This window comes from Epinephelus lanceolatus, chromosome 8 (genome assembly GCF_041903045.1).
Source record: "Epinephelus lanceolatus isolate andai-2023 chromosome 8, ASM4190304v1, whole genome shotgun sequence".
NCBI classification, from domain to species: Eukaryota; Metazoa; Chordata; class Actinopteri; order Perciformes; family Serranidae; genus Epinephelus; species Epinephelus lanceolatus.
This window is the reverse complement of record NC_135741.1, coordinates 24,982,098-25,044,508: the sequence shown is the minus strand read 5'-3', so window position 1 is coordinate 25,044,508 and position 62,411 is coordinate 24,982,098. Positions and strand designations below refer to the sequence as shown.

Sequence of the window (62,411 nt, the reverse complement as noted above, 5' to 3'; positions counted from 1 at the left end):
CACAATGGAAACTACTCAGGTTGTTAAAGAGGAAATGATCAAATCTGTGCAGCTGCATTGTTTCTGTGTCAGACAGGTCAATCAAAACTCTCAGGAAATTGGGTTTGACAGGTGGAATGTCCCGGTTAATATCTTGGCCTGCCCCCTCCCACACGACTTAAACGTGATCACTGAATAAATAAATAGTAAATAGGTACGTGGGAGAATAAACAGATTGCTGTTTAGGAGCAACTGAAACAGACCTGTCACTGTGAGAACAGCAGCACAATCTGATGTTGATAGAAACAGATGAAGGTGTTAACATGAAAGTCTTCATGTTAAATTAGTTTTCTTCGCGTTGGGTAGTCTGCAGATGATCGTGTGTGATCTTGCTATGATGGCACCTAATTTCAAACAGACCATTTTAAAAAAAGAGGAGGCTTTAATGCAGGTCTATACCTCCCTCATGTGGCCAGTCCAAGAACATTTAAAACCAGATGAATGACCACACTGTGCCATGAATCTACTCAGATCAGACTCCAACAGATAACTCTACTGTTAGCTGAAGTTATTGTGGTATTTATTGTGCTGTAAACTTCATCACCACATACACAGATACAGCCAAAGTGATGTGATTTTATTTACTGAACTCACAAACAGGATACAGCGTTAATCCTTAAGCCCCTTACCTCATCTTATAATGGGTCAAAGGGCTTTAAGACATCTAAACTAAGACTGCAGCCATGAATTTGCTGCAGATATTTTCCTGTCTTGGTGAGCTGCTGGTCTCTTAAAGTGTTTTTATCAATGAGACTGGAGGACTTGGAGGATGGTGCATCAGCTTACAGATACTTTGACTGAGCTGTTTGCCTCTATGTGATCCAGGATATGATGAACTGATCTTTGTTATACTTGTGCTATGGTTCTGAAATTGTATGTGCTGCTGCCTGTTTTGACCAGGACACTGTTGAAAAGGAGATTTTTTTATTTTTATCTCAAAAAGTAGTTTTTTCTAAAATGGATTTTAAATTAAATAAAATCTAAAAATTCAGCTGATGGGATTTTAAAATTACCAAGTGCAATATGACAATGAAACAAGGTGTGAACTATGTACACTGCTGTAAAACACAACACACATTTACACCACAGTGCCGCACCTAGAAAATTTAGCGTCCTATGCAATCTTCCCCTGCGGCCCCCTCTATAAATAAATAAATAATATTACTATTATTATTTGTAGCATCTTTTTACATTAATTTTCTGTATTGCTAACCAGAACAAGAGCTAACAACACACACAAAAAGAAATCAAACAATAAAAGAATACAGTATGTGTAAAATTGTAAATTTCATCCTCTTGTTGTTTTTGTATGGCAACCTGGCGCTCTTCTCATTTTGTCTTTCTCTAATACTCTCCACACACACCTTACTCCCTCATTTCCCTTATATTTCATATAATAAAATAAATAAATAAATTAAATTAAAATACTAGGCTACTACTACTACAAATAAAATGTTTTTGTAAGGTGACCTGGATGGCGTTTGCCTTTTAATTTCCTCTAATACTCTCCACACACACTCCACTCCCCCATTTCCCTTATATTAGATATTTCTAATGTAATAAATGAATAAATAAAAGTGGGGGGCGCGATCTTGGTGCCCTCCCCTCCCTCTGTGTGGCACCCTCAGAAAAACAGCAAAGCAGCACCTGAACTGAAACATTTAATACAGGAGCGCCCCCTGCTGGCTCTACATGGGAAACACTGAAAAGTTACATTAATGTCTGCTCTATATTAAAGGAAATATGTGACAAATGTGCACTTAAAAACATGTCATGTACACAAAGTAGCCTGTGTTAATATAAGGAACAAACCTGCTCTACATGATTATCATAAGGTATTTAACATGTGTCATGTTTCACCTTATAATATAATTTTTGTTACACAGTATACAGCCTATAATTGATTATTATTATTATGGTTATATCATCTACTTAAGCAGGTAACAGTCTCATTGAGACAAAATAAGTCTTTTTTAAGAGCTACTTGACAATGAGGGCAGCGTAAACAGTGTTACAACAATTAACACAAACACACACCACGAATGAGTGAACACAACATTCAGTTAAAGTGCAAACAACAACAATTCTAAAACATAAACGGGTGCATTTTTATAATAAACACAATAACACATCACAAATATTTGCATACACACAATAGCACACACACATGACTGGGAATGTTTCCGTGGATTTCATGGTCCTCCTCCACCCCACAGGTCAGCTTACACCATATATCTGTCAGAGAGGTAAAATCCCGAGAGCTGCCAAACTTTCTCTGCAGGTCTGCTGATTTTCCGACAAATATGTGCCGCTGGGAGAGTATCCGCTTTGCTGGCACTGCCATGTGCAGATATGGTATCATATGTCTGAGTTCAGACTTACTGGAAGTTACAGCGTCTGCTGAAATGACTCAACGTCACTCCGCCTACGTCTCCTTCTGTGGAAGTTCACCAAGCCTGCTGGGCTCGGTTATAGTTTCTGTTTCAACGGCGGCAGATAGATACCAAATATATTTACTCTATATTATGTTTTTAATATATTGCTGAATTCCTGAGAGGGTAAAGGCCACAGAGTGAGTTATGTGTAGTCCTTCTAGTGATGATAAACAGACCACAGTGCAGACAGATGTGAAAAAAAAGGGTGCACATCTGTACCCAAGCATATTGTAGCTCACCCTGCTGTGTGTGAGTGTGAGTGTGTGACCGCCCCTTCGTGCACAGTGTGTGTAGGAGCCTACATCATCATGATACAGTAGCAGCCCCCATGCTGTCCGGATGACTCTGTGTCTCGGTCATGTGTAAACTTGAACGTGAGGACAGGAAGTAGCGCGCGCTCCTCCGTTACTGGCACATTGTGCACAACAGGGAAGTAAGCCTCACCTACTTTTTGTTACGGTGTTAAAAGTTGAGCTGCTCGCTGCTCAAAGTTGATTTCTCCTCGGTTAAAGACGACGGTCCAGCTTTTAAACAGAGGCAGCCTTACAGTGAGTAATGGAGGCAGGGTATGATCAGTAGGACTCTCGGACTGAAGGAGGACTTATGAGACAGAGGAGGAGGAAGAGGCGACGGACAAGACACATATTCAATGTTTTGAAGTCTATTTTGAACTGAAGGTGAGTGTTGTTGTTTGTTGTCTTGATATGACAGGTAAACAGCTGATGAGGCCTGTCAGTTGTGAGAATATAAATGAGGCTGTTGCGTCTCTGGCATGTTTTGGTTACCAAAAAAAAAAAAAAAACTTGCAGGATGTTCTGTCGGCCTGAAATACAGCCTCATATTATTCTACACTTATGCAAACCCCTGTGAGTGATTGTGAGGTCGTTTTTCTTAATTTCACCAGTTAAAAAGAGGCTTTAATGATAGCTATTGTCTTGTAATCCACGACATGTTGAAGGGAATTATGTAATCATCTTGATCAATTTAGTCCCTCCCTCCACACTCCGTGCCCCAATAAGCACATGTCTGCTGCACCAATAAACCCTGTACAGCTTAACACTGTTTATGTGCCTAGAAGCTCAACGTTGGAGGTGATTAGATATTAATATTTTAAGAAATACAGGTTATATTAAAGTGTTAGATCCCCAGAAAAACATGTATTGAGTATCTTACCAGACAAACATCAAAGCAAAATATCCTTTTATTACTCACATACTGTTTGAACAGTTATGATAATAAATAATGAATAATACATTTTAGAATTTAATTATTTTTTCCAATTTAACTGCAACTGATGTAGTTTATTTATTTCGTTTTTAAACTTTATTTTTACCTGTGTTTTCAGGGGGCAAAGGTTGGTAAGAGTCAGAACAGGGTTTTTCAACATTACATCCTTTTATGTATACTGGCCATTTTTTCCAGTATTTTACACATTAATTGCAGTCTTAAGGAAAAGGTGATATAATCCATACAGTGGCTATTATTTGTGTAAATCACTGAACCCAACAGGTTTATATTAGGGACAGGCATCTATATGGGACAGGTCTTTAATTCCTTTTAGACAAAACTGTTGCTCAGCAAAGATGGAAAATATGGTTGAATTGTTTATTTGAGCTAATATGAATATTATTTGTATAAAAATTAGGCTTCAAATAACATATCATGTGTCATGTTATGATATCCATAACTTGGATTAGTTTCTATGAAAAACACTTTTGATTGGTGGACCTTTGCGGACTAAAGGAATATATAAACTTACTGGATAATCAAAGAATGGACACATATTCTGACAGCTTCAGAGGAAAGTAGTCCCCACTTATTTTTTCGTCATGCAGGTAAATCTGAACATCATCAATATGAAAGTGGTCTGCCATTGATTTGCCACACAGCCTCCAGTGGTCATCACGCCCCTGTGACCCCTCTTGTGTAAATCTGATAATAATTTGATGACTGAACCGACACAGGTGTCTGCTAACAATTAAGTTTGGTACAAACACACAACAAGGCAAACATGAAAGGGATAGTTTTGCTAAATGTGCATTTCCCAAAACGCCACTTACTGAGTTCACCAGAGACAGAGGTCAACCTGCAGAGCTCTGCTGTTGTTGTTAATTTGCAATGTGTGTATAGTTTTAACTAAAAAGTTATAACTGCATAGAAGGTAGATTCCGACATATGGTAATCTTTATGATAATGTTGTTCATTTAAACGATTAATATTCCTATTGTTACTAGTAGACCGGTCATCACGTACTTTAATTCGCTGTCAATCAGCTGTCAACAAGCGGTGATCTGTTGGCAGCTCAGTCAGTTGATGTGACAAATCTTCCACTGTGCAGATGACTGTGGGTCAGAACAGCCAGAAAAGCATGCTGGCCTGCATACTACAAAATACAACCAGATGTAGTAGAACATCCTGGTATTTTTGGCATACTGCATTTCACATACTGTGTATTAAGGACATAATTAATCTTGTTCTGGCATATTATATAGTATGGTGGTATGGGTATTGGAACACACAGTAAGTCTTCATTCACCTCTTCACTGGTAATTCTTTATTTCCTCTGCAGCAGTTTGTGGAGTTTGAGTAGGCAGGTGGATAATGGATAATTTATTAATTACATTAACATTGTAAACATGGGCGCGACTGGTTGACTAATGGCCCTTAAGGATGACTATTTGTCGGTTAGAAAAATTCTTAGTGTGGGGCAGCCCTAATTTCAACATTGCTCCCATTGAGCGGTCCAGCTCCAAAAATAGAAAATCAGACTGTGGTGGCAGATGTTGATGTGTTGGGGGGCGCCACAAATAAATAGATGTGTGGCGAAACCCCGAAAATGAAAAAAAAAAAAAAAAAATGCAGTTTAAATTTTAACACCTTGTATTTACAATGTCACTTGTTTCACACACTGAGGGAAAAAGACATTTGTAAAATTATTATATTTTCTTAAATTACTGAGATATGGAATGTAGCTGTTTTCCTAGTCTTCATTTCAGTGGCATCCGACAGCTCAGTGTGGTCAACACAGGTTACATGTATTTTATGAGGGCTATTAGATTGAATCAGAGTCAATCATGACAACTTCAGAGTTAAAAATAGCTAAATAGTCAAGTTGAAATGTTGGCCTGTATGAAGTTGATTCTGTAAATATGCACTCAGTGACTTCACAGTGGGTCTTACTCAGTCAGGAAAAGCATTTGTCGTGTTTTTCCTCTACATTTTTGTTGATTTGTGACAGGAACAATAAAAAAATACTGTTCCATTCGCCCGGATAGAGCGGACACACTTTGGACTCCTGTGTTAGCTGTGAACAAAGTCTGACAGCTGACACTGGCACCAACTGATAAGCCGGTGAATCAGCTTTCCAATAATATGTTTAGTTCAAACTAAAAATAACATGGTTGAAGAAAAATAAAAAAAGAGCCAGTGTATTTACATGTTGTAAATTTCTAAACTGTGATTGTCTCCACTCTGAGGTTTAAAGTTTGAGTTTGAGCGTGACGAATGACAGAAGTTTAGTTGCTTTCTAACTGGCTAAAAAGGCGCTGTCCCAACGGGTCGCGCTCTTCCTTTGTCTTTTGTCCTTTGTGATATTATCAGACCTGCATGCACAGGTGAGGTGTTTACACCAGAAAAACATGTCATGAGGGGTATGTTAGTGCAGCTGTGACATTTCCTGTGTGTTTAATGATGAAAGCCGTCCAGATTTCACAGAGCCGACATCAGGGAATCATAAAAAGCAGCTCTGCTCAGTTCATCCTAACCAACGTAATGCAGTAGCTATTACCAACAAGGTGAGGAGAATCATGACCACAGCACAGCACAGCACAGCACAGAGAGTTAAGGTGTAAGAAAACCTAAAGACCTGAAATATCTGTAGGCTACACAAGTCAGTGGAGAGACCCCTGGGAGACAGATGAACAGAAAAGACAAAACACGCTGCTGAGTCCTGCCTGTACAGCCAGATAATAGTTCATACTGAGCAGCCACAGCTGTTTTCCCAAATGACTCAGCAAACCTAAAGATCCACTCTCTGTCCTCTATTACTGCACTGTACCTCCCACACACAATGAAAGAGAAAGGGAGAAGTCAAATCAAATAGTTTGACTTGTGTGAATGTTGAACTGAAATGACAGATAATTCAATTCAGTGAAGAAATATAAGTTCATAAACATCTATAACGTGACTCGACTTGATGGATGTACCCACATTTTTTTCACTGTTGACGATCTCACCCAGAATCAAGGGACATTTCACCTCGTTTATCTGATGAAGGATATTTGGATGGCTGACTCAAAAGACGCCGTCTGTTAGGTCAGTTAATGACGTGAAGCCGACTAAAGTGTGTGTTGGCAACCAGTTAATTCCAGTTTATTCTCAAGCTTTTGAAGGTCATTGTTTGCTGCGGCGGCTGGAGTCAAATAACAATCAGGTTTGTGTTGTGTGTCAAAGCTCTTTGGTGATATTAAAGGTTATAAGGTCATGTTCCTGAATGGCGAGTATTAGGAATCTTGGCATTGGGTGCTTTCCCCTGTTCTCCTTCTGTCAATTCAAATCATTCAATTTCATTTATAGCCCAGTATCACAAATGACACTTTGCTCCAGAGGGCTTTACAAAATACGACACCCTCTGTATTTGGACCCTCACAGCGGATAAGGAAAAACTTGCCTCCCTGTGAAAGGGGTGTTTTAGGGAGGAAAAACTTGCCTCCCTAAAACACCCCTTTCACAGGGAAAGAGCAACTAACACAGGTTCACTCTCCCAGGACCGACAGACAGATGTGCAATAGACGCCGTGTGATCAGAATAGACCAACATAATAAAATTACAGCACAGACAGTGACAGACTTGACACAGGCAGCCTCTCTTTCTCAGAAAGTGCTCATGAGTCAGCAGTGACTTGTGCTTTGAGCTGTGTGAACAAGTTAGAGCTGCAGCTACCACTGTTTTCATTATGGAGCATTCTGACTGGTTGTTTTGGTTTTGTTATGATTAATCCATTGATCCCTTTTTTTCCACTGTTAAAGGGGTGTTTTTTTTGGGGGGAGTTTTTCCTTATCCGCTGTGAGGGTCCTAAGGACAGAGGGATGTCGTATGCTGTAAAGCCCTGTGAGGCAAATTGTGATTTGTAAAATTTGGGCTTTATAAATAAAATTGATTGATTGATCTTTAGATAAAAAAGATAGTGAAAAATCATCATCACAAGTTCCCACAGCCCGGTGATGTCGTTATATTGCTTGTTTTGTTAAACTAACAGCACCCCAAAGTCATGAAAACTCAGAGAAGCAGAAAATCCTCACATTAAGAAACTGGATCCACAGAGCTGATGCTCAAAAATGATTTGAACAATTAATCAGTGATCAAAATTGTTTAATTGACTAATCAAAGCTGCATCATTTGTCAGTTAATTTCTTTGTCTTATGTGACAGTATGTTTTATGTTTTTGTCTGCGTTATTTGAAGACGTCACCTTTTGGTCTGATGGGTATTTTTCTCTGTTTTCTGTGACTTTATATAATAAACGATTGATTGACAAATTGAAGAAATAATTAGCCAATAAATCGGTGATGAAAATAATTGATAGTTGCAGCCTTATATTTGCTGATTGTCAGTGAAGAGAGGTTTCAGGTAGTGTGAGTGTGAGCTGGTAGAAAGTGAGGGTGTTGGAAAATGAGGAAAGTGCATTTATTTCCTTTAACAATAGGAGTCATTATTTATCCTTCAGTCCTATCATGGGCGTCGTTAAGTTAAGAATTCAAAATAATGACATGACAATGGTCAAATTCACCTCCACTTATTTCTGAGAATGCCAGTGGAAAATAACCAGCATTGGTTTGACTTTCCATTACGCAGTGACATCATCTGCATTAACCTGATGTGTGAATTCTGTACTCTCTAACAGATGTTATCATATAGGGTGATGAGATTACTCTTCTGATTATTGTGAGGTTTTTTTCACCTTACTTTACCCCACCTTACCAAATTTGTAATTGAGATTCACAAATACAACTGACTGACTTGAGTCTGTTTTAAAGGGAAAGTGTACGTTAACAGTGTTGTGTAATAACAGACACTAGTTGCACTTGATATTCTTGATCTTTATGAAAGTTTTCACTCACCTGTTGCGTAGTGGTCCTACATTTATCATGCCTGCATGAAATATATGTCACTAAATCTTTTTAAAATTCTTTTTTTGTTTGGATTTACCAAAACACTTAGCAAATACTGTTGTCACTATGACAACATATAGAGAAAAAACAACACCAAATGCAAAAAAAAGAAAAAGAATAATGACACACAAGTATTAAAATGACCGTGTCTCCGATTGTAGCTTGAATATAAAAACCTCCTGTTCTGCCACTAAGTGAACATTTCACTTGACATGTTGTTTTTTTTTAAATTTTAGACACATCATTGTAAAAACATTCAGGACACACAGGGAGAGGAATGACGTCAAATCAGTTGAAGTGGTTGTGGGAGCAGAAAGCCGAGAGAAGAAACATTCAGGGCTTGTAATGTTAAGTGATTTCCTTTGAGAAGGTTTTCTGGCAGGATATGGAGCCCACCAGGTTTTATGGTACACCAAGGAGATGCTCTATTTTGGCTTGGGAAAGAGACCTTAACAAAAGGAGGGAAGCTTTCAGCAGGGCTCGACAGTGCGAGCGTTTCACTCGCATTTGTGACTAAAAATAGGTGTGTGCGAACTGTAAAAAATATTTAGGGGCACATTTTTTTGTCAATAAAAAAATATGATAATCTAACCGCAAATGTTGGAGGAACTTCAGTCGCCTTCCCTCTTCCCCATGTGACACGGTTATGGGCAGTTTTCCAAGCCACTGTCAGCACAATGAATATAAGTCCCACTGTTGGCAGCATGGAAATCAGTCAAAGTGCGGAGGAGATGGACCGGGTTTAGCGGCCGACCTCCGGGGAAGCCCTCTCCCCTCTCCCTGCAGTGAGGGACCGTTCTCCACGGTACTGCTGCTGGGCAGGGTGGAAATAAGTCCTGCAGAGTTTCAGAGGACCTGGAGAATGTTTTAGGATAGTAATAACATTATATAAGATAATCATATTACAAAGATAATATATATAAGATAACATTAAAGACAAAATTAAATTGCAATACTTTTTCAAAACTTGATGATTTTACCTTTCTGTAAATTTTGTATACAAATTCATTAAATAATTTTGCTTGTAAATGTCTATTTGCATCACGTTTTTTACGGAAAACACATTATTTGATCAGTTTACATTGTGCCCCTAAAGTTCTTCGTGTGCTCCTTACTTTTTCAACTTAGGAGCACATGTGCTCCTTGGGAAAAAAGTTAGCGTCAAGCCCTGCTTTGTGCACCACTGACAGTCTGGTGGTTTATACTGAATGCATCCAATATGCCTCAGTTTATAAACATAAAGGAAAATCTGCCATCTAAAAGTGTTTGAGCACTAAATGTGCAGAGTCCCAGTATAGGGCCCTATGAAATCTGTTTTATTTTTTCCAGGTTTTGTTGTTTTACCCAGATTTTAAGTTCTCCGTCTTATTTTTTTTTTTTTTGATTCTGTGCTGCACATTTTGTAATCAGTGTCTGATCTTGTTTGATGAATACAGTCTTAACAATTTATAAAGAAAATGTTTAAAATTAATACATATAAATGAGTTTAATTTCTCTTGTTTAAATCAGAGAAAGTGCTTTGATACAGTCCTTAGATAAACATTTCATCCTTTTGTAAAATAAAATGCTTCACAGCTGAGCTTCATATCTGCTCTGCTCCTTGTATTTTTTTGGATGACTTAGCAGTCACAGCGGGCCTCTTCCGCATGACTGCACGGTCTAGTAATAATGCTAATCATCAGGATTGTTTTAGAGACCCAATGTCAAAGAATAAAGTACTTTCCCCTAACAATTTAGTGGGATTTCTTGTTTATAAGGCAGTCCATATGCTGCTTGATAGCAGTAGCTGATATGACCTGCTGCTCTAAGCTTAAAGAGCAGGGCGCTTCTGGCCACCTACTTTGTCTGTCTGGTGCAGATCCAGTCAGAGACTAAAGAGCCCACAGCTGGAGAACATGACCTCAGGAGGTCCAGAGTACAGCTGAGGTTTCTGCTTATAAGCACCTCAGCCTGATGCTCACAGGCATCTTGTGAAGAACTTAGTGGTGAGGAAATACCTTAATGAAACACCTGCCCATATACAGGTGCTCCTGTTAATGAAATGCAACAATATAATAATAAATGCTTTTCTAATTTACCTATTATGGGGCTCAAAGGTCTGATCAAGTCTCACCCACTGCAGCTCCTGGCTGCAAGAGGCAGTGATAGTGTATGATTGTTGTGGCCAAGAGTTCACAGTAACCATGTTATCACAATCTGTAGAAATTTAGTCCCCTTCAAATTAAAAATATGCCCTGTTTGTAAATTAAAAATGTGGTAAAATTGAATAGTCATATTATACCTAATGTCCTTTCACTCTTACTTTTGTAGCCCTGCTTGATCATGGCCCAGTGGATACACATGTCCCAATTTAAGTCAAATTAAGTTTTAACTTTGTTTACTGTGCACTTTGTCGCATTTTTTTTGCAAATTAATAACACTCAAAACATGAATGTAGGGAGGTGGAGAGAATCCGCAACCATAACTGTACAAAACTGTACAAAAAGAGCAACTGTACTGAATGGATGGCGAAAAAGCGACCAGATAGATGTTGATAGAGGGAAACAAAGCAAGAACAAAAACAAATGGAAATGATTTAAGAGGTGCTGGATTATTTACATTATCAATATGTATATTATTAACATGATATCAATGTTTGATTTTTAAACACCGGTATATCACGGCACTCCTGCTGTAGACATAGTAATTACTAGAAGATTTAGCAAGAAATTTTGACTTCTTGAAATCTAAACTGCCATTTTGTGAAAACTGTACTAGTCATGAAAATGCCCATTAGGCCCAGTAAAGTCCCGAATCTTGTGAGCAGTTTAAAAATCATTTTTCTAATTCAAAGTGTGGTGATTTGGTATGGCCCCAAAGTAGAGTGGTTTTTTCTGATTTTTGTGAAAACAACTTGGTTGAGAAAGTCATTCCTGATCATTCCACATGTTTTGTGAATGTGTTGGCAACACTGCAGGACAAGTAGCATGCCAAAAAAATGCGATGGAAGGTTAAGAATATTAAGAAATAAGGCCAAGGATAATGTATGGGTTGTTGTTCTATGATATGAGGCAATAAGAAAGGCATTCATGATTTTGATAAACACAAGTACAACTCAATTTATGTCTCCTTTCGTTGGCTTAATCATCAGGTATTTCGAATAATTTTACTGAGGCAGTGGTCCAGTAGTGTTGTCACGATACCAAAATCTTTGTTTCGGTACCGATACCAATATGAATTTTGATACTTTTCAGTACTTTTTCCTAAGGAAAACTCCTTTTGGACACAAACCTTTAGAACAATAAATAGTAAGGGTGTAACGGATTGGTTGCTCAAATGTTTCACCAAGTTTGTGTTGTCTCATGATGTCTCCCTTTGCGAGGCAGACTTTCTCTTGCCTTTTTTCACGTGTGCCAGCTGCGAATGTTGATACAGGTGTTGTCATACACACCACTTGCGCAATCTGTGCTCCAGTAGGAACAAGAAAGGCGTTTGTGTGCATAAATGAATTAAATAAATTAATGAATTGAATCAATTTAAAAAGTACCGGTATTTTCCAAATGCAGTATAGTACCTTTTGGAATGCTCTAGTACCGCGGTACTATTTTAGTACCGGTATACCATGCAACACTATGGTCCAGTTTCTCTTACAGCTCTCAGACTGCAGGGCTGAGGGATCAAATACTTGCCTGGGTCGTCTGCCAACATTATAGAGAAGTATTCATAACAATTAGACTGAGAAACCAAGGGAGCAAATGTAGCTACGGGTGGCTCATAGCTTGGCTGTAAACTGTTATGTAAAAGTGCTGCCAAAACAGGCCCCTGATTATTGTAAACAGCCAGAAATATTTCCCCTACCTGTGCCAGGACCTGCCTGTTTATGCTGGTGTTGACTGGGAGTGAAACTGTGCAACACTGGTTATGAAACAGCTTTAAGAAAGAGCTGGCCCAACATCACCATAGCTGCCAGAGAGAATGATGGTAGCAAGAGGTTGTCAGTGTGTTAATTCGTATGAACTCTCACTAGTGAAAGCATGCAATGATACCATAAATACTTGTCTTGGAGCCAATGCAGTTTAAACAGCACATCTGTATTCAGGACTCTGGAGTTTTCCCTCTTACAGTGGTTGTTTACTGTCGTAGCTTCTCAGCGAGATTGACTCTATTTTAAACTGAGCTTTCTCCTTCCAAGTTTTATTGGGTGGCATGTTGTCCAAAGTTTCATTTTACATTCCGTCAGTAAAGTCTAATATCAGAGGAACTAAACTGCAATAACACAAAGTTGCTCAGCTAAGCAAGATGTTACATCTGTCAGTCTTTCTTTTGACAAAGCAACAAAGTGGAAGAGCAATTTGTTGATCTTATCTGCAGAAATTCAATGTTAGCATGTTATATTGTCTACAGCCCTGGTTAAATATTAACATTTTCAGCTCATTCTAGCATATTAAATTGAATACAGCATTAGTTCGAGTAGAGGGATGAAGTTGTGATAGCTTAATGTACAAATTAAACAAAAGAGATACAACATTTTACCAGAGCTTTAGATGTGCGGCATATTTCGTTAGTCTCTATGCTAAGCAAAAGCTTAGCAAAAGCAAAGCTAATCCTTTCCTGGCTCTAGATTCACATTTCTCTATGTCTTTCAGATGAAAGACATAGAGAGTGGTATGAGTTATCTCATCTAACTCTCAGCAAGAAAACAATGAAGCATATTTCCCCAAAATGTCAAGTTGTTCCTTTAAGAAGGGATTTGTTGTCCCAGCAGTTTATCTGACTGAGCCTGAAAGTATTTAGTGACATGAAGCTGTTGTTCTAAGAAGACAAATAGCTGTTGTTCTATCACAGTTTTCTTCCGTGTTCCTTCAGTGTGACACAACGGTTATAAAATGTTGCTCAGTGTTGCATACTAGATATCATGACTTGCCATGAGGAGAATTTGACTGTTGATTATCTCTGCCAGGTGAGCCTGGAGGGGATTCTGTATTTGGTTGTGTGTGTGTGTGGATCTGTCTGTCAACAGCTTGCAAACAAGCACCTCTCATGTTTTGGCTGGAGAAATACCTGTTTTATTGACGGCTTCATATCGTTGTTAACTGCTGATTGCTTACTCCTCTTAACCGGCTGGTAGAGGCTACAAATTTTCCACAAACAGGTTCGGCTAACAACAACAAGTCGGCCACATTGTGGCCTTTGTCGTGACTCACTAACGAACATCTGTAGAAAAGTTTGGTCTTGTTTTGAACCGGAGCAACTGATTAATGCTATATCTGATATGTCATGATCCACTTAAGTTAGGCAGGATACAAGATGAACAAATCTCTGACTCAATTTTGGCTCTGATTAACACACAGTGCGTGTCGAAATGCCGTTTTGCACCGTATTAAATACTAAAGTGAGTCGTGTGCTCTAGTATTTTCGTTTGGTGCAGTCCTTGTGAAGTGGCTCATTGATCTGTTTGTTGCAGTTCGTCCTTTCTGTGAGCACCGACCTTCGCTTGTTGAGGGGCTGAAGTGCAAGAGATTCCTTCAATTATGATTAAATCACTACTTTTGTTATCTTTGCTGCCATCTGCCACCAGCTGTCTGGCTGAAAGGGCGGAGCTAAGTACTCCAGTCAGTTGTATCCTTGGCGGCTGAGTCACAAACTTTCTCATTCCACAGCTAAACAGTACAGTAAAGTATGTTTCTGAAAACATCTGAGGTGAGAAATAGGCAATGCAGTAACAGAATCTTGATTCATATTTGATCAGCGCTAACTAGTTTGACAGTTTGACCGCAGTTCATGAGCAGCATGATTGACAGCTGCGTTAGAGACTCCTCGACTCTGATTGGTTATTTTCATTCACATGCAGTTAGGTCATTAAAAAAATGCTGCAAAGCAATAGAGTAGGCAGTGTGTGTTTCTTTTTAACGTATTATCTGTCTAATGTACTTCTGGCACTTGATCATGCTTGTTATTTCCTGTTGTGTTGTTCTGTAGCCCACAGGCAAAGTTAAGTCAATTTACAAATGACATAGATCAAAGATTTGTGACTGTTATTAAATATACATTCATCCTCATAATTACACCCTATCTCACTCACTGAAACTCGCTGTGGCGTGTCTGCTGGAAATACAGGAATTGTGTGTGGTAGCCGTGATCAGCTCGAGTGGCTGCGGCCCTGCCTGGTGGAGATCTGCACTCTACTTTTCTAGTTAGATTAGCTCTCTTCTCACCTTTCAAAAGCATGGTGCATGAATTGACGACACCTTATAATGTATCTGTTGTGTAATTAAGCCAACATAAATGCAACTCAGGCCAGGAATGAAACAGGAAACCACTTTAAACTTACATTACGACAGAACGAGTCAGACTACAGAGAGATACCCAAGCTTTCAGAGACAGTTTTTACACTGTGTGCTTCTCCCCACATGTAGGAAGCTGATAAAGCTCACAGGATATACTTGCTTGTTGCCAGCAGCAGATTTAAGACACATCTCCCCATAGCCGTGGTGTACATGTCTACCAGATGTTGATCGACATGCAGTTAACAAATCCTATGAAAAGACCAAAACCAATGTCGTCTATTTCCAGGCCCTGAATGTGGCTTATTACTCTGTGCCATAGACAACCACTGATCTCCAAACACTGTTAAAAACATGTCTCATCTTCTGTTTGAGAAAGCCTTGCTTTTAAAAAAAGACTACATCATCAAATGGAAATGCTCCACTTGTCCTGGGACCTTCACTAAAATGTATAACAAAGCTTTGTGGGCTTGCCTTGAACAATCTTCAGCTCCACAGCAGTCTGTGCTGACCGTCCTGCTGTTAGGACAGGAGGTATTATTGAAGTTAAAAATGAAACTAAGTATTTGTTAGCCATTTTTAGATTTACATCTTTGGGAGGAACAACTGTGCTGTGGCTGCAAACAAAGTATGGAAATAGGAAAGTGCTTTTTTTCTTAAGGGAGCCTTTTTCTATTATTGAATAAACTGGCAACTTCTGACTTAGTGACATATTTTATGAATATTTCATCCATCCATCCATTTTCATTCGCTTATCCGAGGCCAGGTCGCGGGGGCAGCAGGCCAAGCAAAGCACCCCAAACGTCCCTCTCCCCAGCAACACTTTCCAGCTCCTCCTGGGGGACCCTAAGGCGTTCCCAGGCCAGATGAGATGTGTAACCCCTCCAGCGTGTTCTGGGTCTGCCCCGAGGCCTCCTACTAGTGGGACGTGCCCGAAACACTTCCCTTGGGATGCGCCCAGGAGGCATCTTGATCAGATGCCAGAACAACCTCCACTGACCCCTTTCGACGCGAAGGAGCAGCAGCTCTACTCCGAGCTCCCTCCAGATGTCCGAGCTCCTCACCCTATCTCTAAGGCTGAGCCCACCCAGGATATTTCACATTATATTCAATGCATAATAATAACAGTACAGAACAGCTGATAACTTTACAATTAACCCAAAGACTGAACACAATAACTGCAGGAAGTTTGTAAAACGAGTGATCTGGACAGCTTTGTCCTGTGAAATTGCATCGGAGATGAGTATTTTTAACAATCATTCATATTTAATAGGCTTCATTTTTAACAATTTAAGTGTTCCCTGACACTTGGTCACTGTTCTGTTAAATGTTTGGTTATTTTAACTCTGGGCAGCCTGGTGTTGCTGTCATCAGCATAGTTACCTCACAGTAAGAGGGTTGTGAGATTGAATCTGCCTGGGACCCTTCTGTTTGAAGTTTGCATGTTCTCCCCATGTCAGTGTGGGTTTTCTCTGGGTTCTCAGGCTTCCTCCCTGTTAGGTTAGGTGTGAATGGTTGTCAGTCCTTATGTGTCAGTCTGGCAGCATGCCTCACCCAGTAGGATAGGCTCCAGCTTAAATGAGTTTAAATTAACTTTGTGAATATAGCTTATGTTCAGGTCTTCACCTTGTCCTTATTCTGAATTTCTTTAAAGTTTATATCTTGAATAATAATCTTCACTCTTCAAATAAAGATTTTATTTTATTTTTTTTACAATAATGAATGAAATGCCAATTTTGTTGTTTTCTTACACCCCTTAAACTCAAGAAGGCCTTGCAACACCCTGTGAAAATATGGCGACCTTCAGGTTGGGAACCAGTGGTATAGAGAGACAGTATTAAGCTTTGTTAATCTTGGTCTTTCCATAAGCGTTGTATAATAATAATAATAATAATATGAAAAACATAAAACACTGCCTGTCTTATTCTTTAATGCCAGCATGGTGTATGAGCAAAAATATGTCCTGTTTGTAAGTTAAAAATGTGGTAAAATTGAACAGTCATCATACCTAACGTCCTTTCACTCTGTCTTTTGTAGCCCTGCTTGACCATGGCCCAGTGGATTCACATGTCCCAGCTGATTCCATGCCTGTCGGATGAGACGGTCAACAACCTTTATCCCCCAGCCGCCTTCCCCATTGAAGTCAGACACTTCTTAGCTGAATGGATTGAAAGCCAAAGATGGTATGAAACGCACACTCTCACACAAATACTTGACGTACTCATACATGTACACTAGAGCTGCAATGATTCATCTATCAGTTGTCAACTATTGAATTAATCACCGACTAATTTGATAATCACTTTATGGGTTTGAGTCATTTTTTAAGAAGAAAAAAGTGAAAGTTCTCTGTTCCTGCATTTTAAATGTGAGTTTTTCTGGTTTCATTACTCCTCTATGATGGCAAACTGAATATGTTTGGGTCTGAGGACGTCATTTTTTCTTGGTAAATTGAGAAAATAATAGATGAATCAACAGTGAAAATGATTATTAGTTGCAGCCCTTATGTACACCCAAACAGCTGCACTAAAATGCTCGCATATACACAACATTTTCATGCTTGTTGCATATTGCCTGTGCTTGCCCTGTGGCCCTGTTTGTGTGGATCTATCTATATGCATGTGTGTGTGTTTACATTGCACATACTGTATAAGCATGGGCATGTACATGTTTGTGTGTGCTCACAGGGATGACTTTGTGCTGGAAAAGGTGGAGCAGGAGAGCCAGGCTCAGGCTCTGTTGGACCAGACCATCAGCATGCTGCAGTCCATTGCTCAGCAGAACGCCAACGTGGTGGACAGAATGAAGTTGATGAATATCAGTAGGAACATGGTAGGGGAACTGTGTTACTCTCCAGCTCTAAGATTAGGATTAAGTTTCCATTCTGGATTCCGGACAGGCTAAAATAACACAGTGGCAGTTTTCCTGCTGTTTTCAGTCAAGGTTACACCCAGTTAAATGCAGTTTCTTCAAGCCAATATGTATATGTGTATATATAATGCCAAGCAGCTGCCAGTGGTTGCAGCAGTTACTGAAACCACCGAAACCAAAGGCAGGAAGGTGTTGTTTTTTGTATAGGAAGAGTTTGTGTTTCTTATGAGTAATGTGAAGTGTTTGCTTGGCTGTGTAGAGGGTGAGAAGTTGCCCACAACTTTCTTTAAATACTTCAGGAAAAAGCAGAAGCCCACATACACGCAAAAACAATTAAATATCTAGATGACACAACCATTGAAGGCCTCATCTCCAGTAATGATGAAACCCAGCACGCCACTGAGGTGGCCGAGGTGGTGCGTAAGCAATGACCTCATGCTCAACACAGCTTAAACCCAGAGACTCATTGTTGATTTCTGTTGCATGCCAGATCCAAAACCACCCATAAAAATAAATGGAGACCTCATCACCACAACTGACCTTCCTTGGAACACATACCGGCAGTAACCTGAAGTGGAAAACTAACGCTGAACATGTCATTGCAAAAGTTCAACAGTGAATATACTTCCTGAGACAGCTTTAAAAAATTCTGGGTCAAGCAACAAGTTCTCGTTATGTTCTACTCAGCCATCACTGAGTCCATCATCACATCCTCTGTGTCAGTATGGCACAGCAGCATGGACAGTCAAACAAGGAAAAAACAACAATGGATTATTAATCTGTTGTCGTTTTTGTAATTTTTTAGCCTTTTAGAGTCCATCAGGACTCTGAACTCCTCCCTCTAACTCCTCCTCACTGCTGACATGCATTACCATGATTGTCTGATGTTGTCCATTTATGTATTTGTGCGGCAGAGAATAACATACTGTACCGAAAACAAATTCCAGCAGCCTTGGTCATCAGGCTATTAAAAAACAATCTATCTGATCTTTCGGTTTTACTGACCAAAAGATAAAAAAATAAAAAAAGGAAAAGTCTTGTAGGAATTTATAATAACTGAACAAGCTTCTTGTTTGTTGCCAGTAGAATTGTTGTGTTTGTGACATTAACTGAATTAGTGCTGCCCCGGACTGAGAATTTTCCTAGTTGACCAATAGTCATCATTTAGGGCCATAAGTCAACTAGTTGTATTATATTATTAATTTAATTATTAGATTATATATTTTGGGCGGGGCAACACAATGGTTTGAGTTGAAGGTGTGAGAGAGAATAGTATCAGTGACATTGTTAACACTGTGCTACATTACAGAGAAATACAAAACCGTACTAATGAACCTTCATTAATATAGGCCTATATTTTATCTACAAGTGCACGTCACACACTGAGCGAGCCGCCTGTTAATGACGCTGCCGGCAAAGCAGTAATGATTGTGCTAAGTGACTAATGGGCATGTAGCTACTGACATGTTTCAGATGATACGTCATGTTTGTAGTCGACCAATGAAGATGAGTTTACATATCACCTTGGGTTCATCCTTCACCTTCTCAAAATGACCCCACACTTTGGATTTCCTGCCCGACATGTTATTAACTAGCCTGTGGAATAACCGCAGGTACCAGCCCTGGAAATTAGGGGCCGTACACACACGTCTTTAACTGCTTGGAAGTCGCAAGGTCGAACACTGGGTGCTACTCTTGTGCTTTTTTCGGTTAGTTGCATCTGAGCTTGCTAAGCAACCTCAACAAGCATCGTAGAGCCTATTTACCTGAAATCCTGAGTGCAGAGCTGATCCTTCTTCCAGGTGCTGTTTATAAGTGTGTAGGCCTATCATAGTGGGACAGATGTAAAGCTCTGGGTAGCCCTGCACTACAACTTTTCCGTATTTATCAGACTGAATATTTACAAAGGAGGGGAAGATATCTGTTAGCTCTGATTGGTTTGTAATGTGACTCCTGTCTGACTGCTGAGCGTGGCCTCTTCCTGTGTCTGTCCTTTCAAATTAAATTCCTACATGGTCCACTCATAAGGTTTTGATTTATTTTGACAAGGTGCAGTTCCTAATAGAGGTTCACGTTTGTTTTTGTTTGTTTGTTTGTTTGCTTTTTTCTGCAACTAAGCCACCAATAACATCTTGCCGACTAATGACGTTTCTGGTCGACTATTAGGGGGCAGCCCTAAACTGAATACACCAGGGCATAAAAGTAGCTACACAGTGGTTTTATGGACTGTGTTTGTGAGATGTGATTGTGATAAGACGTGCTTGTTTTACAGAGCATGTTTCAGCAGCATCCTCTACAGTTTGGAGTGATGGTCAGGGAAATCCTCACGAAGGAGAGGGTTCTGCTCGGCACGGTAAGACCTTTTAACAAAGACTGTCTGTGTTTAGTTTATCTGCAGCCCTCACCCTAACAAGCTGTCTTATCATTGTGAAGGGCCCGGTGAGGCTTGATCTCAGAGTGTATAATAGAAATGATGACAGAAAGTACAAGTTGGTGCCATTATGAATACACAGACAAACAGGAAAGGGCATAATACTACTTTGCAAACAATAGCCTTACAAAGGACTGTAACAGGGGTTTTGCATTATAAATGATACGCAGACATTTTTCAAGGGAGATGTTACAGGTGTAGATTGATTTCCTAACTTCTAGACAGCCACTGGTTCTGGTGCATTTCAGTGGTCCTTAAAAGTAAACTTTCTGAGTCTTGAAACTTGTCTGAGAAAGTTGTAACTTTTTAAGTAATATTATACGTCCTATTTACATATGGCTATAAAGCAATGAATCTCCATCTGTCTGCTTGCCCCTATTTCGAGAATGAATGCTTTAGAAGTTGAATGTTTCCTCGAGCGGTTCTCAACAAAGCTATAAAACACAGTAACTCACTGCTGCCTGTGTGTACACAAACAGAGGGAGGTAGGGAAGCTATGCTGCTGTCAGAGGAGCCGCTGACTGAGTTCACTTTGAGCAGCAAGTTGCTGTGAGGGCGGCTGTGGCTCAGAGGTAGAGCGGGTCGTCCTCCAATTGAAAGATCAGTGATTCGATCCCCGGCTCCTCCAGTCTGCATGTCGAAGTATCCTTGAGCAAGATACTGAACCTCAAATGGCTGTTCCATCGGTGTGTGAGTGTGTTTAAAACTGAGTAGCAGGTGGCACCTTGTATGATAGCCTCGGCCACCAGTGTGTGAATGTGTGTGTGAATGGGTGAATGTGACCTCGTAGTGTAAGAAGTGCTTTGAGTGGTCAGATGACTAGAAAGGCGCTATACAAATTTACCATTTAAAGCAAGCAGCGATCTCATACTGTGCCTGAAATCTCGCGAGAACAAGCAGCAACAGCTGGAAGGCAGAACCGGACAGTAGCCTGAAAAGTTCATTCATTTATTTTATAAAAGATTTATAGAATAATGGCTGACTTTTTGCCAGGCTTCGACTTTGTGGAGGAGGAATTTGATTTTGCGGAGTTTAATGGCCGTCCTTATTTATTTGAGCCAGAATACACTGATGAAGAGCTTCGTGAAATTGAAGAACAGAGGAGGAGAGAGAGAGAGAGAGAGGCGCAACAGGTAGAGGACGAGAGAGGAGGAATGGCTGCTGCAAGGCTGTGTAGCTCTGGAGATTGGTGGTGTATCTGTGGATGCTGTGCCCCAGTGCCCACAGAAGAGGAATGCCTCTGTTAGGGCTGTGTGATTATGGAAAAAATCATAATCACAATTATTTTGGTCAAAATTGAAATTACGATTATGCAAACGATTATGCAGCACACGTGATGACTTATATTGTTTACATGACAGCATGTCATTTCTGTCTCCACATGGTTGCACGTTTACAATTCTCCTTTGCTCTGTATCGTGCACGGTGGAGTTCGGCCCCGATGCGCGCGCACACACACACAGACCAACCTCTCTCGCTCTCCCTCTGCCATTTTCCACACGCTGTTTTTGAAATCTTACGCGATCACCTGCCCCTCGCATCATTCGTAGTTCACCTACTTGACTGGCTTGTGGATTGAGAGGAGGGGAGGGGGCGGTATTGCACATGCGCGGCTTCCGTAGAAGACAAAATAACATCTCCAGGTGTCCGTGACCAAAAATCGTTTACTCTTGATGTCAGTAAATTTGAAATTGTTTGACCTCAAAATCGTAATCGCGATCACCAGACGATTAATTGCACAGCCCTAGCCTCTGTTGCAAGGAATGGGACCAGTTGCAGCCTTATTTTCAAGGTCTGGATGTGACCGAGGACGAGACACCTCCACCTGGAGTAGTATCCAGCTGAGCTTTATCTAGAGCTCGCGAGATTTCAGGCACGGTATGAGATCGCTGCTTGTTCTCGCGATATTTCAGCCGCGCTTTGGAAAGCAGAGCTAAATGGTAAACAAACATGGCAGCACATCGGTAAGGTAAGACAACACGTTTATATGTCGTTTTCTATATGTTCTCTGACATGTATCCTAACAATATGAGGTGGTCTTTGTGGATAAAAAGTTTGTTTAGTGGACTAACTTTGCACTTGAACTATGCCCTTTCACTTACGTTTTAACAGGTCTGACGCTACTACGCGCCCCGACTGTATCTAGGCTAACGGCTAACATGCTAACTATTATTTTTATGTCACTAGTCACTTGAAACAAATTTAGGACGATAGGAGACAGGTTGAAATAAACCGAAATTTCCCTTTAAAAGGGTCTGAAAACTCATTGAGTTTAGTCAGAAAGCGGCAACGTTGGGAAACAGTGCCACACAAGATTTAGTAATTGTACAATTATAAATACCACACTGTGAAAATACTCCACTACGAGTGAAAGTCCCACATTCAGAAGCTTACTTAAGTATTAACTAAGGACTAAGTATTACCAGCAAAATGTTCCTTAAGTACTTAAAGTAAAAGTGCCCATTGTGCAGTAAAATGTTCCCAGTCAGTGTTTTACTATTATATATGATGTTTTTGATTTAATATTACTGCTGCATTAATGTATATGTTGCATTGTACTGCTGTAGATGTTCAAGGTTGTGCTAATTTGAGCAATGTATCTGTAACATCATATATGTTTGTAGTGTGGCTGTCCTGTGAGAACTATGTATCTCTAAAAAGCCAACTTTTCATGGCATTATAAAAACAGCCCTGTTTTCAGCTTTGTGATGAAGTATTTTCCAGCTGATCCAAAAGGGTTGTTAAGTAGTTTATTTAGCTGTGGAGGGAGGAGAATTTTCTCAACCTATAAAGGAACGCTTCATCCTTCAGTTCATCACAAACATTTAAAATCAACACATGTAGAGATTCATGGTTTTCACTAGACAGGAAGAGGATGAAAAACTGTAATCTGGAAAGTAACTAAAGCAGTCAGATAAATGTAGTGGAGTAAAAAGTACAATATTTACCTCTGAGATTTAGTACAGCAGAAGTGTAATGTAGCAGAAAATGGAAATACTCAAGAAAAATTTGTATTGAAGTACATTTCTTGAGTAGATTGGCTTTGCTTAACCTCTGTGGCAACTTGAGGGGTTTAAACATGCACTGCAATCCAAATTATGGGAACTGTAGTTTCAAAAGTGAGAGTGTCATTATCCTCCAAAATGCAGTGAGACAACGAATAATAGGAGGAGTTACAAAATTTAGTCTGAGGGGGCAGTCCCAAAGTGTCAGACCTTAAAAAGCACTGATGGCATGACTTGCGTTTCATTATTCTTTTTAAACATTGCATTACGTAAACCATTTTTTCTGGCAGTGTGGCCTCATATCAGGTATTTGAAAGTGTAAGTTGTTGTGACTGCAGTGAGAATGAACTTAACTTAAGATTCTAGATGTTCCACTTAATAATACTTAAAAAAAGAAAAATACTTAATTTAATTTTCTTTTTCTGTCAACAGTTGTGATGCCAGCTTTAATAAGTGCATTAAGTGCTGTTCTATGTCTGTAGCCCGCTCAGATGCCCAACCCTCCGCAGTACCAGCAGTACCCGAATAGAGAGACCTCGTTCCCCAACATGCAGGATGTAGACTGCCTGGTTCTGAAGGTGCTGGAGGTCCAGGATATCCGACAAAAGATGCACCAACTGCAAGAGGAGCTCAACTGGGAGAGACAGAACTATGAGGGTTTACAAGGTGAGAGACACTAACACGAGGCAGGCTGAACAGAGCTCCTTTCAAAGTAACGCCCTGATTCATGTTCGTATGTCTAAAGTACAATAAACAGACACACCATAGTTCTAAGTGGCAATAAGATCCGGTGCAGGAACTGAAGCTCATGTAGGTACCATTACTCACAGAAACTGAAATGGAGTGAGGATATGTCAGTTCCTCTTTTCCCAAGATTGATTCATGGTTTTATTATGTTCAGTTTAGTTTAATGATTTTTCACCATGTTTTTTTAACACTGATAATCAAGACTATACTCAGCTGATTAATTAGTTGTGAAAATAGTTGTTGGTTGCAGCCCTACTCAATCTTATTCGTATTGACTTCTGAATTAAATTCAGATGGAAATTTAGGAAGGAAATTTAGTGACATCCAGCTTTAAATGTCAGGAAGTCAGTATCAAGATGGCTAGTGCTGCTGAGATCAGTCGACAGATAGAGCTCGGAGTCACTGGTGGTGACATTATGTCTCTGAATGGCCTGACAAAGAGGTTACGTGTAAATATAATGTAAAAAGTTGTGGGCCATGAATGGATCCCTGAGGCACCCCTCAGGTCATCACTGTCCCTGGTTGTGTGTGTGTGTGAGGAGTGGCCATTGTTCTGAGAAAACAACACTAAGTGAGTAATTTTGGTCATCCATTTGACAGGATGTGTATGTGAACAGCGACAGTGACAATCCCAAGAACATAAAGACCTGTTTGGAAATGCAGACACGAAACAAAACCCACACATCCTGTTAAATGAATGACTCAAATTACTCACTTTCGGTTTTGCCTTCTTTTGGAACAGTGACCATTATTTCCCATTCAGGCGTTTAGACATTTTGGTCTGGTTGTTAGTTTGTGTTTGTTTGGTAGCACCATATGACATTAATATTTGTTTGCACAGGGCCGATCCAACAGAACGGACTGGATGCAGCAAAGTCAGAAATCCAGAAACTCCAGAATCACATCCAGCAACTGGAATATAATGTGAAGGCAATGGCCACGGTAGGACTGGCAATATATTGATATTATATCTATATCTTGATGTGAGACTAAATATTGTCATAGATTTTGGATATAGTAAGATCTGTAGTTTTGTGTTTTCCTGGTTTTAAAGGCTGCATTGTAGTACAGTGAAGTTATTTTCTGATCTTAGCAGACTGTTCTAGCTGTTCTATTATTTGCCTTTACCCACATAGTCTTTATATCTATGAGGGGTGTGAATCACAAGTTTCATCACAAAACAATATTATATTAATTCTTTGGATGAAGTTACAAGATTCACTCATATCTTAAACCTGCCTTGATATGGTTTTGATTTGATACGATTAATATGAGATGACTCATTGTCTTTTTTTTTTCTGGTCTGTTTGCCACAGTATGCCTGGCGCTAGGCTGCTAGCACTGATTGAATGTTTAGAAAGGAAGTGCTTGGATGGAAATAGTGACACAGACGTGGCCTGAGAATTTTTAAAATAAAGGTGTATCCCCGATTTGCATTGTTGATATTGGATCATTGATCACTGAATCAATGTATCGATCCAGACAGATGTATCATTACATCCCTAATATCCACATTACTGACGATTATTTATCAAAAATCTCATTGTGTAAATATTTTCTAAAAACACCAATAATCAGCCCCACAAGGTCGTCACAATATCGTTGGCAGGGTTTTTTCTCAAAACTATCATGATATATGAGCTGCAAGTACCATCATTACTGGCACCTTAGAGCAGTGGCTCTCAAATGGTGTGCCACAGCAGGCGCACTGGTGTGCTGTGATGCAAATTCAGGTGTGCTGTGGGATTTTGTGATAACCACACATTATTATGCAATATTCAGCTGGGCATATACAAAAAGTTCTGAATGATCTTTTAACTGGCTGTATCAGTTTGTTGTGAGCACCCATTTACTATAAAGAGACAAACTACCTAAAACAATCTGATTGAATTTAATTTAAAAAACCCTCATGAGAAGCTATTTGACTCTGTTCGTGCAAGGGAATTATAAGTGTGCAACACATTACATTATCTTACATTATCTTACATTATTTCCTGTGTAAATGTGTGTGTTATTGGTCCTTTGGTGTAATTTTAAAAAACTTAAAATTGATTTTTAAATCATGTTGTAAATAAATATTTCATCAGTAATAGTTGGTTGTCAACTTATATTTGATATTAGTAAATAAAAACAAACATTTATGTCATGATAAGAGTTATAATACATGTTACAAAGGCTGTTGTGTACAGATATAAATACTGGTGTGCCTTGAGATTTTGGCTTGCCCTTTGATGTGCCTTGGGCGCAAAAAGTTTGAAAACTACTGCCTTAGAGGAATATCAGTTTGTTTTTTGTATGTAGATTGCAACAGCTGTTGTATGTTCAGAGTGTGATGCTATTCAGTTATAGTTTGATGTTACGTATCACACTAAAGTAGACGATCATTAAATATGTCTCTTGGCGAATTTATGGATGAATAGTGTTTATTATTTTGTATGTATGGAGGTGTGTGATATTTCTGTGTTTGTGCATGTTGTTTATTGACATGCATGTTTGCCTATGTGTGTCAGTGTAATGTGTTTTGGATCTTGGTTGTTGTAGAAACGCTTCCAGCTGCTGAAGGAGTCTGTGGACTGTCTGGACCAGTGTCAGACCCGTCTGCTCAGCAGGCTGAAGGCGTGGAGGTGGGAGCAGCACAAGGCCGCCATCGGACACCCCTTTGACGACAACCTTAACCCCATGCAGACCTGGTGAGGCCCACCCTGTTCCACTTGTTCCCTTTTGTATTGACTGCGTTTTTGTTGTATTTCTGTTCATCAGCTTTTTTATGGGAGTCCGTGGCTATGAGGCTAGAGGGATTCAGCAACCAGCCTGATAATTCTTTATGTCAAGCTTTTAAATATAGTACTCAAGTTATTTTCTTTGGTAAACACCTCATGTTGTATGAAATGATGAATCATCACATAAACATTTATGTTCCACTGGCTGTTGAGTTTTCACTTTCATTCTTTCTCCCTCACTGCCTTTATGTATTTCCTCTCTATATGTATTTTCCCTATTTGTGTTTTTTCTTTCCATTTTCATTCTTGCTCCCTAACTGTCTGTATGTATTTCCTCTTTTAGGTGTGAGCAGCTGCTTGGCGTGAACGGAAAGCTGAGACAGGAATTGATGCTGATAGGGGAGCCGTTTCCAGAGCTCCAGGAAAGGCTGGGGCAACTTCTGCAAGTTCTGATTCAAAGGTAGCACAGTCATGTTGTTTTCTTTGCTACATACCTACATTTCCTTTAAAATTGGAGAACTGCCAAAGAACATAAATGTATTTACCTCGAACTTCTTCTGCTCCTTCACTCATAAATAGCAGCATAAATGACGTACTTCCATACATCTTTGAAAACAGGAAGCGTTTTTCCTCACTAATGTAACCGATGTCTCCTCCAGCTCTCTTGTGGTGGACAAGCAGCCCCCTCAGGTCATTAAAACTCAGTCAAAGTTCTCAACAACAGTGCGATATCTGCTGGGGGAGAAAGTCGCTCCCGGGAAACCTGTGGTGCTGAAGGCGCAAATCATTAATGAATTGCAGGCCAGGAACCTGGGCAGTGTACCTGGGTGAGTCATACACACAGCACAACAGGGAGGGCTGCACCCTGTCAGGAGGGAGGAGAGCCATAGAGCACATTGCTAATTGGTTTTCATGGTATTCAGTACTTTTTTCCCCTCCAGTTCCCTTTATAGAAAAAAAGTGTTGTTGCATTTTTTTCTGGTTATTATTTTGGTTACAGTTAAAGGAATACTTCACTCCCTGAATTATCATTTGTATTTCAGTTGCTCACCCTGTGTTACATTGAATTTGTGACGTTAACTTTGTTTTTATCACATGCCTCCATGGTGAACAAAGACTCCAAAAACTGAAAATTCTTGATGAATTGAAGTCATAGGGGTCCACATTTAAAAACAGCAGAACAAAATCAAAACATCCATTAACAAACTCTCATACACCAGGTGCCATATAATCCAAGACTCATTGTTCCATTTGTATGCTTTCCAAACACATACAACCGTAATATTTAACATGCTTCCACATACACCTGTGTCGCACATGGATGAGTAGTGCACTTGGAGAACTTAATAGAGGGCACAAGCAGAATAACTAGAACCTTAAATAACTAGATAATGTGAAAGCTTTGAGGTATAAATTTGATTTGGTTATTGTGAATTAAACCATTAGCTAGATGCAATCTGTCTCCATTATCATAAAATATGGTTTAATGTAGTAGTATATTTTTTGATGTGCAATGACCTAAAAATGTGCAATATAGAAATAAGAGATCCTACTTGGTTTTGCTCTTCTGAAGGTAATATAGTAAAGTGGCTTTTTAATTTGTAGGTTTTTGTTTAAGATTTATAGTGAAAAAAGCCACCGCTCATCTGTAGGCAAACACTTAAAGAGGTGCTTGAGCTGAACTCAGAGCCTTAAGAAACAACAAAACAGCAGCTGCACACTCAAACACTGTGCATATATCAGTGATATATGCACAGTGTTTGAGTGTGCGGCTGCTGTTTTGTTGTTTAAGATTTATAGAAAGAAAAATGGTGGCTAAGACTCAGTTTGACCCCTTTTTTTTTAAATTATAGAACATTTTCGTTATGTATTCGTGAAATTGTGATACTGTACCTCATGCACGACTGACTTTGTTGTTGTTTATTGTTATTATTTTATTGTCTTATAAGCCCAAAATGTTGAATAAATCAAATCAAACAATAATGTTTACCAGGATAACCAAGAAAGGCAATCCAGGTGCTCCAAAATATGAGAGAAAAATATCAAATAGGAATTAGTAAAAAGCCTTATTTTAGGATAAAAAGAAAAAAAATATAATAGTAATAAAAAAAAAAAAATCAGCAACTAAAGTACATGCATTTAAGTATTTCCAGATATTTATTGATATTGATATTTTGATTTTAGCTGTCGATGTTTTTATATTTTGGAGTACCTGGTTCGCAACCAGTCATTTTTTTTTTCTAATAAAATTTCACACTTCGAAATGGGTTCAATTTACGTTCTTACTGTACACCACTTATGTCAGAGCAAAACTGACATTGAAACTCTCTGTTTTGCCATCTGCAGCGATAATGTCGGGGAACTGATCAACAATACAGCCATCCTAGAACACAACACAGCCAGCAAGAGCACATGTGCCACCTTCAGGAACATGGTGTGTAGCACTCCAGATTTATCACACCAGATTTTTTTTTTTTTTTTTGAAGTCTTGTTAACCAATTTTATTTTGGGTTGAACAGTCCATCAAGAAGATCAAGAGAGCGGACAGAAAGGGATCAGAGTCTGTGACAGAGGAGAAGTTTGCTCTCCTGTTCTCGACAGAGATCACCATCACAGGGTGTGACACACCCTACCGGATACAGGTTTGGCCCCTGTCCATTGTTCTTTAAGTGTTTTTTACTTCCTGTTTTTAAGGAAAGGTGATAATTTTGCATTTATGGTGATGATGTCTTTTTCCTTTGTCACATTGCTGTGAAGTTTGATGATACCTTTGATGTTCTGGTAAATCATTCAACAGCCATTTGTGTAGAATTTGGGGGGGCTCAGGGGACACGCCCCCCTTAATATTTAGAACATGTGCATTTTTTTTCTCCCCCCATAAAATATGAATTAACCAAGGACTTTTATTTTGACAAAATTAAAGACATTACACCATAAACAAGCTTTATCAGATGACTACAGCAGTGATACACTGAGCTGACGTACACCATCACACAACTCAAAACTATGTCATTGATTGTAGATGATCTCGCTGCCGGTGGTCGTCATTGTCCATGGTAGTCAAGACAACAACGCTCTGGCCACCATCATATGGGACTGCGCTTTCTCTGAACCAGTAAGTGTCACATTGTCTGTCTGTGCTGTTGCAACTTTATTTTAGTCAGCCGACTCATGTGGAATAGATTACTTTGAATGTAGATTAAGTGAAGCATTAATGTTTGGTGCCGAGGCTGTACCTTCATCACTTGTTCTTTGGAAGAATTGCCTCCATTATTTTAAATTAATTTGGACTAGAAGGGGACTCCAAGAGGCCAAATGCCCGGTCTTGCAATGTTGAAGGTGCAATATACGACATTCAGTACATTAAGGAAGTATTTTTTATAAAACTCGGCTGTCTATGCTGTAGAAAGATGCAAATACTTTTGAAATTGGTGCCACATGACCACAGAAAAACAGAGGAAAGGGGCTGTGGCATTTGCTGTTGTTCAAGAGTTCGATAGGAACTACCAGAATACAGGACCAATAAATAATGTGAATTGCTTGTCCAAAAACAATATGGCGGCTGGCTGGTAAGAAAAGCCCCGTTTCCACCAAACACTTTCAGTATGGTACCTTTGGAATCAAAAGTAACCCTTGAGATATGGTATTTAGACCCAAGTGTTTTCACTGCAGACAGTACCTTTAAATGTGGGCGGGGTTGTTGTCACTCACTTTAGAAATAGCAGGCTTGTGCATTCAGTCCTTCTAAGGCAAGCTCAGGGGTTTAGTGTTGCTAGAGCCCACAGGAACAATGCTCTGCAACACTTTCTTTTTCTCCAAGTGATGATTTTGATATAAGCATTTCACATAATCTGGTTGAAATTACAATATATTTTTAACAGTAGTAGATCCACTCATTACTAAAAGTTTATGTCATACAAGAGAGAGCATAAAAACTAAAGTAATGGTCAAAGTTGTCACGGTGAAATTTAAGGTTTGCTGATGGCTTCACGTTGTCACCTCATGCATTGAGTAACATTACAAGTAAACGTTCCACCTTACAAGTCGCCGGCAGTCGGCCCAGTGATTTAAGTTATTTTTTTCTCCGTCTCCAGCTGCTGCAAATGGCAGCAAAACATCCTTTCATTTTATAGTTACAGTTTGCTAATAAAACTCTCCACAGTATGAACAGTGGTTTCATGAGCCCTCAAAACCAGCCACAACTGAGCACAGTGACCATCTATTGACCAATCAACAGACTGCAGTGTTTTTAGCTCCACCTTTTAGCACCAGATCTGTGTGCTAGGTACCCCAGAGGTCTCATATTACTGTGTAATGACCATGAGTCATGAGTCAGTGAGTGACCTGTCTGAGCTTTCAGCGTGGGAAATAGTTGTATGTTGAGCACATGTTTTAGTATCTCGTGCACTCGATTTAGCTTATCTCGTGTGCTCGAGTAAGTATCTCGTGCGCACAAGATAGTTTTTTTTTTCTTTTTTGGGGACTTTAGGGGCTCCGTACAATAGAAGCTTTGAATGTAAAAAAAAAAAAAAAAAAAAAAAAAAGACATTTGGTATAGTCCAAAAACCGAACAAAACATTCTTGTTTATCACACAGAGTATTGTATGCAGCTTTACCACTTTGCCATGTCGAGTTGGAAACGAGCCACAGACTTACAGTAATGTGCTCTTGGGGCCTAGACAGGCTTCCTGTTTGTTGCTTTGTTGACTGGAAATAGTCTGATGTGGTCTGTAAGAAATACATTGATTTTTTTTTTGAAGCGCCTAACCACTCAAACAAAATGGACATTGTCTACACACTTGTGCTGCATTTGTATTTGCACTTCCTTTTTTTTCTCCTCTCAGCTTTAGTTTCTTTCACTCTTCCCCTGACATCACTGTAGATCCATATCAGTGTTGTTGCCCTGTCAACCTCTTTGTCATTGTCATCAGGACAGAGTGCCGTTCATGGTGCCGGAGCGTGTGCCCTGGAGGATGATGTACAGCACTCTTAACAGTAAATTCACCTCTGAGGTCCAGACACACCACAATCTGGACCAGTACAACCAGCACTTCTTGGCCCAGAAGATATTCGACAAGCCTGACTTTGCCGACGACTTCAGCAACATGATGGTTTCCTGGGCCCAGTTTAATAAGGTACACACAGGTCCTCTCACAGAAACATACCCAGGCTGACACACACTTAAATCTCACACGGCCTCTCAATCTTACAGGAGGTTCTCCCGGGTCGACCGTTTACTTTCTGGCAGTGGTTTGAAGGAGTGATGGAGCTGACCAAGAAGCACCTGAAGACCTACTGGAGCGAAGGGTGAGGAGACTCCCCTGCTATTTTTAAATCTTATCACCCTGCTACAGTCTGTAATATTACCACATGGTTTCAATGTTTTCTTCCACTAGGCTGATATTTGGTTTCATTGGGAAGCAGCATCTCCACCTGATTCTAAAAGACAGGCCCAATGGGACGTTCTTGCTTCGCTTTAGTGACTCTGAGATCGGCGGCATCACCATTGCATATGTGTCCGCTACTGAGAGTAAGTGTTAGTGTGGCCACAGACGTTTTTTGTCTCCTCCCTCAATTTCTTCAGTTTCCTGTTTGGACTGTGATGATGCAGGTGACATGGTGTGAGGGATGATACATGGTGATGAGGGAAATCGTACATACATCTTTTATATCTGTTATTTTTATGTGAGGGAATTTCAAGATTGTATTTTATTTCACCATTCTTTAACACCCTTCCCCATTTTGTAGGGGGTTCTTCTGAAATAAAACAAGTCAACTTTTTTTTTTTTTTTTTTTTACATTTTTCAAACTTTTTTTCAAACATTTTTTACAACTTTTTTTATGGCAGAAAATACGACACCTTTTAATGATTTTTATGTCATACTGTACTATATTATTAAATAGTTTACATACATACAATGCTGTAATATTTTGACTCTTTTATGACATACTACATTTTTAATGTCATTTTAATGGCATACTAGACAATGATGTGTCATAAAAGATTTAATATGGAGCCAGAGTAACATATTTGACACAGACATATGACATATGTCATGAAAATGTTCATTAAAAAGTCATTGTATAGTAGGCCATAAAGCAATAAATATGAAAATCATAGTAAAGTATATTATAATAAAATTATAGAATGTAATTAAAAATGTTCATTAAAAGGTCATAGTACAGTATGTCATAAAAATATTCATTAAAAAAGTCATAATATAATATGTCATAAAAAAAATTGTAAAAAGTATTTAGAAAATTAATATGTCATAAAAATGAATATTAAAAAGTCATAGTATAGTATGTCGTAAAAAAATTAATAAAATTCATAGTATAGTATGTCAGTGAAAAAATTCATAAAATGTCATAGTATAGTATGTCATAAAAAAGTTCATGAAAAAGTCATAGTATATTATGTCAATAAAAATTCATAAAAATTCAAACTATAGTATGTGGTTAAAAAAATTCATAAAAAGTCATAGTATAGTATGTCTTAAAATAAAAAAAATCATAAAAAGTCATAGTACAGTATGTCGTTAAAAAATTCATAAAAAAATCATAGTATAGTATGTCGTTAAAAAAATTCATAAAAAAGTCATAGTTTAGTATGTCATAAAAAATCATAAAAAAGTCAGTATAGTATGTCAGTAAAAAATTCATTAAAAGTCATAGTATAGTATGTCGTTAAAAAAATCATAAAAAGTCATAGTATAGTATGTCATTAAAAAAAAATCATGAAAAGTCATGGTATAGTATGTTGTTAAAAAAAATCATAAAATGTCATAGTATAGTATGTCATTAAAAAAAAATCATGAAAAGTCATGGTATAGTATGTCGTTAAAAAAATCATAAAAAGTCATAGTATAGTATGTCAATAAAAAATTCATAAAAATTCAAACTATAGTATGTCGTTAAAAAAATTCATAAAAAGTCATAGTATAGTATGTCAATAAAAAATTCATGAAAAAGTCATAGTATAGTATGTCAATAAAAAATTCATAAAAATTCAAACTATAGTATGTGGTTAAAAAAATCATAAAAAGTCATAGTATAGTATGTCAATAAAAAATTCATGAAAAGGTCATAGTATAGTATGTCAATAAAAAATTCATAAAAATTCAAACTATAGTATGTGGTTAAAAATATAGTATGTGGTTAAAAAAATCATAAAAAGTCATAGTATAGTATGTGGTTAAAAAAATCATAAAAAGTCATAGTATAGTATGTGGTTAAAAAAATCATAAAAAGCCATAGTATAGTATGTCATTAAAAAAATCATAAAATGTCATAGTATTGTATGTCATTAATTTTTTTTTATAAAAGGCATAGTATAGTATGTCATTAAAAAAATCATAAAAAGTCATCGTATAGTATGTCATTAAAAAAATTCATAAAAAGTCATAGTATAGTATGTCGTTAAAAAAATTCATAAAAAGTCATAGTATAGTATGTCGTTAAAAAAATCATAAAATGTCATAGTATTGTATGTCATTAAATTTTTTTATAAAAGTCATAGTATAGCATGTCGTCAAAAAAAATTCATAAAAAGTCATAAAAATATTAATATGTCATACAAATGGTCATTAAACAGCCATAGTATAGCACGGAATAAAAACATTCATAAAAAGTTATGGTATAGTATGTCATAAAAAACATTATAAAAAGTCATAAAAATTATGTCATACAAATGTTCATTAAAAAGTCATAACACAGTATGTCATTAAAAACACATAAATAAGCATAGTATAGTATTTCACACACACATACAGTACAGGCCAAAAGTTTGGACACACCTTCTCATTCAATGCGTTTTCTTTATTTTCATGACTATTTACATTGTAGATTCTCACTGAAGGCATCAAAACTATGAATGAACACATGTGGAGTTATGTACTTAACAAAAAAAGGTGAAATAACTGAAAACATGTTTTATATTCTAGTTTCTTCAAAATAGCCACCCTTTGCTCTGATTACTGCTTTGCACACTCTTGGCATTCTCTCCATGAGCTTCAAGAGGTAGTCACCTGAAATGGTTTTCCAACAGTCTTGAAGGAGTTCCCAGAGGTGTTTAGCACTTGTTGGCCCCTTTGCCTTCACTCTGCGGTCCAGCTCACCCCAAACCATCTGGATTGGGTTCAGGTCCAGTGACTGTGGAGGCCAGGTCATCTGCCGCAGCACTCCATCACTCTCCTTCTTGGTCAAATAGCCCTTACACAGCCTGGAGGTGTGTTTGGGGTCATTGTCCTGTTGAAAAATAAATGATCGTCCAACTAAACGCAAACCGGATGGGATGGCATGTCGCTTCAGGATGCTGTGGTAGCCATGCTGGTTCAGTGTGCCTTCAGTTTTGAATAAATCCCCAACAGTGTCACCAGCAAAACACCCCCACACCATCACACCTCCTCCTCCATGCTTCACAGTGGGAACCAGGCATGTGGAATCCATCCGTTCACCTTTTCTGCATCTCACAAAGACACGGCGGTTGGAACCAAAGATCTCAAATTTGGACTCATCAGACCAAAGCACAGATTTCCACTGGTCTAATGTCCATTCCTTGTGTTTCTTGGCCCAAACAAATCTCTTCTGCTTGTTGCCTCTCCTTAGCAGTGGTTTCCTAGCAGCTATTTGACCATGAAGGCCTGATTGGCGCAGTCTCCTCTTAACAGTTGTTCTAGAGATGGGTCTGCTGCTAGAACTCTGTGTGGCATTCATCTGGTCTCTGATCTGAGCTGCTGTTAACTTGCGATTTCTGAGGCTGGTGACTCGGATGAACTTATCCTCAGAAGCAGAGGTGACTCTTGGTCTTCCTTTCCTGGGTCGGTCCTCATGTGTGCCAGTTTGGTTGTAGCGCTTGATGGTTTTTGCGACTCCACTTGGGGACACATTTAAAGTTTTTGCAATTTTCCGGACTGACTGACCTTCATTTCTTAAAGTAATGATGGTCACTCGTTTTTCTTTAGTTAGCTGATTGGTTCTTGCCATAATATGAATTTTAACAGTTGTCCAATAGGGCTGTCGGCTGTGTATTAACCTGACTTCTGCACAACACAACTGATGGTCCCAACCCCATTGATAAAGCAAGAAATTCCACTAATTAACCCTGATAAGGCACACCTGTGAAGTGGAAACCATTTCAGGTGACTACCTCTTGAAGCTCATGGAGAGAATGCCAAGAGTGTGCAAAGCAGTAATCAGAGCAAAGGGTGGCTATTTTGAAGAAACTAGAATATAAAACATGTTTTCAGTTATTTCACCTTTTTTTGTTAAGTACATAACTCCACATGTGTTCATTCATAGTTTTGATGCCTTCAGTGAGAATCTACAATGTAAATAGTCATGAAAATAAAGAAAATGCATTGAATGAGAAGGTGTGTCCAAACTTTTGGCCTGTACAGTATGCACTGACACATTAAACTTATTTTTCCACCAGATGGAGGACAGAAGATCCAGAACATCCAACCCTTCACCAAGAGAGATCTTGAGATCCGTAGCCTTGGTGACCGCATCCGAGACATCAGCCACATAACGTGCCTGTATCCCGACTTTCCGAAACATGAAGTTTTCAAAAAATTCTACACAGGTATTTTTCTTCATGCACCAAGTCAAATGTATGTTTTTAGGCTGAAGTAAAAATGGACAACTAACAAGTTCTGTTTTTACTACTGTGGTTTTAAACAGAACCTCTACGTGTTGATGGTTATATCCCTGCGACTCTCCATACTAAAGTCGGCACGTAAGTGACCTTGTTTTATTTCCCCCACAAATAAACCATGCCATTTGATTTACTTAAAGTGAAATAATTTTAAGGGATCATGTTTGTGTGTGTGCAGGGAAGCTGGCTCAGCAACACCCCCGGCTGCCGCTGAAAACCCTCAAAGCTTCAACGTGTAAGTGTCACATCTACACATTTCTCTCCTTCACTTTATTTCCATACCACCAACTCACTTCCTGTCATTCATACTCCCTGGTGCTGTGTCTTACCACCTCAAGTGAGTTTCTTCAACTTTGGCACAAATGATTAGATTGGACTTGAATAGACTGATTAGATTTTGATGGTCATTGGTCAAAGATCAAGGTCGCTGTGACCTTGTCTGTCTCATACTCTTTCACGCAATATTTCAAGAACACCATGAGGGAATTTCCTCAAATTTGGCACAAACGTTCACTTGGACTCGAAGATGAACAGATTCGATTTTGGTGGTCAGGGGTCAAAGGTCAAGGTCACTGCAACCTTGCATCCATCTAATTCTCATGAATGCATCATCTCAAGAACATCTCTGGGGAATTTTTTCAAATTTGGCACAAACGTTCACCTACACCCAACAATGAACTGATTAGATTTATGTGGTCATAGGTCAAAGGTTGAAGTCTATGTGACCTCGTCTGTCTCATTCTTGTGAACCTTAATGGAATTTCTTTAATTTTGACACAAACGTCCACTTGAAATGAAGAATAAACTGATTTGACTTTTGTGGTCAAAGGTTAAGATCACTATGACCTCACAAAATATGTGTTTGGCCATAACTCAATAATCCATATGCTAATAATGACAAAACTTCACACAAATGTCTAATAGGATAAAATAATGAAGTCATGACATTTTATTTCCAAAAGGTCAAAGGTCAACTCCACTGTGCCATCATAATAGTCTGCATAAAACACTTTTCTGGCCATTATTCAATGTCATAACTCAGGAACAGAAGGGGAGACATATGGTGACACTAATCTTGAAACTGTGCTGATGGTATAGTAGATCTTCCATGCTACTGGGGGGAAGATGTGTGTGAAGCATCCATGTTTTCATAGACATGGATGCAAACTGTAGGAGAAACTTGACAGGTGCATGGAGGCATACAACCACAGGGCAGTAGTTCTAGTTAGTTATCAGTCTACAAAGGCGATGTTGCAAGACTTGGTGGTACACTTGCGCTTCTTTGTTCCATCGTCACTTCGTTGGCTTGGACTTTGTTCGTACGTCACATTGTACACTTACCTCACATTTTACATGCAATATCATCCTCCATGAAGTCTGATGAAAGAGAAAGCGGCTGAACAAATGAAAGGTAACTCTTCTTAACACCGGCACAGCAAAATGAATGTGCTTATGTATGGCTGCTGAAAAACAACACTGTCTGAGGACATGGGATGCATATTAACGTTAATATTTCAGCCATTTTGAAATAATGCCACAGTGATTTCTTGACTTTTAAAAGTCATGAGCAAAAAGTTCGGCTTTTAATTTGTAATTTGACCAGTGTTAGCTCCTTATTGATTGATTATTGAATTTATTTGATGGATAAAAACACAGATAACACTGCACTGCAGTCGTTGAACATGTTACAAATCACAGAGGATGTAAACACAATAAAGCCCATTGTTAAGCCCATTGTGGTCCTCTAGTAAACACTTAACACACCAACAAGAGAGAACAACACATCACCATGACAACAAGTGCAGACAATACAATCAACACGTAACCACATGGTACTTTTTAATCAATCAATCAATCAATTTTATTTATAAAGCCCAATATCACAAATCACAATTTGCCTCACAAGGCTTTACAGCATACGACATCCCTCTGTCCTTTGGACCCTCACAGCAGATAAGGAAAAACTCCCCCCAAAAAAACCCTTTAACGGGGGAAAAAAACGGTAGAAACCTCAGGAAGAGCAACTGAGGAGGGATCCCCCTAAACATGTCTTTAAAGATATACTATGCAGGATATGCCTAAATAAACTATGCGTAGACTCTTACAGAAGTATACCCATTCAACCATCACTGAACGCCAAACAAGAGTGAATCTGGGGTTTGCTTTTAGTTTCGCTGGTGAGTGTGTTTATAAACAGTAACTGACAATTCCTGCAAGGTATACCTTTAAGGTCACGTGAAATAAGCTCTGTGAAATACTCTGTTTCAGATTTGTGGACAGATTTACTGCTGCTGCTTCTTCCGGCAAAACATGCCAACTTTAGTTTAGTTATTCATGAATCTTAAGGTTTGTGTTGATAGGGCTGTCGTCGTTTCTTCCAGGCGTCAGTTCCAGCAGCCCTTCAGTCCACAGGAGTCTATCAATCAAGACATAATGGATACTGCACCTAACTCTGTGGAGTTCAGTCCAAGCCCTCCTGTTGGCTTCCCGGTACACATGTAGGTTTTCATTTTCTAGGCATCTCAATATTGTTTGATTTTTCCCAAAAATAGTTTGACACGGTGTTGAGAGGTCACAATGTGTATGTGTCTATTTTCCAGGCCCGCAGCTAGCCCACATATGGATCTAGACTTAGACACTTTTCTCCAGACTCTGGAGAAGAACAGTGTCTAAACTCCAGGAGGCAGACAATGGATAGAGACCAGAGCCACAGTCATCTGTCTTACCGTCATATTAAAAACCACCGCCTTGGTTTGTGCAGACTTTCTCCCTACATTTCCATCATCCATCTACAGATTCATCTACTTTTGAGTGACAACAAATGTGATTTCTCTGGGACTCAACATGTTGAGCTGGTTCTACGTGAGAGCAGGAAATCATTTTTAGGACGTCAAACTGAGAACAAACGAAAAGAACGAAAAGTGCTGTCATGGCAGTGTGTCGGCCATCCTTGTTGTGCACCTTTTTGTCGAACACCTCTTCTGTCTCTCACTTGATGGTAGGTTTGTTGATGTCGTTGATCACCACAGTCGGCTACCAGAGATGGTTTTTTGCATTTTTTTTTTTTTTAACGTGACAAGGCAAGTGTATTTGCATTTCCCTTTTGTATATAACCCTTCCCTCTGATGGCGAAGCCTCAGCAATAGTATATCACAAACCCAGTCTTACAGTTATGCACAGTATGCATGGTAAAGACTTCATAGCCAATGTGTAAGACTCAAATGTAAGGAACAATAAGCTCTTCCGTCACTGTTAACTGTGAAACTACACCACATTGATGGACGCAGTAGAAGTGTTGATGATAGTGGTGGTGGTGGTGGTGGTGGTGGTGGTAAGGGCTCTTTATATATCTGCCTACCTAAAGACACCATTGTTTGTATTTTCTGTTACATGTGTATATTTTTAAAGCTGTCATTTATTAATCTCAACCAGTCATTTTGGCCCTTTTCTTCTGAGTATGCATCAAGTCCCTAATGCAAAAAATGCTCACCGTCTGTCTTCAGTCTTATAGAGTGATACAACTCATAAATGCAGTGAAAGTAAATGATCAACAGTATATATCCATACCTATATTTCTATGTAGATTTTCAAAATTAGATGTTATTTTATGTTACTACATTCATGTAATTTTGTTTTGAGTCTCACATAACATGTTAATGTGCCATTTAAATGTATTCTCGGTGTTACAGGCTAAAAACATATGGATATAGAGTAAAGTCATTAGTATAATTTTATTCTGATGAGGGGATTTGGGAGCTCTAAATCTAATTTTGCTCTGATTTTAGCAGCTTTTATCTTCAGCTAAATGTAGAAATCTTCCTTATTAACCAACTTTTGGTTTAATGAGACACTTTGTACTCCCTACCATCACTGTCAATGCTGTGCATGTGATTACATATTGGTGTACTGGATGTACCATGCGGCATGTAATTATACTGGATCATAACCTGTCATATATTGCAGAGTGACTTTTGGATAAATTACCCTGAGGCTACTACAATCCGTATAATCTTTCAACCGTGGCATCAAATAAAATCTCAGTTTTTCTCAAAATTTAAAAAATATTTTCGTGAATTTATTTACAAGGTATTAACTAGCCTATCTGTCTTAAGCCAACTTTGACTGATATCACAGATGTTTGTGTAGACATTTTAAAAGCTGCACACAGAGGAATATGTTCAACAAGCCACTGGGGACTAAATTGACTCTTTGACTGTCCCTGTGGTACCGCAGACATAACCTCATCTGACTTGCAAATGTTTATGGAAATGGTTACTGGGTTTAGTTCTCAGATGTGGCATGAGTATGTCATAAATCAGGGGTGTCAAAAATATGAACTGTGTGCCAGAACCTGTCCATCAAAGGGCACATCTAATTCTGATGTATTTGTAAGGGCTACCTTTTATCAGGTTTCAGGAGGAAGTTAAACAGTAAGTAGCCACTTCATGTAAAATGTTGAGTCATAGGCTTTTCCGCCCTGACCACAACACAGTTCTCTGGAAACACAATGGATACCCTTTTGCAGTTATATTTAATGATACTGAACACTGTGTGAGTCAGCAGTTTCGGTACAGTAGTACCAAAACTTTCGATTTGTAAATGGTTTGTAAGGCAGGGGATAACTTAACCTGCTTCCTCAATAGCTTCCGCTTTATTTTAATGTAGTGTGGTGACGCCAGCATTTCTGCACGAGTGGAAATGTATGGAAAAATGCACATTTAATGTCACTGAGTAGTAGACTTATGAAATGTGGAAAAACTGAGCCATATTGTTGAAATTGCACTTATTTTTCTGAAGACATCTCAGGCTGTTCACCATCTGTTTTATAAAGGGTTTAACGTTTTTAGAAAGCACTTGGCCTTCTTTACACTACAAGACAGGGGAAATATTTAGGTTTGAGGTTGAGATTGAGTTTAGTTCAAATTGGGCTGTATGTGGCTCTTGAACTCAAATGAATTTGACACCCCTGTCATAAATGATAATTGTTGCAAACATTTAAGATTTGCTTTTTTGGCAAATGTAGTCTGTCCTGTGTGGGACCATCTATTTAAATCTCATATTTCTCTACAGTCTAAAAGAAAACAGACAAAGAAATGATTGGAAACATAAGAATTTTCGGATTTTTTTGACATATAAAAATAATAAATCAATGGCATTGCGATCGGGAAGGTATGCCTGGTACCAAAAAGGCTGTCCATTGAATGAAAGCATATTGGTGTATAACATAATCGGCATCACTTCCATAATCCATCAGCCAAGAGGAGACATTGCATAACTAGCATATTATATTTCCTATCCATCCAGTTTCAACAATCATGAAATGATTTTTTAAAAAAAGAAAACTTTACACTGTACATCACAAAGCTTTTCCATTAGAACACAAATGCTAATTTTCAACATGTCACTAAAATGTAAATTCTACTCAACCACTGCCAGGGAAATCACACTGAAAAAAAAGGTTATGTAGAGGAAGCAGAAAGAGAATCAGCTTACATGTCTGGTTCGGTAACTGCTCGGGTGAAATTTGTCAAAATGCTAACTTATCTCCGTGCCCTGTCCCCTTCCCTCCATCCCAGCAGCTTTAGATGTCCCCTCATTAGAGCAGAACAAGATGGCTGCCTCGTAAACAAAGGGAGGAGGTAGGGTGAATGAAGGAGGGATGGAAGAGAGAGGGGACGCCGGGCAAATGTAGAGCTTCAACTTCAAAGTTCATTCTCTCTTGTGTAGGTTGTATGAAAATAAAGGTGTACATTTATCACCCTGTACAAACACACTAAAGATTTCAGTCGCCTCGCAGTGACCTTCTCTCTTCTCCCAAATATCGGAGAGGGGCTTGTCCAATAAAATTATCTCACTCCCAAAGAGCCGCCCAGCTCAGCATAGAAAAGAGAAGGCACCAGGTGTTTGCCAACACCAGCAACAAGCCACCACACCTCATGCACTCTTTCATTTTCTAACCTCGAGTTGATGTAACAAAGACCCTTCAGTCGTGTCAAACAACACAATTCAACTAAAAAAAAAAAAAAAAAAAAAAAATCGTGTTCCTCATGACAGCTTGTCAGGTTTGCTTTCTTTGTTTTTCCATGGCAGACACGCAAAAGTAAAAGCAAACCAACTATCACACACCTGTACATGAATCTGTGATAAGCGCTGCTCTAAAAGCAAAGCTCATGCCAGAAGTCATTTAAAATGTAACCCAACACAAACACTGTATAAGTTGTCTAAATGTGGTGCAGATTTCCCACTTATAAAGCAACAGATTTGGTGGCAATTAAACCATTTCAAGTGTAACTGTAACGTCATTGAAGACTGAGCTCAGAAAAGACCAGATGGTTTTGTGTTTTGTGTTTATTTTAATATAAATATGAATGTGTGTGTGCTTCACTAGCTGAGACACAAACTCTGAACTGAGTAAATTTGGCTTCAAGACTCGAAGGCAGAAGTTATTTTCATTAGATATAAAAAGGGGATCAATCTAAACATGGAATCTGTTGAACTTTTGCAGGATCAGTTAGGGCGTGGGAAAGGTTGCATCTTTCCCTAAAATATGCTTGTAAAATTAAAAAAGAAATCATGGTACAGACAAAATATTGTGGCAATGAAAAGTGAAAAATAAAAATGATCAATTAAAACAAGCACACACACGCATACACATGCACAGAGACATGCATGCACACCCACCCACTCTCTCTCTCACTCACACTCACACGCGCGCACACACGCACACACCCACACACACACACACACACACACACACACACGTACAACTGAAAAAAAAAGAATGTGAGCCAAATAAATACTGGTAAAGTACAATACGTACATGTAATTTACCCAAAGTTCATTTAACATAACGAGACGAAGGGCGAGATCACACCGGATCAAAATGGAAAAGCATGCAGAAGTCCACTGCTCTACTGTAGCTTCACTCCTAGCAGACTATGAAATAGGGAGAAAAAACAGAAAGAGAGAGAAACTGAAAGAAAGATAGCGAGAGAGGCCCCTGTCCTGAGCAGTTATAGCCACCTGGTCAGCTAGGAGTGACTGACTCCCCACACCACAGGGCACAGGGTGCTTCCTTCAGTGGCAAGTCTTCTTCTAACCCTCCATCTTTGTCCTGCAGTCCAAGGGGGAGGAGGAGGAGTAGGAGGAGGAGAAGGAGGAAGAGGAGGAGGAAGGTTGGGTAGAGGTGAAATCAGGCGAGATGGTCGGGGCTGTGGATGCCCCTTCACTATAATTCGGTAGGTCCAGTTCTGGATGCAGAACGAGGATAACAAAGGTGTTTGGGGATCATGTTAAGCGTGTGCGGAAGCAGGGAGGAGGTATGTGCTCAGAAATGCTGAGTGGGCTGAGGATGGACCGGGATCTGAGGGTGCAGATTGAGGGGTGAGGGATTGGGGGGGGTCAGAAAGCCAATCTTCTTCTCCAGGCTTATAGGGCCTGTGTCTTGAGCTCGATGGGCTCTCCCCTGCTCTCCTGCTGGCCCTCAGCCTCTGGAGGCCGGGTGCCCTTCAGTGTGGCGAGCCTCTCGGAGAGTCCGCGGACACGGGGGAACAGCATGAAGTCATACAGCAGAGCACCCATGGCGCCACCAATCATGGGTCCCACCCAGTACACCTGCCATTAGCAGAAAAAGAACAGAATGTGTCAGTGAGTTTGAAGATGCCACATTACTATGCAAAGTATAACAAGATTTACAGATCGGATCATCATCTTACCCAGTGGTTGACGAAATTCCTGACCAGGACAGCAGGGGCAAAGGACCTGGCTGGGTTCATTCCTGCTCCAGTGTAGTACATCTAAGTCAAAGACAGAAAGCAGGTCAGGGGTAAGTAAATGTGCATGTGAGGTGACACAATGATTAGATTTTTATATGAACCCAGTGAGATGTTTGTTCTTACCCCAAGAAGATGCCCCATGAGCACAGAGAAGCCAATGGCCAGGGCGGCAGATCCCAGGCGTCCGTTGCGCCTCTCATCAGTCACAGCAAAGATGCAGACGACGAGCTGCAGGGTGAGGAAGACCTCCATGGTGGTGGCCATGCCCAGGCTGATGCCTGGCTGCAGCTGAAAGACAGGAGGGGGAGGAAAGATGAAATCAGCGATGTGAGTGCAAAAATTTAAAACACAGTCAAGATGATTTCAATATTTTTAATTAAATTGTTGTATATATGATGCAGATGCAGTTTTTTTTACACGTACATACACACTGATTTTTTTCCCTTTTAAAGACAATATGTCATACTTGTCAGGCTTGAATTGGCAACTATGTTTTGTGTACATACAATACTCAATTTGTGATAAATATTCAACAGTCAGTGCATGTGACTAATGTGATGTAACATTTGCGGTAATGGATGTGGTATTCTGGTGACTGGCAGGTAATCTTACCGTATTGAGCGCTAGATTTCCTCTCATGTTGCTGGGCGTGACCCCGTAGAGCACGGCAGCACCAGCCAGTGCTCCCAGACACTGGGCCATGATGTAGAAGAAGGCACGGAACAGGGACATCTGGGAGCCAATCAGGTAGGCAAAGGTAACAGCTGGGTTGATGTGTCCTCCGCTGATGTGGCCGATGGACTGGATGAGGGTGGCAGCCGCCAGCCCAAAGCAAAAGGCAACATGGAGGACATTATGGGGTCCGGTGGTCCAGCGGAGGGCTGCCCCCAGCCCAAAGAATACAAAGAACATGGTGCCGTAGAACTCGGCGAACACAGCCCGCCAGAAAGACATGGACCTGAACTCCCACATGGTGGCAAAGGGTCAAAAAGCAACCTCGAAGCAATGGAGGGATGAAAACAGAAAAACTAACTAATCAACTAAGAGGAGATGCTGTTTCTCCACAATAACCACTGTGTTTCAAACCAAAAAACACAGAGCAGATGACAAAAAAAAAATCGCCCTCAAACAGAAATTGCCTCTCTAAAGCTAAATGCAACAACACGTAAACTGCTCAACATGTAACTCTCATGCAACTGTGAACAATCTGCTGCTCTGAATTCTGATTTCTGTCATAGAGAGCTCCTGAGTGGAGCAATACGCCAGTCTCTGTGCATCTATGTGCCAACCCCGCTGGTTGTTAGTAGAAGAACATGGATAGACAAACGTTAAGCATGTCCTGCAGACATTCAGCCTCTTTACCAGAGCAGGGGGAGCTCAGAGGCCTTTTTATAACTCCACAGGGGCCACAGCAGCCCCGCCGGACCCAGGGGAGGGGCCAGCGCACAATACTACAAATCAAAACAAATTCATTTAACCCTTCTCCTGCCTTGACCTGCCTCTGTCTGTAGAAAATCTGGACTAATGGGTTGCAAGCTTAAATGCCTAGCAGTCCTTAATAATTTCTTTAACTTATTTGTGTGGGAATTTGCTGGAGTTTAAGGGGTACTTTTGTAATTATGATTTGAGGTTGAGATTATGTGAGGTATAAACAAAATGTACAATGCTTTGGAGCCTCTTATATCTCTGCTGGGGGCTTCCCTGTCTTGTTTTACTGGGGGGGGGGGTCCTGTACCTGGTACCACCAACAGTCTGGTTGAAGTATTATTAAAAGTGGTAAAAAAACTAATTCATAACATCACTGCCTGATCAGCCCCCTTGGGAACCTGCACTGACCTTCAAACCTGAAAATAGAAAAGCAGTGGGCATGTGGTGGGCAGACCCTGTGAGCAGGTAGAGGCTGAGTGCAGTGGGAGTTTTGCTTGATTTCCCATCATTTTGATATTTTCACAACCACAGCGTTAATGTCATGACAGTGTCCACCTTTCACTCATTTTCCATGGCTTTCCTTTCATTGTCTCCTCTGTGATGTACGGGCAATTTCTTCACTGGTGCTCTGGATCGGTACAAATTAGGTTTGTGGCAGCAGAACTGATTAGGCACAGTGTTACTTTGTGTGTGTGTGAGTGTGTGCTGGGCGGGTTTGGAGGCTCAGGTCAGATAAAGCGGTGGAAAATCCACGGTTGGAGAGGAAGAGGGGAGAGCAGGCCTGGCATTGAGCTTCTGCACTGGAGCATCATGCTGACCAGGGCAGCCAGCGGGACGGCCGCAGCCCTCTGAAAGGATTATGCTGAGCTCACTGCTTTTCTCCTTTCATGCATAGAGACAAAACGCTGGCAGTAACAGTTTCTGCTGGTTTCTATGATCTGTTTGTCTTGCCATCACTGTTGAATCTGTGTCCAGGAGTGGCTATATGTATTTACCTCTGCACTCACACTCCAGAGAGCTGTGCTGGAATGGCATCAGAGGAATATACAAATATAATCCATGCACAATTTTAAGTCTTAAAGATGTGGGTAACTTTGAAAGTTGAGATTTAATGTGATTTATCACATCAGCCTCATAACAGCCTGACATTTGGATGTTTTTTTCAACACTAAACAACATGAAAAACATAAACAAAATGTGTCACCACTATATGATGAACAACAGTGGTCATTTACTTTTTGAATTAAAAAATAAAAGTGTTGATGATGTTGTCCTGATTCTGACAGTTTATTAGTTTGCCAGTTGGTGCACCTCTATTGTGATGAGTATTATGTCCTTCTCATGACTCCCTCAGTCAGTGGTAAGCCACCTTTTGTGGGTTTAAGCCCACAGTTTAGTTTCACAGGGGATGGTGTTGAAAAGGTGCTTGCATTGTGTTTTCCTGCTCCCTGGGTCCAGACTGCTGACACGTACATAATAACATGCAGCCACTAAACATCTCACACTGGAGCAGAAGCTCTGGCCTCCACTCACCACACTGTGGTGAACACGTGTATTGCAGGACACATGAGGTGAAGAACTAAAACATACAGTATCAATACTCTATGTTAGGCTTCAGAGGTGCTGATAAAAAATCCTCAGCAGCAGGGGAATATTTATGCTCTACTCCCTTCAAATGATTGATTTATATAAGCGATCAAGCGTCCTTGTCATCCCATTTACAAGAATCTAGGGTTCTCTTGCCCGTGAATAATCTACTGACTGATAATTAATTCTAATACTAGATCTACTGAGCATCACCAAATCAGGAGGTAGCATCTTTGCTCATAACGTAAAAGGGAAGTATGTATTGTAGTTTAGAAAAACCACACAGCAATGCAAAAAATACTCAGGAAATCTACAGCATAAAGGAATTCCTGGTTTCTATTTCCCTTTTGTGTTCAGTATAAAACCACAGAGAAGATGGGAAGCCCCTGAAATACCCCAGGTAAAGACAGAGAAGTGAGAGCAGAGTGCTCTGAATCGTTAGCACTATTCAGTGGTTACAAAATAATATTTCACTTTTTCATGGGAACTGGTTAAAGGGTAGATTCATATTTTTTAAAGTTTAAATATAATTTTCACATGCTCATATGTAAATTAAAAGTGCAATCACTCACTATAATTGTTCCCCCTTTCCATACTGGCTGTGAAGAAATGTGGCTAGTTTATGGCTGGGTTTGGTTAGTAGTAGCTACATTTAGGGCAAAAAGGTCACTGTTAGAGCTAATACTAGCCAATCATTGATATTCTCTGAGATTAAGGTGGTAAATTCACAAGTAAAAACTCACAAATCTACCACAAGAAAGTCAGGAGACGTAGTATGAATAGCAACAAAGTACATTTAGTCATGCATGGATTACTGAATGGGTAGGCCTACCATGTCAGGGGCCCACCTGGCCTTCATCTGCAAAATGTCACTCAAATTACTGTAACATGTACCAACTAGGAGGAGACTTAGAATGTCCATGAAATGATGATCTCAAAGATGCATAAAACCACAAAAAGATGCATAATCAGGGGCGTAAATATGCAGACAGCGGCCTATGGGATGGAGGACTCCGATTGCCACCTGGAAATAAACCCGTGATCAAAGAACTTATGTTTAATGAAAAATAGTGTGATTTTCTATATATGCCCTCAAAAAGGCAAACCCATCTTCATCATTGTTTCCTGTTCTTGTAAAATAGAATCAATCTATAACAAATGACATGCTTATTGTACATAAACTATAAAAACTATTTAGTTAAACTAATAACTTCCGATTTTCTTTTGTAGTTTTTGTCATACAGGTATGTAATAATGATTGCTGGGTAATATCTACGCTGATGTTGTTGTACAGTAGCTAGTTGAGGTGGAAACGCTCTCAACACTGACAAGCTGGGCACATTTCCAAGTGGATGTAACATAAAAGCAGCTGTTGGTAAAATACATATACACCTAAAACTCTGTGTGTGTGTGTGTGTGTGTGTGTGTGTGTGTGTGTGTGTGTGTGCTTCATAACTAATAACTAGTCCAATAACTAGTCCTGATGATGGCGCTACAGCAAGCCTCTAAAGTTCAAAATGTTGAAAATTCACAACAAATCAACCATATGTGCTACAGATATGCAACTTTTATCAAAATGTAGCCCCAATACCGAAGAAACTTTTGTACATTTAAACCTATTGCAAATTATGAAGTCCATCACTCTGTTTTTTTCAAAAACTGTAAAACTTATTAAAGCTATCTCCTCCCACAATTTTTGCTCACTTGACACCAAACTTGCTACAGAGCATCTTCAGACTGTCCTACACAAACGATCCACACAGATTTTTGATTTATCCAAAATTGAGCCTACAGTGCATCAAAAAAAGACAAAATTTTTGAGTCATGGTAGGTGGTGTTTGGAAAATATCAGAATTTTATCTCAAAAACTGAATTTTTTACAGCATTTTGAATTTCGCTCTCATGCAAACAATTGGAGTCAATGCAAAAATGGCATTTTTAAACATCAGTTTTTCACTTATGGAGCCAATAAATCATTGCTAAAAACAAATTACCAACATCTCCATGCTGTCTAGATGCAATATGTGTATTTTCTGATTTTTGTCTTAATAACTGAATTTTTTTACAGCCGTTTGAAATCTGCCTTTACACACTAACAGCTACTGTCTTGCACACAGGTGACTGGCTTAGTCAGTTTGTGAAGCTACATATGACATTTCTGTTTGCCAATTAGCACAGTGAGATAGAGGATGGCTCTTGGTGTTGAAGATTGTGAGTTCAAGGCTCAACTTGTGCAACATTTCTATATGAGAAATCTACCCAAACTTTTCATAAAGGTCCAGTCCCATGCCAGATGTCCTCAACTGGAAACACAAGACAATAGTCCTGATGGTGGTGCTACAGCAAGCCTCTAAATTTCAACACTTTCATAACAAATCAACTATATGTGCTACAGCTTTGGAACTTTCACTTTGAAATTTGCTTTTCTATAGCATGGATGCTACTGTCTGGCACAATGATGCTTGGCTTAGTCAATTTGTGAATCCACACATTAATTGCCACTTGCCAATTAGCTCAGTGAGATAGAAGATGGACCTCAGTCTCCAAAGCTGTGAGTTCAAGCCTCAGCTAAGGCAGAATGGACATTTTAATGTGAAAGTCCTATGTTCAGGCATCATGCTATGTGGATTAGAGACTACCAAGGTTAAAACAATTATGATCCAGGCAGTTTTGCAGAGAGACAAATACTCTTTATCAATACTTTTCCCTGTTATCCCTTGTCTCTTTTCCCTGTTTATTTGGCTTAGCTATCAGTCAATATGCAGAGTCTATCCAATAGCTACTTTCACATTTAAAAAAAAATGTTTTCATCGTTGTCACCATGGATAATGTTTAGCTTTAAGCTAGATCAGGCCAGTTTCTTCATAATTGCTAGCAGTTAATGTTATTCTTACTTTCTTGTTCTTGAGTTTTTTCTTTGTATATTATGAGTCTGATCACTTCAGCCACTCATCCACAATTTGAAGGGCATGCCATAATTATATGATGTAACTTCTATGTTGTGATATGCTTTGTTTTAGTGTGTGTGTGTATTACATGTTTCACATGGGCTTCTACATATACCACACATTCAGTGTTTTATGATGAAATAGATTGACTTCTTATCAGTATAATGAGCTAGAAGAAGTTTTAAACATATATACCACAGAGTTGTCTCTTGCTAATTAGCTCAGTGAGATAGAGCATGGTCTCTTATGCTTAGAATGCCACATTTTTTTCCATCTTCCTACACTCTGCTTGTTGCTCAGAATTGCCAAATTTTGCCCGGCCCAGCTATAATTGAAATTGGAGCTGTGTTAGGGATCTCTTTGTGGCCAATATGAACAATTACAGTGACCAATATTTATTTGTGCCTGTGGACATACAAGTAATGTTTTTAACATAGATCTGGAAAAATGAAAAACAATCTTTTATACATTGTTTGATGCTATAACCACATTCCCACAAAAATAATAATAATTTCCTCAGTGGATTCTTTCTATGAAACTTCAGTGATGAGTTGAGATATTTTGTAACTTGAAATAGTGATGCTTAATTATTAGAGCCTTGTATTCAACAGTCTTTAACAGTTTATTAGAAATGTATACTCAAACTCCCACAGCATAAGACAAACGCAAAAGTGTTCAACATGTGTTGAATCAAACACACAAGCCTCCAAAGCATAGATCTGGTGTATCTGATTAACAAATAGAACCTGTATCGTTAAACCTATTCAGGAAACTCTTGGTAGACTACATAGGATTTCTGCCCTCACCTCAGTATGCATATGGAAGAAAATTAATCTTTGTACCTGCTACAATGTGCAATATGTTTTGTACACTGGCATAGAGAAACAAACTCGCCTTAGCAAAGGTATGATTATATGTGAAGATTGTACCACTCCACTACCATAATCTCAACACAAGCTGTAAGTTGCACAAGCATATCTGTTTATTTTAAATGCTGAAATATGTTTTTAAAAAATGAAGTTATTGTTAAATATTTGCAGATGTTGGCATACATTGGAAAACCCATTTCAAGCGGAACGCCTGCTCTTTAAATTAACAAACAAAATAAGTGCATTTTACAATACAAACATTAAAAGGGGAAAATCTGTCATTAAAAAAATCTACTTTTTTTTGGAAAATAGGCATTTAGTTTGTTTTTCATTAGAAATCACAATGTTCAATACTTCGCCAAAAAAAAAAGAAAAAAAGAAAAAAGAAAAGAGAGAGAAGGTGTAAGACATCAGCACATCCCATTACAGTCATTTAAGTCAACGAACAATAACATTTTCATTTGAACAGAATTGTCCATGCAGAACAGAACAGCAAAGCACAGCACTGTATGTCGCTATGGAACTCTGTGCATGTCTGTATCCCACAGTCACTCCCTGTCACTCCCTGGAGGGGTTTCGCTTTGGAAACTGCGTAGAGAGATTAGGTCTCCTCTCCAACATGGCTGCCAACTCATGTCTAGTCTCTCTTCAACCAACTTATAGCCTGCTTTGTTTACTACTGAGGTGGCATCCATGTTCATCTACTCAAGGTCAGGCAATTCTGGAATAAAGACAAAATTAAAAATGTGATTAGATTTGAATCCAATAGTCCACCGATCAATAGTTATGACATAAACACTAAGGCACAGAAAAAAGCATTTACAAATAGTTCACAAGAAATTAAATAGAGGTGATAACACCACAACAAACTTTGGTCCCACAGGCTTTTTGAATGTCGTGCAGCCATATTCAAATTAATACTTAAAACATATTTGTTTGTGATTTTATAGCAAAAGTTAAGTATCTCTTATTTAACTTGATGTATTTTACTGTTGGAAAGATGGTCGTTCCATAAAACTGGGCTGTCTATGCAGTAAAAAACACAAATACTTTTGAAATTGGTGCTATGTGACAAAAGAAAACAAGAAAAGGGCTTTGGCATTTGTGGGTGACATAATCCGAGGTTGTCCGTTTTGATGCAGAAAACCATATGGAGGCCAGCAGGTACCAATGATCTGGAATTACAGCATTATGAGTGTACTAAAATATGTTTCTGAAAACATTTGAGGCGTGAAACAGTCAACGATCATCACTGCCTAATTTCACTGTCTGTTCAGAGTTGGTCTGCATTTAAGAGAGATGGGTAGCTCTGTTTCACAATCTGTTTCTCTGTGTCTGTGGTGGTGGCATACAAATATATTGAAGTACAAATGATATGATATGATACAAAGATGGTTATCTGGCGTGGAATGAAGCCCTTTCTAACATAACATCTAATGTCAAACAAATCCTCATTGGGTAGGTTTTCGGTTTTCCTTTTCAAGACTCAGATATTCGTTTTCTTTTTCTTGGAAAACGACAATAACAAAGTTATAAATCCGGCCACAACATCAACATTAACTCCCACAGCTTTTCTATTTACTTTTTTACTATTTAAAATGGACCGTTCAGTGTGGCCACTGCCACTGCTGCTGTGTTAGCTTGTGCCAACTGCAACGTGTGTCATATGCCCAACAATAGCCCCTTTTTCACCAACATGTCCAGGAACTTTTATTACCAGGAATTTGTTTACCTGGGTAAAAGAATTCCTGGTAATCTGTATGGTTTGCGTTTCCACCGCACCTCAAAGTTCCGGAAAATCTATTCAAATCAGGCTGATGACGTAGTTGATTTGCCATTTATGTGTGTTTACATGTTCATGCTTGCAGAACACATGTATTGATAAAGTACTGGCTTCTTACTAGCTAAGGTTTAACTTACAGTAACGAGTGCAGCTGCCGTCAACTTGAGTCATTTTCGGGTTATCTTAACTTCATTTCCACCACTGCCGCTCGGCTGTTCACCAGTTATCGTGTCGTGTAGGCGTGTGTGTGTTTGTGTGTGTGTATGTGGAGGAGATCAGCACCAACACAAAAGAACCGATACCGTTAGCGCTTATCGGTACTACGGTCTTCGTGTACCAGGTTTCGGTACCCATCATTAATCAAAACACAAGTGGAGCTTGTAGAAATTAAATAAAATTTGCAGTGGCTGCCCGTGCCAGGAAGTGTGGAACGCTGCAAGCGTGTGTCCCACCAATCAGCGTTCTTCAGCACACAGCCCCGCCCCTCAGGAATTCAGGGTAATCTGAAAAGTCCTACCCCACAACTAGGTACTTTTTCAGGGAAAGTTTGGGGTTGAGAGAAAGTTATTTCCCCAGGTAATTTTGGTGGAAACGCGTAAATGATAAAAGTTTCTGCGGTGGAAAAGGGGCTAATTGCATTTGAGTCAGGCCCCTAGCTACCTACCTACCCACCAGTTAGCACACGTAAATGAGCACCCTGCTGAGCAGCATCCTTGTCTCCCTGACCTGTATTGCCGGACAATCACGTAATGACAGTGGTTGCCCTAAGCCTTAACACTGTTTGTCATTGTTGTGAAATTAAACCACTATTGAAAAATCTCAGCCAGCTTCATTTAGGCAATAGCCCACCATTATGCTTAACAATGAGTAAGCTACTCTGTTATGAATTCACACCATCTCCCTCCAACTCTGGCAGATTCAGCATCTGGAGATGGACACAGAATTGATTTCCCACTTCCACGTTTCTTCATAAACCAAAACTCAGTTTGAATTAATGTTTCCATCTCCCACACCACAGCTCTGATAACTCATCTAAACATATCTGGCATGTGGTTTGATGATGCATGAAAATGTCCTGTGCAAAGAGCGCAGAGGAGGAAAGGAGAAGTGCGGAGTTGTACAGGACTTCTCCAGAGGCCAAAAACTGGTATTCAGAAAAGTCCTACCATACTACATGGGATGACTTAAATCTTTCCCACAAACATTTGATAGCTTATTTAACAGATCTTTAAGGTCATATTTGTATGCACTTGGCACTGCCTAGCATTATGTCTGTCTTCTCCCCCCATGGGATCCAGTGACTACTGATTATAAATTACCTGATAGCTCTTTTAGAATAGTACTTACTTTCATCGTCGCTGTCTGCAGATTCATGCTGCAAAATAAAACAAGAACAATAAAGACACTTTTTCATACACTGCTTTACCTGGTTCATGTCAAATGGATAAAATTTTACAAAACACCCCTTATCCGTTATTAAGAGTATAAAGCATATAGAAAAGTACTATATGTGCTTAAAAAAACACCCATACCTCTTCTTCTGCACCATCTAAATCCGGTAGATCATCCCCTCCCATGTTGTTCATCATCTGGAGAAATGCACAGGAGGCAACAATCAACATGTCAGCACTGGAGTATATCTGGACCCATACTCACTTCAGGCACTGTGTACATTTAATGCACCTACCTCTGAGAATTTGTCAAAACTTGACAAGTCCTCATCTGATTCATCCTCCCAGTCTTTCCAGTTACTGAAGTTCACACTCAGCCAGTTGCACTAAGTGAAGATAGATTTAAGTGTTTAAGGCAATGTTTTACATGTAATCAGTAGCTGTGTTTTTTAATGCTGATATCTATTTAGCTGTTTAAAAGGTAGTATATAATTATCTGAGAGTTTCCATGCCTTTAGTCATAATTACCAGAACAAGGCAGTCAGATGCAAGTTTTATTATTATGCATCTTAAATAAATCAGCGTAAACTGGCAGTACCTGGTTTGCAACTGTACTGCCACGTGATTAATATCTAGGCATTGACAAGTTGTTGTTTTTTTTATATTGAAACTTACCTTTGTCTTGTCTTTGGTAAGTCGCGGCCATGATTTCCCAGCCTCTGCTTTTCGTAAACAACACAACACAGATCTGTCAGTGCGTTTGTGTTTGGAGTCCTGTGTGGAACAGAGAGAGTTTGATGAAGGCTTTAAAGGAAAAAAAATACATGGTAGAACTGCAACTTTGTCTACAGGTAACAAACGTACTTTGGGGTCAATCTCCCCAAAAAGTTCCACTGAATTATGCTGTTTGACATTATCTGCTCCACTGACACAGCTGTAAGGGGAAAAGAAAACAGACCATTATATTTCCTTTACAACTGCCAACTACTTTTGTTGTCATTCTGTTCATATACCATGAACAGGCTCATATTTTCTTCAAGAGGATTCTTGGGAAGATAATAAGGAATATTCCCCTTTAATGTACTACAAATGTAACTCACCTGAACTCAAATTTGGACTTGTCAAAAATTACTTTCACATCTTTACTGTCCTCCACGCAGAACTCTACAAAAACAGTGTCCCGTCTGTCCCACCACTTGGCTGTTGCAGGCTGCCTAAAGACAAAGAGTAGAAAGAGGGATTATGTGACAATACTATCCAACATAATTTAATGCAGGTTATGTAACATATTAATTATTTAAGAAAAAGAGTGTTCTGCTTATTAACATTGGTTGGACATGTCATTTTTTACATCAAGGGGATATTTATTATACTGTGGTGGTCCATGTGTTTAGTGCATGTAAGCGTCACTCATTCATCTCAGATGAGCATGAAAGTCCAAGTATTCTTTACCCCTTTACCTAAAGACAATACTGTGTTTCCCTAAGAACTGGTGAACAAACCCTTTAATCTAAAAGGTGCACCTGCTATCTTTCCCATTACAGATAGTACAAATGTATCAGAGCAATAGGCTACTTAGATTATCAAACTGAGAGGGAGTCGGGTAATGCTAACGTTGCATTAATAGTAAACTGTATGCTTATTTGGTAAGGGCAGTGAGAACAATATTTGATAGGATGAGTGCTGTCTGTATAACGTGTACCACTGACAAGCATGTGTAAGTTGGCATTAGCTTACGTTAGCTTAAGTGAAACCTTCCGAGCTAATCATGACACCACGCTTTTCGGTGCCAACATTAACGTTACCCTTGTGTTGCTTGGCATTAGCCTGCTAGCAAATGATAACGGAGCTGGTGTAAGAAAAACTAGCTCAGCTACAGATTATAATCTTCTGGGGCATGGTGGTGCCAAATTAAACTACGTTGAGGGAAAGTTAGCTGTCAGTGGATTTTAGTATTGACATCCGTGTATGACTGCGCCGCTAAGGCTAACTCGTGTGCTTAACGTTAGCTCAGTTAGCTAAGGCTAGCTGGTTGACCCTCAGTATAACGTTACCACCAAGACTGGTAGCTAGTTAGCTACGACCGTTAACGGCTACATAGTAAACCCAACACTTACATCTTCACTGTTTTAGCAAATAAAACTCCCTCGTCGGACCACGGTTTAGATAATAGTACTACCTAGCTGTGGTGCCCGGCAAAACTGATATTGAAACCTAAATAGTTAACTCCAGCGTTAAAGACAGATGCGTTGATGTGTCTTCAAACATCGCGTGTTTTCCTTTCTCGTGACGTAAGGTTACACCCGCGTTCCACGGGCGTGTGCACAAGCACTCAACAGACCGAGGCGGTCGGAGACAGTTCTAGAACGAGCGAGCTCAGTGTTCCAGAGCAGCCCGCGAGCTCCACCACGTGTTTGGTTCCATAGCAGACAGTGGCACAAGGTGACTAACTGATGGCTATATTAACACTGGCATGATTAATATGAACTGAAAAATGGCTGCAAGTTGTTAATAGCAGGTTTCCTTGAATCCTTCCACTTTTGTTGAATGGGAGCAAATATTCAAATCCTTTGAAAATACTCCTAAATAGTCCAAGCAAAAGACCTGCACTGAGCATGTTTTTCAAAAGTAAATGTACCAAGGTATTCTCAGCAAAATGCACTTAACAAGTTATTAAAGTAGGCTACTCAATGCAGAAGTGCGTATGTGACTAGGCCTGCCACCAGCCTGCATTAGGCTATGGATCATTACCTATAAGTTTCATTTACATGGCTGGGGGCAACTCATTTCATCCATCATAAATTTTCATGTAAATTCTTTATTTGTAAAGTAGTATATAAATCTGTCAAAAAATGTTGTAAAGTAGGTTACAATATTTGCCTTAATCTAGTGGAGTTTGATAATAAAGTGGCTGGAATAGAAATATCAAGCAAAATACAGCTAACTCAAGTTAAACTTGAAGCTTGTAATGTTAACTCGTGATGCTTAGACAGAGGTGTATGGTGAGCAGGTGGTGAGCTGCTTGCTAGGATGAGTTAGCTGAAGAGGCTTGGTTGGTTTGTGGAACACCCACCTGATGACCCTGTAGACTGGCTTGCACTCTTAACATTCACACAAATTCAATTTGATACCATGTTCCTTGAGGCAGGTGGAAGGGACACAATTCAAGAAACATTTTTCATACCAGATGGGCTGCTAGTTAGTGGCTACTGGTGAAAATAGTGGAAACAGTTACACAGTGATGGTGGTTGGACAGTTAGGCCAGCCATAATCTCTATAAACAGATTTTGCATATCAGAATCTGTAGGCAACTGGACAAGATCTTTTGTAGTCTGTTTGTAGTACAAGTAATTTTGGCCAATCACATTTGAACTAGGGATGTCAGTTACTGCTATTTTTGCTTTTGATAGCCACCACCTATTAATCGTTACTAATTTGTTAATTTTTAAGAAAAAATTGAAAATGATGTGAAATACAGGAGGCCTTTCCCTTAGGTCCAGCTCTCCATTGACCCAGTGTGAGCTTAAGCACCCCACTTCAAAGTGCTATCTGTTTAGAGGTGGTAAAATTTCAGTGTGTTGTAATGTAAAGGTCTTGGCTTTTATTTTATTTTCTATTGCCTTTGCTGACAGACAGCTGGCTAGCTGCATTAACATGAAGTGTTCCCCGTCCACCCTCCGGACTCCACTGCTAAGCTAACATTACCCTTGGTTGCTCTGCACAGTGCACCAGCTGGGTTGGGTGGGAACTAATATTAGCTAGCAGCACCACTCATGAATTCGCATGAATTACTGCTGGTAATGCCGTCCCGCTGGCTGGACGATGTTGCTGCAGAAACATAGTGGCCACCCTTGGTCTCTACTTACCAGAACCTGGGGGGAGATCGGAGGGTGGGTACAATGTTTCCATAGCAACACTGTTGGGTCAGGACGGCGTTACTAGCGGTAATCACCGAATGAGTGCATCGCTAGCTAGCTCGCACCTGACCTGTCTGGTGCACAGTGCATAGCAGTTAAGGCTAGCTAACCAGTGGTGACCAAAATTTGGGCAGTTGGCACTATTCGTTGTGTTAGCATTTTAACACAGCTAACTGGTTGTCTGTCTCCCACCAGATCCGGGTGGCGCACAGTGTAGTAAACTGGCGAGTAGCAAAAATGTACAGGCTGACATGTGTTAACAGTCAAAAATATTCTTAGCGGTTACCATTTAACCAACCATTCATAGCCTATCCCTAGTTTGACCAGCAGGTAAAAAGTTTGTGTGGAGAGGTGGAATGCACTGGCCGAAATGCAATCTTAGAACCCACTGACTATCATCTGACGATGACTTAGCTTTATATTAGCTTTTCAATAATGTATCTGCATTCATATGCAGATATTTGGTTATAGAGATTAGCCAAAATGATGGCTCTCAGAGGAGGACGTTTTGGATCCACCTTGCTACATAAGATCAGCTAAATGTATTGGCCCTCGCTCCCAGAGGGTAGTTCGTTGTCAGACAATAGCCGATGGTTTCCGAGACTGGGCCCACCACTGTAGTTTAAACTGAGCAGATAATGTATATATAACACTGTGTCAAGCCACCGAGTATCTACTCTTTGTTGGGGTCAGAGCAGAAGGTAAAAGAAGCTTATGAGTTAGGTCAGGGCTAGTGAAGGAGTCCCTTGTTAGATCCTCCAAAGTGACTAAGACTATGGAGAAAATAAATGAAACACGTTCATCTGGTGGCATGAGTTAGAGGAGGTCATCAATCCTCCCCAAAAAGATGCTGCTGATTGAGAGAGTGTAGCCTACTTTGACAGTATCATGGGCACAGTAGAGGACTGAGGGCATTCCTTCATTTGGAGATGATGAAATAGACAAGGACTTTTATTGTTTGGTTATGGGTAATTTTGCAACAGGGAAGAGCACAGATGCAGTGGTGGAAGCCATCATGCCTCCCTGCACAGCCTGCTTCTCAACCAGCTTATTAACAGATGCCATTTTAGCCTCGCTCTCAGCCATGATATCAGAGTGAAGCTTAGCTTTATCACTTTAGACCCCCCCATATGAGCGGAGGCTGTCAGAGGCACCTGCTGCTGGAGTTTGACTTCTCATGGTTTTCTTGGTGGACCAAAACACCTAAGCAGCAGGGAAAGACAAGGAAACTGTCAAATGACTTTAAAAACCAACAGGATCCCTTTGGGAACAGCTTTAGGCAGTTGGACTTGGACAAGAGAGAAGATAGGCTGAGAGGCAGTGCTACTAATATGAGGCTTGGCAGCTGTCGATAGAGCAAGTGAACAATAGCGTGAATGCAGGGAAAGAGAGAGCAGCTTGGATAGAATAACAATGCAGGAAGCTTCTGAATGTGTGGGACATGAGTGGTGATGTCAGAAAGGATGGGTTGAAAATATTTAAAGAATAGGTGTTTGACTCAGGTAGGAGTGACACATGCAGTACAGAGGAGGGATTAGTGGATGGGTGTAGGTTACTGGTGACAAATAATCTTTCTTTCTTTCCAATTTTGACCGCCTTGTGCCAGATGTGTGTTTCAAGGACTAAATGTAGTGCCAAAATAATGGCAGGCAATGTGGGGGATAGTGGACACAAGGGAGGGAAGACACTTTGGAAACGAGAGGCTGGAGGTAGTCAGACAGAGTTTTTGTTGGCCACAGGAAGGACTGTAGTTGAAGGACACAATAAAATAGCTCAGTAAGGCTGGTTATAGGTTCTGATACCTTCAATGGGGAACTTCACCTGTTTTCAAAATTCATACATATTATTCCTATGGTCTAAGACAGTCCAACACCATAAGTAAACATGAACAGTTCTCCCAAATCCAAAAACTAGAGTGTTTAAACTCAAATTTGTGATGTCATAGGGTATAAAGTCTGCAGCTACCTCATACACAATGAATTAGGAAAGATATTATATATCAGTGTTTCCCAACTGGTGGGTTGCAGTTCAAAAGTGGGTCGCGGGTCCATTTTGAATGGACCGCAAGTAACTCATGAACATGTCAAGTGCCATTTCCTGCTGTAGAGTGAGTGACTAACAGACCGCTGCTTAACAGAGACAGCAAACTAACTGGATAACATGGCTGACCTCAAGTATGATTCTGAATATATGAAACTGTGTGGACCTTGAACTGATGACTAAGGACAAATCTGGACGCGGTGGCTGGACCATTTGGGAACCACTGTTATAGATGACACTGAGAGCACCCAGGGAAAGGCTCTGAGTTTATGGGTACATTTTCTGTTCCAAATCTGAGAACACTACAATAGAATAAGGCTCACTTGGGTATAACAAAGGAAAACAAACATTCTGTGAAACAAAATTAGGCTCCCATTTATTGTCTATGGAGCAGCTCCAAAATTTATACCTATGACATCACAAGTTTGAGACTTACTTCTCTGGTTTCTGGCTTTAGAGTAGCTCATGTTCACAGATATTGATTGAACTTTTCTAGGCCATGAAAATAACTTTTAGGTGGTGTTTCCTGTCAAGGTATCGACGGAAACAACACAGTAGAAGTATTGAAACTTCTCCAATCAAACCATATATGTATTTAATAGTTTCTGTTCCCAGTTTTAGAAAAAAATGACTGTATGGTTTTGACGTGTGATTGACCCATTACCACAGCAGCTAGAACCTATTCAGCTTGCCGAGATGTCCCCAAGATGTTCCAAAGTATGGCTATACTACATGCATGTGGTGTCTGGTAGCATTTTATGCAACTGAATGCTTCCATTCTCATTATGGGAATCAAATAAAGTTAAAAAAAAAAGGCATCGAATGAGGTACTCTCTTGGTATCAGTATCAATCTGAGGGTCCTGATTCTGTTACTGGTGTCATCATTTTTTAAACAATACCCAGCAATACTGCTCAATCCCAATTTAGCCTATTTAGAAGAGGGGACATGAAGCCTGGATGAGAGTGACAGACAAGTTTTCAGGATGATTGCCCATAACAGCTTTGTGTATTATTAAAAGTAGAACCTCAGTAAAGCAAACCAAGCTAGCAGCGTCGGTCTCTAAACTTAATTTCTTTCAGTAATCCAACATTTAAAAAGTTGTATATCAACATCATCTACCTTATAATGCAACATTCCTCCAGATAGATGTACAGTAATTGTGTTATTTATCTCGAAAGATTCCACCTGTACCTTAAAGCTGCTGAGGAGAGTATCTTTACAGTGAACTAGTCTCATGAATTAGTCATTAAAGAAAAGAAAGACATCAGTGAAACCTGAATTACCTCCAGGAGCTCTCTGCAGCTACAATGTGATTTGAATGGGGAATTAACCATAGCTTGCTGTGCTGCTGTCTTTTCTACCAGTCACTCTGGCAGATAATAAGCCATAATTTGGATGCATTATTGTGGTGTTAAAACCTAATTTCCTCTCTCATTGTGGTCCAGTTGACAAAAGTTTCCCCACTGGCCTGATTGTAATGATGCAATTTACAGAGTTTGTCAAGCGTACTGTTGAAACTCTGGCTGTGGTGAAGGAACAGTTTCTGTAGACTCACAAGTCAGTCTTTAGATGCTTTGCTTAACTAAAGAAGGCGGAGATCTCTGATTGTCTGGTGGCGAGACTACAGTTTCTGTAGCTTAAGACAGCATAACTGTAAACAAAAGAAAATAGTTATACGTGTATTCTTAAGAACAAGGAATTATCACAAACTAAAACACATACTAATTTATTAATTACTAAAAATTACAATTACATGATTTGAATAACCACTCTAAAATAAGATATTACATATTTTATTTCTACAAGACTTTGCAACTCTTTATTTTACAAGATTTTATTTGTGAAGTGATTATGTCAACCAGACACAAATCATTTTTTCTATATACAGAGAAAAATGAAATAGAGAAACCCCTGTGACTTGAGAGTATGACCACAGCCACCGGGAGAGGGGGGAGGGGCTTTACTGGCATATGACTAAATTTTCTGATTCACAGCTGGATGTCCTACATTTATGTAACACTCATTTGACGTAATATCTAAAAAAAGAAATCAATGAGCCTACAGTCAGAAACTAAATCGGTTTTAATGGACTCACTCCAAAAAGTGTCACATGATGATGTGTCCTGTGTTCCGATCTGCAGCTTAGGAAAGTCATCTGTGCCTAGAGATATAATTCTCCAACATCAATATAATAGCACATGTTAAATATGTTTTATGATTTATGGCTATGGCTACAATGAAAAAGATGAGTATTTGAAATGTTTTAATGTGTAGTGCTGTCAGTAGAAGAAAGGCAAAAGACATAGTAACCTTAAAAATGACTCAGATAACAATAA

General features: G+C 39.5%; 3 protein-coding genes and 1 long non-coding RNA gene across 5 annotated transcripts in view; 1 reads left to right on the top strand and 3 right to left on the bottom strand.

The window, feature by feature from the left end:
• Positions 1-2,784: 2,784 nt before the first annotated feature.
• Positions 2,785-40,397, top strand: stat6 (signal transducer and activator of transcription 6, interleukin-4 induced). 2 transcript variants are annotated; one of them, XM_033628272.2, is made up of 20 exons: positions 2,785-3,151; positions 16,944-17,089; positions 17,594-17,738; positions 20,050-20,130; positions 23,696-23,879; positions 24,802-24,902; positions 26,502-26,650; positions 27,024-27,140; positions 27,340-27,507; positions 29,027-29,114; positions 29,200-29,322; positions 29,703-29,795; positions 31,612-31,815; positions 31,893-31,987; positions 32,077-32,210; positions 36,114-36,263; positions 36,362-36,416; positions 36,514-36,570; positions 38,717-38,833; positions 38,936-40,397. In XM_033628272.2, the coding sequence occupies exons 2-20, from the start codon at positions 16,956-16,958 to the stop codon at positions 39,006-39,008; spliced, it is 2,268 nt and encodes a 755-aa protein (XP_033484163.1). In that variant the 5' UTR covers positions 2,785-3,151; positions 16,944-16,955; the 3' UTR covers positions 39,009-40,397. The 2 variants fall into 2 exon arrangements, with proteins under 2 accessions (XP_033484163.1, XP_078026191.1); XM_078170065.1 differs by lacking the exon at positions 20,050-20,130.
• A 3,230-nt stretch (positions 40,398-43,627) lies between these two features.
• Positions 43,628-45,191, bottom strand: mipa (major intrinsic protein of lens fiber a). Its single transcript, XM_033628274.2, has 4 exons — positions 44,723-45,191; positions 44,234-44,398; positions 44,051-44,131; positions 43,628-43,949 (listed from the first exon to the last, which is right to left on the bottom strand). Exons 1-4 carry the CDS (start codon positions 45,080-45,082, stop codon positions 43,764-43,766), a joined length of 792 nt encoding a protein of 263 aa, XP_033484165.1. The 5' UTR covers positions 45,083-45,191; the 3' UTR covers positions 43,628-43,763.
• Positions 45,192-50,676: 5,485 nt separating this feature from the next.
• On the bottom strand, positions 50,677-56,421 carry ptges3a (prostaglandin E synthase 3a (cytosolic)). The gene is made up of 8 exons (XM_033627890.2): positions 56,234-56,421; positions 55,217-55,330; positions 54,981-55,050; positions 54,792-54,890; positions 54,413-54,502; positions 54,258-54,314; positions 54,073-54,100; positions 50,677-51,663 (listed from the first exon to the last, which is right to left on the bottom strand). Coding segments are annotated over exons 1-8 (480 nt in total). The 5' UTR covers positions 56,236-56,421; the 3' UTR covers positions 50,677-51,643.
• A 2,300-nt stretch (positions 56,422-58,721) lies between these two features.
• Positions 58,722-62,411, bottom strand: part of LOC117258974 (uncharacterized) — an 8,541-nt gene continuing 4,851 nt past the window's right edge. Inside the window, exons 3-5 of the long non-coding RNA XR_004501794.2 lie at positions 62,171-62,236; positions 61,631-61,726; positions 58,722-59,236 (exon numbers count right to left, since the gene is read on the bottom strand). This is a non-coding gene — a long non-coding RNA (uncharacterized LOC117258974). The remainder of the gene's footprint in view (positions 59,237-61,630; positions 61,727-62,170; positions 62,237-62,411) is intronic.

Coding starts and splice junctions, on each gene's coding strand:
- ptges3a (XM_033627890.2), bottom strand. Junction 54,503..54,791: donor TTACCAAAGACAAGACAAAG/GTAAGTTTCAAT, acceptor ATCTTCACTTAG/TGCAACTGGCTGAGTGTGAA. Junction 54,101..54,257: donor TAGATGGTGCAGAAGAAGAG/GTATGGGTGTTT, acceptor TTTATTTTGCAG/CATGAATCTGCAGACAGCGA.
- stat6 (XM_033628272.2), top strand. CDS start 16,956: ATGGCCCAGTGGATTCACATGTCCCAGCTGATTCCATGCCTGTCGGAT. Junction 29,115..29,199: donor GTGCCACCTTCAGGAACATG/GTGTGTAGCACT, acceptor TGGGTTGAACAG/TCCATCAAGAAGATCAAGAG. Junction 31,988..32,076: donor AAGACCTACTGGAGCGAAGG/GTGAGGAGACTC, acceptor TTCTTCCACTAG/GCTGATATTTGGTTTCATTG.
- mipa (XM_033628274.2), bottom strand. CDS start 45,082: ATGTGGGAGTTCAGGTCCATGTCTTTCTGGCGGGCTGTGTTCGCCGAG. Junction 44,399..44,722: donor GAAATCTAGCGCTCAATACG/GTAAGATTACCT, acceptor CCTGTCTTTCAG/CTGCAGCCAGGCATCAGCCT. Junction 43,950..44,050: donor GGAATTTCGTCAACCACTGG/GTAAGATGATGA, acceptor TGCTAATGGCAG/GTGTACTGGGTGGGACCCAT.